The following is a 66953-nucleotide window of genomic DNA, read 5'->3' as shown; positions in this document are numbered from 1 at the left end:
TGGGATGTTTCAAAGCATCATTCGGAGATATGAAATGTTATATTAGTCATAATATGGAATACCCCGTGGAAAGTGACAGCCTGGGTGTGTTTTTTGGATGCTTCTGTAATTTATGTTGAGCAATCAACACTAAAGCTACTCGCTGTGTTTGTTGGTGAGTATCTGGGAGCTGAAGGCGATCAATACAAATAAACAGAAACATAATCCTTATTTAAATATCTTCACCAAAAAAAGTCATGTTGTGTCATATTGTCATTGTCAGTGTGGGAAGAAAGTCCTGACCATTGTGCCGAGTCACCATGAAGCCCCTGGGGATGATGATGCACTCTTTTCACTGTGAAAAAAAACAACAATCAGCTGTTTTTAAAGCATTGACAAAAGGGATCATCACGTCTTCATGTTGAATTTAGGCGTTTTTTTACAGTTACCGCTGAAAAGTAATGTTCAGACTGACAGACGCTACATGTGCCTTGTAATAACTGACAGAAAAATGCTTAAGCATGTGTCAGATGCTTTAAAAGTATGATGTAAATAACAGCTGAGGGTGTTACATCTTCTCGGCTGTTACGAAACGTATCTGGGGAACGCAGATTTTTAATTTTCCCCAGAATACGAAGCACAATATCCGAGTGTCTCCAAATGTTTGCGATGCACTGGAGACGAGCCACATCGCTAACCTGGTTTGTCATTTGGCCGCGTGCTTTTTGTTTTATATCATGTTGCTTCTCTGTAACGCATCCAAGAGGCTGAGGTCAGAGCTGTTTGTTGGTCCACAGAGAGTAAGCGAAAGAGAGAGAGAGAGAGAGAGAGAGAGAGAGAGAGAGAGAGAGAGAGAGAGAGAGAGAGGTAAGATGGCTGCGAACAGGGGAGCACGGAGGAGCAGATGCTCCCTCAGGAGGAGGTCGGAGCCGGCCACCTCCTCTCCCCATCTATTACCCGCTTTTAATTCTAAGAGCATATGGACCCTAAAGCAAGTCCACGGGAGAGGAGAGGACAGAGGCAGGGAGAAGGAGAGGACAGAAGGACAGGACGTTGGTCCAAAGGCTGAAAAAGGGGAGGAAGGATCGGAGAAAAAGCAACGTAATGGTTTGAAGAAATGTGATTGTTTGTGAAGGGAGACATGGCATTGCAGGCTGCGCTCATGCTGAGGCAGGGTGCGGTGAGGATATCCTTGACTTAGCTGCTTCCCCCTCTCTGGCTCCAATCGAATCGCCGTCACACTGTCAAGTCTCGGAGGTGTATCGGTATTTGGGCTCGCCTGATTGGCCCAAGGAGCTGAAAAACTGGAAGGGACGAGTGCAACCAGTCAAGCAGCTCGCGCACAAGCTTTTATTTGGATAAACACAATTCACTCCATGCAAATGCATCATAAAGTGTCATTTATCACCAGAATGGTTGCTGGTTGCTTTGCTTTTCACCAGGGTCGGCGCTCTCTCTGCCTGGATTTCGTCCGTTAGGCCGTGCAAACACAACCTGCAGGGATCGGTTTGCAGAACCCACAAGCGTGACATTGTTATTAATAGCAATAATATATGATATTATTGACGGGCTCTGAGAAAGAGAGAAAGCGCCACTTATGTTCATTTCACTACTCAATATTTCATGCTTAATTAAATTATAAGGCTGTGAAAGTGCGGCAGCACCAAACCACCCACTGTGTGACGTTGGATGTGAGGTCATTCGCCGTCGCAGTCACCTTCAGTTTGCTCTCCAAACTCTGCGGGACGTCTGGAGCCGTAAAATCCTGCTTCAGATTCACTTTGTTTTGTGATTACAAGCAATTTGGACGTTATTAACTGCTAATGCATAAATCTTATATTGCTGCTTAAAAACAGAGTGTGCTGCTTGTTGTTCATTCTTCAGTTTTACTTGTGGCACCTGTGGCACTTATTTCCACTTGTTCTTAATAATTTTCCACTTATTCTCACGTTTACCCCTCATTTTGTGGCACCGGATTTCCTTCTTACACAAACACTCACCGTAGTTTATTAGTGTAAGCAAGAGGCAGCCTTCATCTCATTCAGTTACTCAGTCACTCAGCTTAGGTAGAAACAGGTGATGTCACATATTTGTGTCCACCAATCAGAACTGTGCCACGTCTGAACGTAACTGTTGTGACTGATTTTACCTTTCGGTCTATTAACAGGTCGCCGATGAAGCCGCACCCTGATGAGCCTTTCACATTAACGCTCCAACAAAGCTGAAACGAAACAGTTTGGTTTCAGTTTGAACTTTGCATGCGGCACATTTTCTGCATATGTGCTTGCAGAGGTATTCAGGGCCTTTTAGTCGTACGCGCGTCTGTCAAGGTGGAGGAAATTCTCTGGCCGTTCTCAGTCGGAGCTCTTACACTTCATCACACCCCAGATGTTGCCTGGCGTCGTACTGATGAGCTCATTTCATTGGCCAAATGACAAATCAGGCTCCTTTTCACTCATAGCACAGTGTGATTATTATTTGTCAGATGAGACTCCTTAACCTTTGACCTTGGCGAGGAGCGTCACGCACGTCGGCTCCTCTGAGGTGACGCACGGAGCCGAGAATGCGCTGATTTTCAGATGTGGCGACTGTCAAACCGTTACAGTGCCGTTATTGAAAGCACGTTTCACTCGGCAGGAGAGACTCGGCCCGTGTTTGAGGCGACCAGCGACCGCAGCGAACGTTACAGCGAATAATTAGCAGATCTGAGCGCTGATCTGAGAGCTCGTGATGAGTCACATTAACACTTGGATGAGGCAGCACTGGCATATGATGACACAGTGATTGATTTATCTGACGAGTTCCTGCTCAATTTCAGCATTTCGTCCTTTTCTTGAAGGCGAACAACGCATTTGATGCTACAAAATAATCTGATGAACTGTTGACATTAATTTGACTTGAAATAAATCCTCTGACTTCGAAACAGAGAGCACATGAACAATGAACAAGTCTACGCTATGAGCACGAACGACACTGCGACACTAAGACAATCCAGCTGAGATTTTATATTGGCGTACAATTATATTGATGCTGTCTGGAGTTTGGTATTTAACCAGAATTAATAGCAGGAGTTTGCCGGATTCCAGCGGTTAAAGCCCTTAGAGGAAAAGCTAAAATGTTTGCAAGCGCTAATTCATTTAGCCAGCGAAAGACATGACGTCTGGTGTAGAATAACTGGTTGAGATGGTGCCGATTGTTCTGAAATTATTGTAGCTTATTAGGAATCATATGTTCCCCCCGAAAGGCAATAAATCATTTTCACAATCTTATTGGACAACTTATTTTATAAAAGTCATAATGGATCTTTGTTATATCAACATTGTTGCAGCGTTTCAAAGGATTCCCCCAGGGAGCCGTCGGACTGGCCGCCATCAATCTTTGTGTGTCGAGGGGGAGAAATTGGAGGTGGTTAGCACATTATATCATTATAGTAATCATAACTTCACTTAGACAGAGTGTTTGTGGGTAAACTCAGTGATCCTGTAAAAATGTTTTCAGCAGAAATCCTAAATAATATGAGGTAACGCTGACTGCAGTGTTACACCATATACAAAGTTCTACCACTATGAATTGTACTATAATTACTATTATAACTGGCAGTGCATCAGCCTGATGCTCAGTAGTGTATAGCACCTTAATACGTTTTGACTCCATACATAATACACATGTTGGAGGACTGCTATAGGCTGCGTTGTACAAACAGGACCATGGCCTGCACTGGATGTACTGTACTTCTTCTTCCAGCGAGTTGAAATGAGCACAGCTCTGAAATTTACAGTGCATATTGTTGACATAAATCAAGTGAAGATTACGTCCCTGCAGAAAGAAATGACAGCGCTGAGGTTAAAAATATGGCTATGGTTAAGCGAGTAATTTGATGCAGATCATGGTTAGGATTAGGAAACTCTAAAAGGGAGAATTGGATTTTGGTGATGGTTAAATATGCTTCCTAAAAGAAGGAAGGAAAAGGCTCCTGATGTCGGGTCACCAGAGTTCAAGGGTACTCACCAGCCCGACCGCAACACCCTCACGTTGGTTCAGCGGAGACAAACATCCCTTGACATAAACACGCGTCTTTAAACGGCTCGCGTCCACCTCCAGAACACTCAGAACACGAAGCGCTGACGGATGCGAGTGGTTAATATGAACGCGCAACCGTAAAGACAAGTCAAGCGCTGTACTGATGAGGAAATATTCTCCAAAGTCTATCTCGGATTGCAAAATGACCCCCCCCCAGTTCTGACAAAGTCCCTAATTAGAGCCAGATATGAGCTGCCAAATTCTTCTCGATGGTTTTACTGAGCACTGATGTCAGAGACGCAGTCGAGGTTAAAGTTGAAGCTAACAATTCTCTTTGCCTGTTTGAATAGGACCCCGTTAATGGGATAATATGTCTTTAGCTCATATTCCTTATATGTGTTTGACACGTCGCTGCACTCTGGATGGAATGTAAATGTCCGAAGATAAGACTTCAGATACTCAGATTCATTGTTTTAAGCTAAGTCTTCAGAAGAATCCAATTAACTGGCTGTGTTTTGGCTGGGTTAGCTTAAACACCTTTAGCGCAGCTGGATTCAATCCATGAAATAACTGCAATTGTCAACTTATCACAATAAAACGTTTCTCCTTGTGCAGTGTGTGACACTATAATGTTTCCCCCATTCAAGTCTTGTATCTGCATCTTTGCAATCTTTTGTTTTATGCTTTTGCAGAATTAGCAAAACTTGGCATAAAACCTCTGGTGATACAAACGCTGATGGGTTGCTACGTCGACTGGCCTTTGTTTAAATACAAACCTGTGGAAGGTTCATCAGAGTTTTATTAGTGTCAACTTCAGGCCACACGTGGTTTCAGTTAGGGTGGGGGTCAGAGGTCATCATACATCTTAATTGGCCAATAATAAGTGTCAGGATGAACCTTCACCTCTGTCACTTTTATCTCACTCTTCTTCTATGCGGGAATTGATTCTTGGAAGTCTTCCTCATTTAATTATGTTCCAATGAAGGTCTTTTTTTACATCAAGTGGCGGTGGCATCATCTTTTTGCTTTGAGGCAGTTTTTCTTTTTTTTAATTTCCACTCTAGCACCATTAAAGCCCCAGGAACAAACGCAAGCTAACCACCAAGCACAACACCGCGCTCTGGGACGAGGTAAGAAACACAGGTTCTCACAGAATACATGGAAAATGTGATGCACTTGCGAGACGGAGGTGGACTGAGATGGAAGGAGCAGAGCAAACCCGACACCCTCAGGAGACGGAGGTCCAGCGGACCCCCCACACGTCTGTGTGCTCAGCAAATGTGATTAGGGCTCAATTAGGGGGAGGAACATTTTGACACATGTCTCGTATTTGAGTGAGAAGACTTAACTATCGACTGCAAGACACGGAGGAGACTGTTTACTTGATAGTCAAACAAGCCAGAACAGTACAGTGTAGTTAAACCTTGCTGTGAATTCTTAATCAGAACTACCAGATGAGTTTCTTACTGTGTGGAACCACGTTGTGTCAGAACAATTGTGCTTTTGATCCACTGCAGGACCAGGCTTCAATTTTCCTTGGGACTCGGTCCATAACAGCACAATCTGGTGAGAAAGTACACTTACAAGACTGACATGACCTCACATGTGTGCGTATGTACATAAAGTCAGTAATGTGCAGAGGTTTCCTACGTCACTGGATAGCTCAGTGAAACCACGAAGGCAGCGCTGGAACTTTTGTTTTGGTAAACACTTCTCTAGAAACCACCTCCATCAGAACGTGGCTCTCCGGCTGCTGCCAGAATTAATAAGCGGTTAATGACATGGTCTGGCGAGCTGCCCGGTGCTATTGATCCAATGTGGATTCTTCCAGTCCACTTTATTACCCTAATGTAAAACATTCATCACTGACGATCCCTGCCGTCGAGCTCGGCTGAACACTGTTGAGTCCAGGCTGTGTTTTTTCCCTCCGACAGCCACAGGATTCTCCAAAATAAACAGCATATTTAAGATTATCAGATCTGAATCGAATTTGCATGCTTCAGTCCCCTACACCCTTAAGTGGGTTAAAGGCCGCGAAGGAGCGTGATGCTGAGAAGTCTGTTGAGGTTCTATAGCTATGGGCCGGGGAGGTTTAAGGAATTACAAACCAGTAGAACAAGGTAAAAGAAAAAAAAAAGAAGAAGAAAATGGCTTCACATCCAGACGTGATTAACAGAACAGCACGTTTGTGTTGGCGCTGATGTCTGACAGCCTGCGGGATGAAGCCGCGGTCCCTGCGAGCGACGTGCCGCGATGTGTCGGGGCAATTAATAGATTAAATGAGGTGGTGCCTGTGAGAGCGGTGTCGGTGTCACAGGGTTTCGGGTTATGGGCTCATCCACGACTCTGTTGCTTTATTACTGAACCTGTGTCTGGCTGCAGGTGTGTTCAACCTCTGCTGAGGGTTCATCGGGCGAATCCATTGTTTTTATTAGGCTAAATGATAAAGTTCTGGCAATAAGGGACTTACTATAGGAAAAAAAACAACTCCAATGCTTCCTATTTCTCCGTGCCACACCCTTCTACTATTGCTTAAACAGGATTTATTCTAATCACATTCACGTCGCTAACATTGACATTGTGGTCTGTGATTCCTGGAGCTGTTATGTCTCAGAGCTAAAGAGAACAAGCAGAAACTGGTTGGGTATACAATAATGTTACAGGACACTAAACGCAGCATTGGACGAGTTACCCTGCCTCACCTCGTGTTGATCTACCTGGTGCTCCTCCCCCCTCCCCCTCCCCCCTCACCACGCCCTCCCCGCCCACGCCCTCTCCATCCCCACCCATGCCGTCTCATTGCTTTCCTCTCCTCCCATGCCTCTAGCTGTCTATGCCGGGCGCCTGCCTCTTCCCTGCCTCTCGCATTCCTCGCTCGTCCTCCGCACTAACGAGGCCCGTCGCTGTAGCTGTTGAGAGGCACATAAACACGACGTCAATGCGCCTGGAGAGCGCTCGCTCGATAAACACAAGGAAGGAAAAAGCAAACTCTGGCAGGCTCAGATTGTTTAAATTAGGGCGATTGCGTCTTTTAGTCTCCCCACACGCGCACACACACACACACACACACACACACACACTGACATGTGCGTGGGGCGAAGGGACTGTTATAATCCACCTGCCTCCCATCGTCCACCGCTGCCAGAGGACGATGACGCCGATGATGAAGTTGCGCTGGACGCCGTGCCAGCATCGGTCCCCCGGTGACATCACGGGCTGATGTCATGCGCATGGGTGTGGTGATTGGACAGGCAGCCGAGACGAGCTGCGCGCATATTTGTTTGTGTGTGCGTGCGTGTGTGTGTGTGTGCAATCACGTCAGGGCAGGGTGAAAGTATGCGGCTTCCTCTGGGGTTTACTGCAGTCGGTCAGGGTTTTGGATGGACACCCGCCGTTGCTTTCGTACCGCGGGAGGAAAAGATTGAGGAAGACAAGTAGAAAAGGCAGAAAAAAACAAAGACAAACGATAGAAAAATATGAAGCCAGAAACGCCAAACTGATGCAATTCAGCCTTTGTACCAAATGTCCAAGCCTTGCAATAATAAACCCACTCACTCAAAACCAAACCCGTAAATCCGTTTTGTTCTCGCTGCCAGAACAAAAGTCGAGAGATCAACTGGCTTCATGGGAAGCATTAATGTCCAGCCAGCAGCTGAGATTTCAGCCTATTTCATGTGACAGACTGAAGGCATCGCTTTAAATGGGAACTAGAAAAGGTCATTTCCGAAGAAATTACACGGGAAAAGACGCGTTTTCCCGAAAAGAGACGTTGTTACAGTATCAGAGGAGCTGCTCTCCAGAAACGGAGCCGTCGAGGTGGAAGAGGAGGAGCATCTGGGTCCAAACACAAGTGATTCTGTGAGTGAAGACACGCGGGCCTCAGTCATTTGACTATTAGATTTGAACCTTATCTCCTGTAGACTTTGGTCACGAACACCAGGGGAATGGGATTTCCTCTACATTAGCTCTTCCCTTCTTCCCCGGTCGCTGAGGTCAACTCAGACTCATCTCTTAGACTTTGCTTGGCGTCCGCTCGCAGCAAATTGCAGAGCAATCCTCCCACGCAGTCCAACGCGATAGGAGCGTATCAGAAGAATCCGATGTCGAAAGAGGCGCACGTGAAGACCAGCGAATTAAATCCCAGTGTGCAGGCTACGTGGACATGCTAGCAGCAGACAGGCGGGCAGACAAACTCGTTTCCTTAAAATAGAGAGACGCACAATGGGTCTTTATCAGATTCCAGGTTGAGGCATGAGTCATGTGTGGGTGAAAGTAGGACACTCCAAGAGTGAGCCACACAGGTATTCAGGTGTGGGATGAAGCCATAGAGTCCAGAGAGAGAGAGAGAGAGAGCGGGAGAGAGAGAGACTTGACTTGCCATTCAGGCCTTGAGCGATTAGACAGTTGCAGATATGATTCCGCACCAGTCAGATCTGCGATAAGATCGGGCCGTGACACCTGTTTGTCCGGGAGCTATTTATTTACCGATGTTCTGCCTGTGTTGATGTGCTGACACGACCTCACCGCGCACGAGAAGAGGCGAGCTCCGGGCACCGGGTCAGCGCACAGACCGGACCCGAAGAGGCTGCAGCAGGATCCGGTTCAACGCGGACGCACGCGCCGCCCGTGACAAACGCACAAATACGTTTTATACCAGCAACATGACTGCGTGTTACATCATTTAAGCTTTTTTTTTTTTATTCCTGCTATGACGCAGCTTGAAATGGGCCCACAAGCCCAGAAGGTTACTTCATAAACATGTAATTTACTTTTATAAGCCCAGCTTTAGTAGACGAAGAGGCCAACGCTCCAGTGCTCGACTCCACAGCAGAACGCACAACATAACACGGGGAGCTTATTTACAAGGATGCAGGTTTTAAATGTGTCCCAGGTTCCTGGCTTTGGTGAAACACTTATGTTACTGAACACACCGATTAACCGATATAACGCGGTTCCTTCGTGTTTAGACGGCGATAAGATTCATTGTTTTGGCTCAGCTCCAGAACTTTTTTTTTTTTTAACAAAAAACTATTGTGAAGTGTGTAGAAGTATTGTATTCGGGTGTTCACGTCGAACACTGCGGAAATATTTATAGACTGTAAGCATTTTCATATTAGTTCAAACTCAAAGAGAACCAAACTAGCCACTGTAAAGATGGTGCCGTCTCCTTTGGACTGGTTGTGAAGTCGGGTTCATCCCGAGCCAGGAGGGTGTGGGTCCACTTCCTGCGCCGGTGCCAGGGCGGACAAACGGAGCAGCTCAGAACCACCTGCCTGTGAATGAGTGAATGAATGAGTGAATGAGGAGCGTTAACGTGTCACAGCGCGTGAACTAGAACTGTTTCTCCTGAACCCCACTTATCTGGATCGGACCCGCTGCACGGTAAGTGGAGCTCTGTATTGTTACCGCACAGAATGGTGAAAAGATTAGCCCCGGCTCGGCTTTGTGTGTGTAATAACCCCACCTCTGTGGCATTCATAACTCAGCGCTAAGAGGCAGCGCGGCTAAAATAAAGCAACTTCAGCGCTCTTATCCGACGCGCCCCTCCCTCCTCCTTTCCTTCCTGCTAAATCAGATCCGAGCCCCGGCTCGTCTCTCCGCCCGGGCCCCTGAGAGGCAAAGCGGGGGGATCTGTCTGTCCTCGGCGCTTCCTCCCCGGCCGCGCCGGCTGTTGCGCAACGACAGGTCGAAGGCACGGCGGCGCGATGAGGTCATCATCCTGTGACCGGCCCGAAGCCCGAGGGCTCGTCTCCTGCCCGGCTCAGGCCTGCTCCTCCTTTCCTGAGTAAGAGTGAGAGTAAAGTGCTGTTCGAAGCCTTGGTGGGTATAAACCTTTACATGTGTTCGGACAATATGTCGCTGTAAAAACCCCACTGCTCCTCACAGAAAGCACAATTCCCTCTTGTACTACTTTGAACGGGACTTTGGTCTCACTTAAATAGGCCTAGATGAGCAATTATAGCCTTATGACACCTTCCCTAAACCCGGCCTTATCACGGCACCACTGGAGCCCGGAGTGACTGGACATTTAAAACTCTGCCTTTGTGCTTATCAAGCGAAGCATCAGCGAAGTCAAACAGGAAATGGCTGCTTAACGACCACGCTGCCCCTGTACCGTAACGCCGTGCCAGCTAATTACCTGCCAATAATTACGCGCTGGTTGTGTGCTTTACAAATGGACCTCGGCTCCCAGCGCAGTCGTTAGTTTTATTTAGACACCGAGTGGGACGACGTGACAAAGGTTTTCTTTGAGAGGAGCCTCATCTTTAGGTGCACCGTGTGCCGGGCCTCAGCGTTTCCTAACAAACGACGGCGTTTTCGCGCCGGGGACCAAGTGACGCACAGGAACGACGATAAGCATCAAACGGCTCCTGTTTGTATTTGTGAAACTTTGTGGCTCGAGCCAGCGTCTCCAGAAAAATGGATCCCTTTAAGAAGGAGTGGAATAAGCCACAATGTTGCAGCATTTAGGTAAATGCTCAGAGGATTTAACATCAAGTACTTAGCGTGTGTCTGTGCAGACATGTTTCCATGTGTGGTCGCCTTTCATAAGTTTTGCTTTTCTTGTCAGAACATTATTTCTCTCAGAAAACAGAAGAAAAGCTGCACAGATGCTCCAATATGATACAAGCAGAACATCTGGCTGAATAATAATCAGCATTCAAATTATAATTTAACTATTTTAACTTATATTCTGTGTTCACCACGTCATGAGTCCTTTATATTTTCCATAGTCAGTGAAGTTGCTTGTTCAGCACTTTCTCACTGCGGCGTGGTTCTATTTTCTGTTCCGTCACTATTACTAGGCCTGTGAGTGTGTGTGTACGTGTGTGTGTACGTGTGTGTGTACGTGTGTGTGTAGTCTGAGATAAAAGGCTTCTCCTATCTGTGGGCACAGGGTGTGTACACCAGATCAGCACGCACATAATCGTCAAGTGAATATTTACTCTCTGGCCTAGTGCCCCAGCTTCTCTCTCTCTCTCGCTCGCTCGCTCACTCGCTCGCTTCCGTCTGACGTGGAGCCCGCGTCTGCGCGCTCGCCGTCGACGTCGCCGCCGCGGACACTGACACGCCAAAGCGTGCGTTTCACATTCCAGCCGAGGCTTCGGGACGTTTCCAGAGCTGCACGCACGCACGCACACGCGCACGGACGAAGCTGAAACGGTGACAGCTTGAATAGTTTATGAAGCCAAGTGTAATAGTTTGGCTGGCGGCGTCCACTGTGGCATTATAACACCCCTATTACAGCTTAATGGGGCTGTGAGACTGACGTAAGACTGCAGAGAGCCTCAGCCCTGTGGAAAACCCCTTCGACGCTGACATCCCCTTGACCCAAAGTTGTGTTACTACGTCCTCAACACTTGTTGCTCTCGCTGGTTTTTACCATTTCAGCTGCGCTTCGGACTCCCCGCCGCTCTCCTACAATAAAACATTATGGCACCTTAAGAAAGAAAACAGCTGAACATCTCCATGGAGATGCATGACCTGCGTTATGATCTCAGCCTGGCTGCTGTGCTCTGGTTTTAAACACGCTGTTGCAGCCTGGCACATGGACGTAACAGAGCAACAACAACAGCAATGAGGATGATGATGAAGACACTAATAGTAAGTAATGGAATACTGCTCTCGGGTCTGTTGTGGCTGCTTACGCACATATCAGAGTGAGTCATGGGGAGCGGTGGGTCCTCCCTCCTTCTGCAACTCTGTAGTGAGGCATTAAAACTGCGAAGGGAGAGAAAAAACTGGTTTGACAGACAGTTACACAACCTGGATTCTTTGATGTGCAGCGAGGAGGAAAGTGTCAGTAAAGGTGATGATGGAGACACAAACAGAGAATGTAGTGGCGTGCCAATGGGGTCCCATTGTTTGATAATATGGGAACGGAAACGCCAATCAATGAATGTTGTGATGCTGCATTACACCAACACATAACTACACGTAACTACGTAACTCAGCGTCACATCAGGCGAAGCAGGAAGTCGGCCTTAAACTTACATTGACCTTCCGAGCCCTAGTTTTAATATATACTTTTACTTTCATTTCCTCAAACAACTGAATGACTAAACAATTAATGCTAATTCGGCTAGTGAGAAATCTGCCCAGTACTTTGTGCACTTACTAAGTAGCAAATGTTAGCGTGCAGTTTGAGAAACACTTATTTCCTCAAACTCCCATTATATAGATTGGATAGATTGAGGGGTGGCTAGTTATAGAACTAAAGCAGCTAGAATGGATGATTGTGTTAGAGCTTAAACCCAGGATCATGTTCCTTTACTCATAGACTACAGCGTTATCCACCTCAGCCCTCTTCCCTTCTCATCTTATGGTTACACTTCTCACAGACAGTCCTAAAACCAGTGGGAAAACAGAGGTAAGTCGCTCCCAAAATAGCCGTTTTGTCCTCCCTGTGGCGTTTCCAGCTCCCTCACAGTGGAGTGAAACTGAAACAGTAAACCTGGCTCCGCTAACACGGACAATACAAGGCTCCTCTATTCGTAACTTATACACTCATAACTCCTGTACGTGTGCCCTTGCGCAAACACAACGACACCTCGGACACACAACGCGCGCACACACAGCTGATTGTTCTTCCTTTTCGCGTCATCCCGTGGGCCGCGGAGCCGACTCGCATGCTTGTTTGCTCCGAGCAGGAAGAAACCTCTGACTTATTTAACAAGAAAACACAAATACGAGGCCCGGCGAATAAGAGCATCATTGTTAGCGGCCGGCAGCTTTCTCTTGCCCTGTGTGAATGCGGTGACACCAGAGCTGCATCCACCAAAGCAAACAAGAAGTTGTATTTTTCCCTCAGCACATAACGAGTGGAGTGTGGACAAGTGTGTGTGCGCATATGCTCAGGCGCCCTCAAAGTGCCCAGTTTTTCTTTTTCGTCTCGTAACGTCGACATTTTCATCACATTTTCCCTCGGAAGATGCAGCGGGTTCACGTCTGCGCACACACACACACACACACACACACACACACACACACACACACACACACACACACACACACACACACACACACACACACACACACACACACACACACACACACACACGATGGAGTGAGTTCTCAGGACAAAACGCTTTTACGCTCAAGCTCCAACAACTCTGAGAGAAGCGTGAACGTATTAGGTGTCACACAAGCAGGACAATATTTGTGGTTCTGCTTTCGTGAACGCGCGGATGCTTTCAAGCTCTGTCTGTACATAGAACTGGGCCAGAGGGAGACGAGTGTTGGTCGTAGAACAGCAGCTGATCTGATTGATGCCTTTTTCCAAATGCATGCACGAAGAACGAGAATGATTATTTTTCTCCTCCAGGCCACAATTTTCCCAGTTTCCCACTAAAGATCAATAAAATCTTTGTGAATCCATTCTAATGGCCAAGCTCTAATGATTACCATGCTTTTGTTATGTTTATGGGCATTTATGGGGAGAGCTTTGCCAGAGAAATGCTATTTTCATTTTTAAGCACTTCTCAGTGTGTAAGTTGATTAATTTGATTACAGCAACAAAGCTTCAGTAACCGGCTTAATCACAAACCTAATTAACTGTTGGTGAGATTGTCTTCCTGCTAAATGCAGTATTGATCTCATTTGAAATCCAAAAGTTTCTGATGTCGCCCCAGAAACATCCGCAAATGAAGAGAGTTACGCTGATGTGGCAAATTTCCCGTTTTGGCTTTAAAGAAATCCATGTGAACCTACTAATTTAGTTGGCTTCTAACAGCCAGTTTTCTTTTCGGGCTCATTAATTCCATGTGTCTAATGAAGAGCCTGTGCAGCACAGTTCCCTCTCCGACGTACGACTCGGCACATGTCACTTATGGAAATTTAGTTTGGGCTCAGTCACTTTTTCGCCCTCTCTCTCCTGCCAGCAAGTGTCTCAGTCAAACATGTCTTGGTATCAAATGGTTGCAGCAAATACACATTTGACCTGTTTTATGGCATTTTATTTCATAGTTAAGTGTTTCCCGGAGCCAACGCAGCTTTGTGAGCGAGCGGCTCTGCTGCTTCATGAGCTGGTGGCCCATCTGGTTCGCGTTACCTAAGCCCCCCTCCTCAATTAGACTCAGCATGATGTCAATAAAACGTCAGACAGGAGAAACTATCACTTAAATTGGGCCTGTCAAGTATTGCTCTTTCCTTGGCGTTCCTGCCGGGACAATCAGTCTGGAATGATTTGTAGTTTGATTAAGGTTACCACAACGTGCCATTTCTGATTCCATTTGGGCACTTGCCTCAAGAATGCTGCCATAAAGGTTTTGCCTGTTACGGGGATAAGTATATATATATATATATATATATATATATATATATATATATATATATATATATATATATATATATATATATATATACAAAGTGTGGGAAATAAGCTTAACTTTTAGTTTTCTGACTAGGATTTTCCATGTCCCTGCTTTCAGTCCCAGAGTTATGACTATGAATGCTAAAAGGGTTTTGGAGAAACCCTAGTGACATTTATGCTTCTTCTCTCCCATTACACAGCAAATCTATCCCCTGGTTCCTGTGACGGGAGTTTCCTGATGAGACCGTGGATCATCCTACACACTGGTGTACGGGATTAATATCACATCTTTGAACGGTTGCGCCGATCGCAGGCATGTTTCGCGGAGGGCCTGGAAAATGGCAATCCGTGGAAAAGGTCACACATTCCCAACCGCTCCCTGTGGGAAAACAGGAGACTCCACACTTCTCAGGAACGCGGAGGCCTACTGCTCTCCAATGTGCCAATAATTACAGCATAAATTTCAGCATATTATAGTGCCAAACACTTTATCTGCAGGCCTCCGCTCATTGGTGTTCAGCCAGTCTGGAGATCATCAGCAGATGACGTTCTGGCCATTTCGTACTTTTTACCGAATCTTTCAATTTAAAGAAGTATTTAGGTTTCAGCTAAATCAGCCGTGGAGCTCGAAAATCCACATCACAGATGCTTAAAATTCCCCGTGCAGCGACACGGAGCTTTGCGCAGTGTAACTCGCCCCTCAGCCTTTATCGCGCCGCATCTCAAATTCCGGGGTGCCTCGCGCGCATTAGCGTTTAATCAAGTGTTGTGAGAATGTGACAGCCACGGTTTAGCGGCGGCGCGGCGAGAGCGGAGTCGACCCGCGAGCTGCCCCCTGAATCCGAGCCAGCGCGCGCTCGCTCGCTCGCCCGGTGATTGCTGTAATTGCTGTGGAGCAGCAATTGCGATACGAAGCTATGCAGTGAAATAAAAGACGCTAAAACCCGTATGTTTCTATAGGAACCTCTGTAACACCGTAAAGATGTGGTCTTGGTTTACTGACAGCCTATAGACTCGGCTTTACGAGAGCAACTAGAGGGATTTATTTAAAATCTGACTTTATTAGCCAGAGATATGTACAAAACTGGGCGAATATTGGATCACAGAAAAAAAAGATAACTGCTTTAGCATAGCTACAGATGTGGATGCTATTAAGTTGCTGATTATCTGAACTATATACTGGAACAACGTACAGTAAATGTCCCGCATGCACTACAGTGTCCTTGTGGGTGAGCTTTTTCATTGCGGTGTTTGTGGTCACCACATGTTATCATTATTTTGTATGGTTTTTCATCAGCACCTGCGTTTTGGCCTGTTCGGAGCTCAATCAACTCAATCGAAGGGCTGATCGCCAGATCTGCTTCACAGTCGACAGATGTTGCTGATGGAGGCACATGCGTAAATGTGCTTAAAGTGATTCAAGCACTTTTCCATGTTTCAATTGCGTTGTCAACGCGGAGTGGACAGATTTTACACACATTATCTGCTTTATTAAGGAGCCTGTGTTGTTTGTGCAGACAGTGAGTCACATTTAAATAAGAGTGAGTATAAAGCTTGAGGGGCTCAGACTCGCGATGCCACAGCGTTACACCAAGCAAGCGAACTTGCTGTTTCACAATCTTTCTCATTGTTTTCCCATTCCTAACCAGCAATACTAGCAAATAGGATTGAATTTATTTCACCATAATTTGTTTTTTATTAACAAGAGCGTTGCAAAAGCGTTATGTTTCATGGAATCGGACGTACGACTGCCTTCAAGGATTGCCTTGATTTGCACTTTATTTCATCATGAAGTTCAAAGATTTGAATCAGCCCTAAATGTGAATCCCCCTCTTTTCTCTCAGTCACAGACTACATGAACAATTAATCTGGCACTTTCTCAGCCATCCACTACAAGTGAAGTAAGTGCTTTACACATCACACAGAAAATCACCAGAGATAGAAACAACAGGGCAGGTTTTCCCACAAACCTGCCAGACACGTAGTGTATCTTGAAGGCATTATGCGGGGGTAACATGAGCTGGTGGGTTTCTGTCATTTCTAACTGGCTGTGATGGAGGACAAAGATGGGAAGTGGCAAGTGTTTGTTTTTGCATGTTTCTGAAACCTGCAGTAACTAATACTTTGCACATTGTCCCTCAGCTGCTGTAGTTGATCTCATGCAGCCTTCTGTCGATACTCGGTCATGGAGGAATATGCAGCTGGAGAAGTAAGACATGAGCAGAGGTATTCAGATCAGATCTATAACTTTATAACTATGTGTGTTCTTTAGTGTGTTTTGCTTCTTAAAACCAGTATGAACTTAGGAATTGTCCCTAAAAACACTTCTTAGTATAGTATGTTGCTAAAAACACGTCATAGTATATATAGGATTAGTGTGGGGACCGTCTACACTAGACCTTTGTGTCGCTGTGCAAACTTGCTCCATCTTACGGGTAAACACACTGATCTCAGTACACTTTGTGAGCCATGATCCATTCATTCACGGGGTGTAGGACGTTAGCAGCGTCTCACTTTTCGAATGAAGTAACACCGCGACAACTGTTGCAGCTCCTTTCTGGACGGGAGCTGAATGTTCTTTCATCAGGAGGTGTCCTGCAGCGTGTTAAGATGGCAGCTCATGCCCGTGTAGGTTTAAAATGCGTCTGATGAAATCATTTGCACATGCAGAATTTGACCCAATAGTATTTAGTGCCTGCCACCCATCCAGTGATACTGTATCGTAAGAATTAAGGCTATATTGTATCATGATAATGCAGTTAGAGTCACTGAAATGCGCTTACTAAAAATGTGAAAATGTCAAAATGAATCCATCGACGCAGTCCATGATGTGAGCATGTACTCATTATAGTGGTGGAGAGGGTAGAGTCGACTGGGACATAGACTGGTCCAAGTTCTCTGTATGTCAACAAGGTGAGCTCATGGGAAGTCCCTGATTCTCCCATGTCAGACCCAGAACCGCATTCGCTCAAGTTCTGGCAGTTCGGTCGCAGGCCTTTTCTTTTTAGAGGTTTCTAATCCTGGCGGGCCCCCGGCCCTGACGTCACAGGGCCCTCCCTCCGTCCCCCTGTCTGCCGATGTGCTGTACCCACACTCTCATTTCCTCCGCGGCTCACATACACAAACCTTTGGCTCCTGACGTCCGTGTATGTGATTGAAGCAGACTGGCGCATGCGACGCCTCGTCTGGCCAGCCGAGAGGGTTAAACCCCACGGAACGGGCTGCGCACTGATAATGTGGGCTGGTGCATGGGTTTGAGGCAGCCGACCAAGTTTCCTCTCCCTTCTTCATTCTCTCTTCCCCGCTGCCCCTGTTGTAAGCCTCGCATTCGGCTGCCTGAGCTGCACCATGTGACCAGGAAGCGTGGCTCCCCTCCATTTCCCCTCCTGACAGAAAGGAAATATTCTAATAGAGGGGGCCGGCGCTGGGCTCTGTTACGTAGCTGGTTAAAAATAACTGGCATATTTAAGGCTGCTGAGGAATTCCAGGGCAGGCAAAGGCTGGACAGCCTGCCGCCCGGCAGGAGCTCGCTCCCCTCCTCGGTCGGCTTCCCTGCCGGCTTCTCCCTCTGTCCGCTTCCGCTTTTAAATCCCTTTCACTTCACACGAGCTCTGCAACACGACCACGACCACCACCCAATACCTCCACCACACTTTTCTACGGCAGAGGGGAAGATGACCACTAAATTATGTGACGTGATGAGAGCTCAGTGTTGGTTGGCTGCGTCTCAGGTCTGTCCAGCTCCACGGGCTTGGCCAGAATTGGCCAAACAAACAGCCCCCACTGAGTCAGACCTCATCCATATGCATACGACACCATCGCACGACAGATCTGTTAATGTCTGTGAATATGAACTAGTTTGCAGTTTGACGATCTCTGTAAAGCTCCTGCATCAACACTGCCAGAGGAAGTAATAACTCCGATCAGACCTCGTCGGAGCCTTGTTACTAGCGCTGTATCCTACAGACACACTACCTATTATTCCTTATGTGAGGTGAATGGGAGCGCGGCACAGAGAATCAAAAAGCTTGACTCAGCTTTCAAGAATTAAGGAAAGAATGAAAGCTATTTTTTAATTACTGAACAGCATCTGGAAGAGAGCGCTGAAAACCTCAGTATCTGGAGTTATGATCCGCTGGTGCTCATATTCTCTTGGGTGCTTTCCAGGAGGGGAAGCTTGACGGAGGGACACCGATGGAAATCATGTCAGTAACGTACACCTTAGAGTGGGAAAACTACAAATGTGCCGTCAGTTGTTTCTGCTTTTCTCCTGTTATTTAAATACTGTAATATCAGTGTTAGCAGCTATAAAAACCACAGACTGCGTTGGCTGCACTGCAACAGCTTTAAACCTGTCTGATCAATGGGAACTATCAAGACAGTCGAGTATTTGGAATATCCTTCTTTAGATACAGTACGTGTCATCCACATGACAGCTACTCCATCCGTAATTATTCAAACACAGAGAAACAATATTTTCTATCAGAAGAAAATATTTTACCTTTGAGGTGTGAAGTTCGTACTTCATAAAATAACATTACCTCAATGTCTCCACATCACATTCTTATGGCTTTAACATATTGTCAATAACACAAATCGTGGGAAGATTAAATGACTCATTGAAGGCTTGGTCTTGTTTTATTCCTTATTCATTCAGCTAATGCTGTAAGTGCATTGCATCAACTCCATTAATGCTCCATTCAAGAGTCTAAATCATCATGACTTCAGCGTGTCAGGAAACGCACACAATGGTGTCATTTTCTCCTTTCTTTAGTCTCTGTCATTGCCGTGTTGCAAAGCACCTCAGCCGTCAAAGTGAATTCTTTGCTTTCAGGATCATTTTCGACACTATTATCCCGCGTCATAAAGAATACGGTTAAAATGACATAGCCCCTATTGTGTTCCAAGCTGCTGTATGAAGCAGGTCTTGAAGAACAAGAAATGTAGTGCAAACACGGCAGTTTTAAAGTCACTCTTAGACACGTAGTTACAGAAATACAACTAATAAATGTCTAACTATTAATATATCATAACAGAATCATTCCCTGTCCAACTGGATACTATCTGCAACGTTCCCATAACATTGTACTGAACACCATATTCTTCCCACCGATTTTTGTTTGCCCAACCAAACCAACACGCATTCATGCAGTTTCAAGCTCTGAATGAACACATCAACAGGCAATTACAATCAATGTGTCCTGCCGAAGTGGCGGTGTGTTTGCTGACATGCCTCACATACAAGATCCTGATGCAGCAGGATCAGTGGCAGGCGCTTTGTTTGCCTTTGCCCTGAACTCTTGAGTCGGTCGGTCTAATTGCTGTACGTTGGCTACAGGTTTGTATTGCTTGCCGGCTCTGAGCAAACAATGCCTGCACCCAGTTCAAACTGAACATTAAAATGTTCCCAGCGATGTGATGTCCCCAGGTAAGTGTGTTCCCATACACCGTTTTCTATAGCGCTTCTTCAACTGAGCTGCTTGCTATTAAATTGTCCTAAACACCTGCTTAATTAAAATACTGTAACGTATACACACACACCGAAAAACAACATGTACAATATTAGGCATATATCCATATTTTATTGCTGCTTTGCAGGTGCGTGTGTGTGATGTGGGTTAGCTGCTCCTGCTGCAATTCCTGGGACGTAATTCAAACCTAGCATGTGATTACCCATAATACTTTGCATAATACTTTCTTTTTGTTTGATTTTATGGTAATGTCCCTTTGTTCTGTGTCTATTTGATCTGGATCTACTTGCAGTCAAATCGCCTCATTCGTTTGATAACGGGTGGAATGCATGACTACTCCAAAACTTCTCTAAAACAAACAGTAGAAAAAGAAGGTAATATATATACACGGTGGTGCGGTGGGTAGCACTGTCGCCTCACAGCAAGAAGGTTCTGGGTTCGATTCCCGGAGGCGGCCCTGGTGCCTTTCTGTGTGGAGTTTGCACGTTCTCCCCGTGTCTGCGTGGGTTCTCTCCGGGTTCTCCGGCTTCCTCCCACAGTCCAAAGACGTGCATTAGGTTGATTGGCTTCTCTCCATTGCCCGTAGGTGTGAGTGTGTGAGTGAATGGTTGTTTGTCTATGTGTTGCCCTGTGATGGACTGGCGACCCATCCAGGGTGTACCCTGCCTCTCGCCCGTAGCCAGCTGGGATAGGCTCCAGCACCACCCGTGACCCCGCACTAGGGAGTAAGCGGTTAAGAAGATGGATGGATGGATGGATATATATTTTAAAGTTTTTATTATTATTATTTTGTTTCATATATACATGTAGTTAGTTGCTCAGTCTATACAATAAAAAGGGAATTCTGAAAGTCTAGAGCTCAAGGTAACACATTCCCATTGTTTTTGTTTGTAGAACATAAAGCTTGTACATTAAAAACATGTGTATGTGTCACTTATCAACATTCAAATGGGCAACTATTACTTTTTTATTACTTTTCAAGTTGATTTCTGTGTTTTTGGGAACAAAATGAAATCTAAAGTGGAGGTGAAGAGGGTCGCAGTGACACACTTCTGCCCCGGGACCCCCGAGAAACTTCGTCCGCCCGTGCTTTAAAACGCAGGATACTGCCGGTAATATGACAGGCTTCTGACCTCCAGGTCTTGTCCATGCCTGACGGAAAAGCCCCAGGCATTATTTAATAAAAGCCGCTGTTATTGGCATATCCGAAAAGATGCTTCTCACCCACATTGCACAGGAATAACAGCGTAGGGATAGGTACTGTTGCTATGAATACAAACAAACCTCGCTCACTCTCTCTCTCCTTCCCCGCTCAACCCAGCCTGCCCCCACGTGCTCCCTCCCTCGCGCTAATGTTTTTCCGCGCTTGTTGCCGGGGCAACAGGCGAGGCGTGTCCAGCTCCAGTGATTTAAGGATACCTCTCACGCGGTTTCCTCAGTTCAGCCTGCCGGTCGCTGCATGGCAACAGGCGCGAGGGATTCCCCCCGTCCGTCGCCACTCTGTCTTCCCGTTCAGCGCTCAGAATATTAATTAAAAAGAAATAAATAAATCAGTCCGTCTGGCTGCTTCTACCAGGCGCGCCCGTCCGCGGCAGCATGTCCTGGAACACGGCGTAGCGCGCGACGCGGAGGAAGAAACTTTAAACCGGGGGATATTTAACAAGTGCGCTCTCGCCGAAGAAGAGAAGGGAGGACCGCGCGCGGACGCACATTCTCACCGATGAGGTGTGGGAGCTGCGAAAAAAAAAAACTTTTCTGAACGTCCATTGTGACTGATGAACATCTGCTCGTGGACTACGGCAGGCTGCGCGCGGCGGTTCCCGGGTCGCTCCAGCGGGATCTAAGGTCTTTTCTGTTCAATTTCAGGCAGCCGCCAAATGACGTCGAGATGGCTTTAGGGGGGACGCTTCTGCCATCCATCTCCACGTTCGCCAGCGGCCCAAGTGTCAAGAGCAAAACCATAGGAAGCGCCAATTTAGTAAGTCACCTTGTATTAATACGTGCTAAAATACGTGCGTTTGTTTGGGCGGCTGTAGCCAGTGCAGTTCATATAGTCTTATAATGGACTCGTGCTTGACACCACGCTCTACTGGGGCGTGCACCACTTCACGCCAGAGCACGGGCTACTTCAGAGCAAGCGCATTATTCTCACCAGGCTTTTTTTTTTTCACCACACTTCGCACGGGTCGCCAGGATCTCCCGATGGCTTCTTCCGCACAGGAAATTCCAGCGCGGCTCGGTGTTTATTAGCGCAGGTGGTGCTGGCTACTATGTGGCACTCCTCCTGCTTTCCAATGAAGTTTAGCGACGACGAGGGCGAATCTGTATTCACGCACGCGCTTGGTGCCAAGGGCACTTGCTACAGCAGACTGTCCCTGTAGGCGCCAGGCTTCAGACACACAGCTTCCTGTTTTACTGAAGCACTCATTGTTGATCATCTTGTCCAGTGGCTCGTATTAGTCCCACTATTAATGCCTCTGTTACTTCACTCTAGCGATGGAAGGAGGAGCTGTCGCATCTTAAGAGACCCAGCGTACTAACCGGAAGCAGCTGCCCCAACCCAGACCACCCCACTGCCACCAGCACAGCAAGCCCCAGCATGTCCAAGAAAGATCCCGAACCGGACCTGGACTTGGACTACGACTTCATTCTCTCCAACTCCATTCTTCAGCAGCAGCAGCAGCAGCAGCAGCAGCAGGAGGAGGCCATGGCGTGCGCCTCTGCTCAGGCCCTGTCGCCTTCCCCCGGCTCCTTCTCCTCATCGTACCCTCTCCCCTCGCCTCAGGGCACCGCCAGTGAACTGCTCTACACCATCCCGGATATTAATGACGTTTCGCCCTCCGGAGGCTTCGTGGCGGAGCTCATGAGGCCAGAGTTGGACCCAGCATACCTCCACCCCACCAGCCTTCATGGCAAGTTTGTGGTGAAGACAACAATGGACATGGGGGATTACAGCCAAGGCGTGAACGTAAGCAAGGCCTGTGTAGATGCTGCGTCAGACCCGGTTCCATCACGTGCATCACCGTCCTTTACGTGCCACAGGATAAAGCAGGAGAACCCCAGTAACTGCACCATCTCACAGCCCATGGACCTACACATAGCTGGGGTAAACTCCCAGGGCCGGGGGAGCCAGCAGCAGCGCCCCGCTCACTTGGACCTACATGGGTTCCCTGGTGGTGGAGGGAGGTCCATAACAGGCGGCAGGTTATCCTCATCCTCCTCCCTCTCCCCGGACCATCCTCTGAGCCGGGAGCACCAGGTTCTGGGACATCCCCACCCCCAGATCCCTCTAGCTCCCCAGGGATACCACCATAGCTCCCCGCAGGGTTACGCCTCCTACCCCCAGTCATCATCCATGCAGTACCAAGGTAGGAGCACATTTATTATTATAATCATAAGGATTCTAGTTTGTCAAATACAAGTATTACATAAATGTACAACAGACCATCATAGAACAGTTCATAATATGTGCTGCTGAAACTATTAAACACCTGTTTTTGTTCGAAATTCAGACTTTTTTTATAAAAGCTACAGTAATTGTGTTGTTTAATAACAAAACACAATTGGCAGATATGCACTAAATAAGGTTTATTGTGGTAGTTATATCATAAAAGGTGGATAGTTTGAAGTATGAAACATGATCTGCATTCATGTAGCCATCTGTGACCTTGTTTAGCCTTTTACAGGACCTACTGTATTAATACCCTGCATATTTATACTTATGCTGAACATATGATGTATTTAAATTATGCGTGATCTGTGCACACCACAGAGTCCCTTATGATCTCCAGCGGGGACTGCTTGCCCGAAGAGCCCAAGCCCAAGCGTGGAAGACGTTCCTGGCCGAGGAAGAGGGTGGCCACACACACGTGTGATTACGTTGGCTGCGGCAAAACTTACACAAAGAGCTCTCACCTCAAAGCACATCACCGCACACACACCGGTATGTAGCTGTCAGCGCTCGTTCATTCCTTCTGTTGTGTCTTTTCTTTGCAATTTACGTTTAATTTAATTTATTTTGGTTGATTGTGGGAAATCTGAATGGATTTGGCGCTTATTCAGGAGAGGCAGTCAACCCCTTTAGAATAATCCAGCTACTCAGACATAATTAACAAGACAAAAACATTGAGTTTCAGTTAAATGAATGAGGATTAGATGGGTGGGGGATGGTGCAGAGGGGCTGTTTAGCAGGTGTGGTGGAACAGGTTGATACTGATCTCTCTTCAAACACAAAGTGTGGGCTGAGTAGTTGGCCTTTATGCGATAGCTGTAAGACAGGATGGACTTCTTTTCTCCTGGAGGTGGGGAAGGTTGGGCCAGTTTATCCTCAGGGCCAGCACTAACTGCTCCATGTGTTGTATTGCATTGTGTTCTCATCAAAGGGGAGAAGCCATACCACTGCGACTGGGAGGGCTGCGGTTGGAAGTTTGCTCGCTCAGACGAGCTCACACGCCACTACAGGAAACACACGGGCCACCGGCCATTCCAGTGTCAGAAATGTGACCGGGCCTTCTCAAGGTCGGACCACCTTGCTCTCCATATGAAGAGACACTTATGAGACTTGGCTGGAGGACCAAACTGGATGACGATGGATGAAGGCTCCAGAGATAAAAATATCCCCTAGTGGAACCCTTTGTGACCTACACTTTTTAAAACCATAATTGACCTTCAAGCCGTTGTCAAGCAACAAGACAAGCTGTGGTGTTCGCAGCACAAAAAAAGAGCATTACCCTCGAGAGCCTAGAAAGCCTCTCAAGACTGTTCCTTTCCACACTGTGCAGGTGACTCGACGAGACCTCTCAGTCAAAGTTGTAAAATTTTATGAAAGGGACCAAACTGGAATTTGTCTTATTTAACCGACAAAACTTGGTCGACCAGGTGCCAACAACTTTTAACTGGAAATGTATTTTTTGTCAGGGAAACCAGGAGCAACAGACAAACATCTTCAGGGGCCTTCTGCCAGCAACACGCCAATAAAGGCTCTGTTAACACATACACTGTCCAAATACTGTATTAATAAATACATCTATATTTATATACACATTTCGCCTGCAAAGCCATTTATTTCAGGTACAATGTTAATTTATGCTGAATGGTGCTCAGTGAACCTGTAGAAAGTTTCTTTTAAAGAAAAGGTACCAAAGATTAAAGAAAATATACCAAATGGGTGAAAACTATGAAAAATGCCATATGGTTGTTTGTGTGTTCCTTGGAATCCTCTCTTCCACAATCAGAATTAAATCAGGTGAACACGCTGTTTTTTAAATGGTGATGGCAATCTTCAGCGCATTGCAGTTGTGCAATAATTTATATGAGACATTCATATTTTTGTATGGAATGAGTAACTCTGAACAAAGATGTTTTGTTTATAGCTTAAATATGTAATATAATCTTGAATTTTGTACATTTGTAAATAAAATTGCTTTGTTATTGTTTTGTATTTTACAGTATAATAAAATGTATTTGAAATTTTAAAGTAGCTGGTGTTTTATTAATCTGCCATATGAAATTATGACTTCACAAGGTAAACATGAAGTGCAAAAATAATAGTTGCATGTAGCTTTAACGCAAAAGGGTTAAAGTGTAATATATCACGAAAACAGTGTCAACGTGTGGTAAAAAATGTCATATAGCAGATTTTTTTTTCAGATATTTCTAAGATTTTGCTGTATAGTATGTAGTGGAAATAGTGTGTCGTGTTGAGAAATGCATAGTATGGTTTATGAAAGTGTGATAGTGACATCATGTGACCAGAGTGGGGTAACGATACTAAACAGAAAGAGAATCAAAGACTCAGGGAGCTGAAATGAAGTACAAGCAGTTAGAGCCGGGACAATGAACTGAAGTGACCTGATATAAAGCAGAGAGAGTCACAGGTGAGCAGCAGAGAGCTCAGGGGTGATTAGAGGCCAGGTAGAAGGGGATGGAGTCCTACAGACCAGGTGGAGCTGAAGGTGTGGAGAAGAAGGTGAGTGATGAAGCCCAGAGGTGGAAGAAATCTACAGATGACAGAGGTGAGTCTGGTGATTAGCGTGAGACAGGCGCCGATGGATCTGGACACAAACAGGTCAGTGGTACAAGGTACGGGCCGGGAAGCCTGATGATCTGGAGACCGGCATGGGGCCGCGCTGGTGTTAGGGAGCTGCACAGCTGATGAGGAGCGATCCGCCACCGGTGAGTACACTCGTGCTTTATTTGCTGGTCTTTTCTGTTCTCTGTTCTCCTCTAGCTGTGTGCGCAGATCAGACTCAGGCGTTTAAGAAAATTAAAGATCGGGAATCTGTCACATAGTTATATTGATATATACAATTTTTAAGTAACACAAGGCTGTCTGATCGACCTGTCTCTTTCTGCTGCAATAATTTATGCACCATAGTGCTGAATGTATATGTATTAGTGGAGTCATGTCAGCTGATGTTCTTTCTTTCTGATCACTGCTCCACCTGGTGGATCTTTACGTCATTGCAGCATACTTATCAGGGCAGCTTCCATTAAGTGGGGATCACGCTTCACGCACGCTGCCCAGTGAGACCCTGTTTAAACCATACTGACACCAGGCATCAGTCAGCGGCAGCTTTTGGCTGCTCCAGTCGCAATATCCCCCCTGATAACACTGAGCACACTGCAGGCAAACTAACGCAATGTTGGTGTAAAAAGGATTTTTAGAAACACCCTCCAACAGGGTTCTGTTTGCGTGGGTTTCCCTTTCCACCTGTCAGCGGTGAGAACGAGGAGGACAACCAAGTTACACGCTGCCATTCAAGGGTGACACCAAATCTGACCTGAGCATTCAGGTGTGTAACAGGAAGAGGATTACTATTACGTTGCCCTTCATAGTGTTTGTACACACTATAACTGTCAGCAAATAAACAGGCATTGTTTGATATTTAATCATTTCACTTTTTAGAACTCAAACTCCTCTTCAACACATTGCTAAAATGAAATGCAGGAGAAAAAAGTCACAAAGATTTAAGTTTAATTTAAAGCAACTGTCATATTTGAGCTATTCTCAGCGAATATAACTAAAATGTTTGCTTTTATCACATTTATTCACACATAAGTCACACTAATGTTGATTTTGTCAGAATGAATTAGTGGAAACATGCTGCAGTCTCTGCTGCCCCCTGTAGGTCAGCGCTGTTCATGCACATACAACTTTTCAAACATTGTGACAAGCATTAATAAAAAGGATGTAAACATGTATACATGTTGCTGCATGTACTGCAGTTTGTACCTCCTCACATACTGCACCTCCTGACAGCAATCAAATGTTGATTTAGAATTTAGATAATAGAAGAACCAGGGCCACACATCATGTTTATCATTTCACTTTAATTTTTTAAATCTTCATAACTTGTCAACTTATAAAAGGTGAAATTTAATATGAACCAATGTACAGTGGAAAATATACTGCGATGGCAAATCATATAGATAAAAAAATTATATTGAAGAATTTGAAAATAAGAAAATGAAAAAGAATGAACAATGAACATTTGATTTTTGATGCATTTACTCTACTGAAATTGTTCGTCCATGTCAAACTGATAAACAACAGCCTGTCTTTGTGATAATGATCCAGTGTTAAGAGATGACGAAAGTAGTGAGTAAGGCTTTCTGTGGAAATGTAAAAGCCTTTTTGTACATGTATATTCAAAATCAGCATTCAACAGTAGGGGAAGAAATAAGAAAACATGTCAAACAAACACATCCCGTTCAATCATCATCAAAGTTTTGCTGTAAAAGAAAGTTGGCTGCCAAGTTCTCATTCTTCTCACAAGCGAAGTAGGCTTGTATAACAAGTCCCTCTGGAAACCCTAAGGCTTTTAGCTGTAATTACAAAAAAGACCAAGACTGCAAATTAGCCACATCCAGTAAGCAAAGAGCAATTCGTGTTCACCTATCTGCAATGTGAAGATGTGAAATGAATCCTGATAGAAGGATTTGTAAGTCATTTATTAACACTGTTGATAAAAAAATAGCTCAGTAACAGTGACAAGGCAAATACCAATGCTGTGTTCCGCCTCACCCTCTCAATGGCCTCTTTCTCCTGTGGGGTGACCTGAATGTAGCTCATGTGACCTCCGCCTGGTGCGTCACCTCCTACACCTTCAGAACCGCCTGCGCCTCCAGTCCCAGCTGCCGAAACTGCTTCTGGGTTGGGTTCATTCAGCATCTGGATGAACTGCTCCTGGTGGCTGCTAATCTCCTGTAGGGGAACATATGAACAGTTAATGTGTAACTGGAGGGCGAGACAGAAACGAGTAACAGTCTCCTGTCATTAAAAGTTATTATGACAAAATCCAGGTGTTTTGACTTCCACTATCAGTTCCAAAACATTTCTACAATACAATTTAACTTTTTTCTTTTTATTAGCCCACGGGTTTGTGAAGAGGACTTTTGAGTGATATGTGACTCAGTCAACAGTGTGTCAAAACATCTCAGCATAACCAAGACTGTTACGAAGCAACACATCAAGCCTGCTGTTACTTTACCTGTAGCAGCTCTGGGTTTTCCCTGCCAATTTCCTGCAGAAGAGCAGGAAGCAGTGCAGCATTCTGCTGAATGAGCTGTCGCATCACGTGGAACTGGGGCTGATTTCTCAAGAAACTCAAAGGATTGACTGAAAAGACAGGGGTACTATTCAGATGACTCACGAGATAAGGCACTGAATGATCGCAGAACTAGTATTGGCTGATTGATTTACCTCCCCCGGCACTTGGTGATGAACTTGGATTAGCTGGGACACTACTGCCGCCTGTGGATGCAGCTGGAGCTGCACTCACCGGAGGCACAGCAGTATCAGGTCGTGTTGAACGACTCAGGTCCCTGCCTGGAAGCCCCTAAAGACAACAATTTAAAAGAATGTGCAATAAGCTGAAAAAGCTAGGCTGTAACACTGATTCTGATAAAGAGGCTCACAGTCTAAAACACATTCGCTATCGCCACAGACACAACCCTGTTCTTACCGAGAGAAGGTACTCCATAGCTCTGTCTGGGTTGTTAAAGCTTGCTCTCAAAGCAGCTACCACCTGCTCTCTCTCGTAGCCCATGAGCATCATTTCATTTACCATGGCATCATATGATGGTCCTGTCACTACAGAAAACACAGAAACAGCAAGAGTGCATTTAAGTGTACAGAGTCAATATTTATATTGAAGACATTAAAAAATAGATTGAAAGGATCCAGTGTTGCAGTAACGCAATACTGCAGCATAAGAAAACAAGATATAACGAAGAAGAGCAACATTTGTAGTAGTGAGTGACTTCTCTACTGTGGCTCATAAAAATAAATCACCTGAATGAAAAATGTACATCAATGGCTACATGTATGATAGTAATTAAAACTTGCAGCATTTACTGTGAAATTAAGTCTTATTTCCTACCTAGACTTGAAACTGCCTCATCAATAAGGTTTGTGTTTGATGACGATGCCTCAGTGTTTCTGAAAGAGAAAACAGACCTTGGATCAGACATGAACTGGATATAGACCAAAATTTATAACCACACAAAGACTGATTATTACCCAGTCGTAGTAGGAGCTGGTTCAGCAGCTGATGACGGGCTTTCCTCTGGTTTGTCGTCTGTGGTGGCAGGTTCTGTTGAGCTGTCTGAGCCAGATGCTGAGGTGGGAGGTGCTGTGGAGACTGTAGTGCTGGGAGTTGAAGTGGCAGGTGAAGCCTGAGGGGCAGCTGAGGCTGTTTTTGGCTGCAAGACACAAAATATAAATGAAAAAAATAGCTTCATATTGTTCAATCTTTGGCGAACACTGACCCTACTCTGAATGAGCATTAAAGTGAGCTACTTGAAAGATATAGTCAAGAGGTGGCAGTGTAAAGGTTATAAACTAAACGTAGTCCAACATAGCTTAAACATACAACATTCAAGTGAATATTGTTACCAAAATAAATCTTGTAATTTCCCAACCTTTGTCACCATGACGACCACAAAGTTTTTCTCATCAATTTTGTATTCTTTGAGAGCTGTGTCATCGTTGAGGATTTTACCTGGACATCAAAAAAGAAAACAAGTAAGCAAAGCTCTAGGTCTTAAAAAATGTCAACCTTCAAAAATAATAACACTCATTCTATGTTTATCAGCTGTAACTCACCAGCATATATCAATTTTTGTCCAGCAACTGAAAAATTATCCTTCCCCTTCTCCTGTTCAATCTTCTCTTTTAAGACCTTCACCTGTGGAGGAAACAAACTAGCATCACTTTGCAAAATTCCATAAACTGGGCACGAGTTAGGATGAAGTCCACATGTGCACGTGACACACCATTACGTCATCATAAAACTGGAGCTGGACAGATAACTAGTAAATAGGTTCAACTGTAGGTTTTGTTTGCGCTTCGTTCAACAGAAGTGTAAAATGTTCGCGTAAATTACATAAATAAATACCCAAGGTTTTATTGAAATGTACATAAACGGGGCCATCAGATCAAATGAATAGACGGCCGAGTTTATTTTAATGTCACTTGTTTCCCAAACATAACATTCAGTGCTGGTTGATATTTGATTAATTATCTCAGTTTACTACAAGGAAGGTTTTATCGTTAGCTCTGCTAAGCTACATCAATTAGCTTCTAGTGTCACGCTAATTATATTTGGGCGTATTTCATATAAAACGGACAGTGATAATATCATTAATGACCAGTCACAGTTCAACTGCTGAGGCTAGTTGGTTAAACTTTGAAGGCTAGAAAGACAGTTAAGCTAGTGATAATGTTTGAATTCTCCCCTATTTATCTAGACTCAGCGGGATGCGTCTAAATGCTGGCAATACAAACTAACTTTGATAATCTATATGTAACACATGAGGCGAAATTGTCTAAAGCTCCGCGTCAAAACAATAATAATAATCTACAAGGCCGGCTAAGCCAAAAAACAGTAATGTGACATTGGCGCACAACTTCGTGTTTACTGTCTAATGTGAAACGAGCCAAAACGGATGTACTTGGTTCCAGGACATAACCGACTCCAATCCCACCCCCCTTCATAAACATAAGGTTTTAACTCTTACCGTCTCCTCTTCGTCGATGTCGATTTTGAACGTCTGTTGTTGTAAGGTTTTCAAAGTTATCTGCATTTTGAGGACTATGATTTATCACGGGAACTGCTTTAACTGATATTAATCCAACTTGGGAGGTTGTCTGTTGTCGTTGGCTCATTACAAACTGTCAGGCGCCATGACTTGTCGCCTCTCTTCTTCTACGCAAGTAATTCAGGCCACAGCGCCCCTGCTGGTTAACGTTAAAACTGCTGTGAGCGATTATTGGTTGCACTCAAATTAACTTGTAAAAGAAGATTAGTTTAATTTGTTTAGCCCGGATTCACACACGTTTTCAACAAATCCAGGACATTTAAGCACAGAGACATTTTTTTTCAGCATTGCAGGGCTTTTTGACCTTTGTATTGCTTGCAGCCAAGCTTTGACTTTGAGAGAATTATTGAGGGCTGGAGTTCACTGGAGTCTGTCCTCCCTCATTCGCACCATTAATCTCTCTTACTTTCTATGCATCACTCTATCTTTATCCCCCTGCTCTCCTCAAGCATCTCTTTCTGTCCTTGTTTCTTCACCCTCCTTAATCTTCTTGTGTCCCGACGTTCCCTTTTGTCTGTCCACTCAGTCCTCTCCTCCTCCTCTCTGTCATCCATTTATTCCGACAGGAGCGCTGCCCTCGCCTTCCTTGGCCGGGCTATGCACTCGTCAGGCATTCCTTATGTCTCTGCACTTAGCAGCAGCAGCAGTGAGAGCAGCAACAGTGTCCCCTTTTCCCCCTCTCCCCACTGTGTCGGTGGCTCTTGCTCTTGTCTCCAGGGGTCGTGAGTCTGCCATCGGCCTCCTCTGAAGTGATGAGCCACGAAGATTAATGTCAGATGTCTGAGGACTTAGAGGTGACAGAGACAATGCCTGGCATGTAAAATAAAAATGTCACCTATGGATTATGCAAAGAAGCAATACAGACTGATGATACAAGTTGCTGGAAGCACGCTTACACATGCTGGTGTTTGCAGGGTCTGTGGTTTCTGGTCAGCGGAGCACTTGCAGGGTGTGGAGTTGATAGTTGAGGGATGGAAAGAGTGGAAGGGTGTAGCACAGAGGGAAGGCTGTGAGATGCCTTCTCCGCCTGCAGCCGTTTCCTGTGGACAAGCCACAGGGCCTATAATTGGTTGTTACAAGACCTGTGGACGTGCTACAGAGGTCCAGGGTGCACAGAATCAGATAACTGCAAGGACAATTTACAAAGGATATGAATAGATCTGGCAGAAGGTATTACATTTGTAAAATATAGCTTTGAGCAAAATGCAACATCAGTACGTGAATGTGATGCATGGTCTTTAATTAACATTTAGCACAAGGTGGATCTGAAGATAATGGGAATAGCTTTAGTGAGTGGTAATGAGTAGTATAAGAAAGTGATATTGTGCTTGACTTCAAGAGTATCAAGCCTGCACAAAATAATCAGACATTTTAGTTCAGGCTTAGTGGCTCAAGGATTTTAAATTTTTATCATGATGTATCTGTAAAAAGAGGACAGATACACAATCCAGTGTTATCTGATAACTTTATTATCAAGTTAAAAAAAGACAATGAATTACAATATTTACAGAATATCCAGAGATAAATGGAATAAAATTGTAAACAATCATTCTAGGCAACATCACAACCCACCATCAGGTAATCAGATTTATATGCGAAGAAAGGCAAGAAGGAGAGATTCTAGTGTCAAACTATAGAGACAACAGTTTGAAAAGAGAAATGCATCAGAAACAAACTAAACATATATACAAGTATCCAGTGTGTTGTCAGCAGGGACTTAACTTTGGGTAAACTGGGAATATCTCAGTCTAGAGACTGCACACAGTGAGGGATTCATAGTCATTTCTATTCAAATGATCACAGAACAACAAACAATTTGGGTTTGACAGCATCGTTACCCAGACCGGAGCTTCCGCTGGGCTTTCACGCTGGGCAACGCGCTGCCTCACAAAGCTTATTACTACAACAACAGTTTTTAACAGTTCACTTTCAAAAAAAGCTACAAGCTGGTCCTGTAAAACGGAGAAGGGAAGAGTTTTGCTTCAGCACTGAACTCGAGGACTGAGGAGTCAACTGGACAGACTGGGACAGGCCTGCGTGGGGCGGACGCCGACACTGGCCGTGGACACAGGCTGCTGGAGAGTCCGGTTCTGGATTAGGTATAAACGAGGAAGCTCTCTTTGGGATCTGAGGACTGACTGAGAACAAGCCCCGAAAAAGACCAAGCAGTTGAGGAGAAACTAATCTTTTCTTTGTCTTTGCCATGTTTTCTGGCCTTTAGTTATTAGACAACATCATTGCTTTCCTTCATGTGTTTAAATATTGTACAATGACACTGTGCTTCCTATCTGTCCATCCCCATTACAGTACAAAAAGGAGATATTTTCATCGGAACCAGACATTGTACGACAGTGTAGTAACGCTGGATCAGGGACTCACAAAGCCCCAGGTTTTATCTACTGTATCATCTTTAGATTCATTTTTTTGTTGTTTTTTATTTTAAAGCAAAAAAAAAAACACCTAAAAAGGAAAAAAAAACTACGCAGACGCATCCTTTCTGAAACACCACAGTTCAAACGCTTAGGAGTAGCTCGGTTTTCTATACATGTAGTCGATCCATAGAACTCCAGTTCGAAAACGCAACGGACTGAACCCACGTCTCCCATTTCCATCAGACAAGCACAGCAGCAAACAAAGCAGGCGAATTCTTCATCGAGATCTGGATGATACTTAATGTGAGTGGTTTCATTTTGGACTGTTTAACGTTGCTAACTGGTCTCGTTGGAGTGGGACATCGATTTGACTTAATTGCCGTTTATTTCTTATAAGGCTTTAAGGCATTCAAGCAGCAAATCCCAACACGCATACTGAACCGTGATAACAGGACAACTTTGCCTCAAAAGAAACACAAACACAGAAAGTGACAGGATGAGGAACAGGGTTTAAGCCGAGGGAATTCAACACTTCATGAATCGTTATCATACAGTACAATCCCAGGGGCACATATGTGGGAGCCATACCTGGTTACACTTGTCTTGTCAGTTTATTCCGTCAAAACTGCAATATCGACTGAATGAAGACATGGTCACGCGTCTAAACTCCATAAACATATATTACTCTATATTCCAGCCACCCATTTAGATCCTAAACATACAAAGACAGACAACAAAAAGCAACATGGAGGGAGTCAAGTCATCTCCAGGGGTCACAGTGAGAGACGAGTCACCCGGACATTAATCAAACCGGCCTCTAATGGTGTGAAAATCCATTTGTGGCGTTTGAGGTAACAGCCACAGTAATTTTCCTAAAGCCTTAATAAAGTGGGACAATTTATCTGGTAAGAAAAGCAAACAACTCCACTAACGACAAATTAACAAAGCAACTACAGGAGATCCTTGAGGAGGACTTCATTTATGCTCAGATCTGACATTATATTGTACCGGTACCTTTCACAGCCAATGATGCAAATATTACAAACAGTTGGCTACTGAACCATGAACTCTTGGAAGTTAAAAGTTAGCTTTATGTTTTGAGAGGGTCGTTCGGTGTGAAAGACGTTTGATGAGGAGTTTAAGGCAATACAGTGGTCATCGGAGGAACTGCACTTTAAGGCACAAAGCTGTGGTTGTCGACACTTCACTGTTCATAATGCAGCTGGATCCTGAGGCAGGCTGTGCTGCACAGGATGCCAACTGCTCAGAAGATCTCTGGAAGGGATCTATGTATATATATAGATATATTTGTATGTATAACGTGCACCTTTGGGTGCATTAAAAGCACAGCTCCTCGTAAATACGTGGGCCGGGCTGCGTTTTGACACGTCCAATCACTTTGTTTGGTACTGAAAAGACAAGTGTAATCTCTGTATCTTCATCGGTCAGAACTTTTACTCATATTTCCCATGAACAGAGACTTCTACTATATGGAAGCGGTCATGACTTGTATCACTTGTTATTCGAGCTGCTGACCACGCAGGTTAATTGTCACAACCGTAACCTGGACAGGAAACGACAAAAATATCTATGAGGGGGAACGTCCTTTAAATTACTTCCTCATTTCCATAATTTCTCAGTGTGATTACTAGACAGATAGTACAAATGCAAAACTCAACGGATTCCACAGACTGAAGGCTTATACATAGTATAACATCAAGAGGCCGAAAATATAGCAATTTGCTACAAACAGTGGGGGAAGTTGTGGGTATATCTTTGAACCAAGAGAACATAATTTATTAATTTTTCCACTAAAATAGATAAGGTGCGGCTCTTCCTCAGGGAATATTTAACAAGACTAAGATGAGAAAGTCCAACTTTAACAGAATACAAGGGAGAGATAGTTCCACAGTAAATGCTTTCATTCCATGTTTGTGACCTTTGGTTACGGTGCAGTAGCCAGGTTGTGTGTGTGTTGGGGGGGAGGGGGTTAAAAGGTGCTTGAAATAATAAAATGCTCAATTTTGTAATTAATTTTTGGACAACATTCTTTTTAAATACCTTAGTTTCATCTAGGTGGGATCTTCCTCTGTACTTTTGACCAGAATGTCAGCAATAAAGAGTTCTGTTCACTATTGGTTACCAATATATTAAGATCTGTCCTAGGGGACCGCCCATTAAAAGGGCTCAGCCATTTTATGCAGCACAACCTAATACTTATATATGCAACACCTAAAAACTAGTAATGCGCCAACTCATAAAAAGTCATTGTTTGTCTGTTTCAATCCTTTTGTTTCCTTTGTTTCTTGTTTTTCAAGATGAAACCCAGCGCTGAGAGCGCTGAGCCAACGTCATGGTCATTTTCTACAGTAGCTGGACATCTAAACAGGCCACAGTCCGCTCAAACAGGCCGTGGATCCTATTTGGACTCCATCATTTCTTCGTCTTCCATAGACTGACTCTGGTTTCTCGTGGACAGATCAGCGGGGACGTCCTCCTCGACTCTGGGGCTGGATAGGTCCAGACCTGTGTCCTGTAACATGGAGGAGCCGGTGGAAGATGAAGCTGAGGCCTCTATTGCTGAAGAGGTGCTGGTGTCCATCCGACTGCTGTTAACCATCCTAAAAGTGGCAGATGGTGACAGACACGGGTGAACTGTGAACATACGAGAGCCTGGGAGGATAAAATGAAGCAGCAAGCAGACAACTTATATATTCTGGTCTTTTTAATTGAGTTCTACAACTTTCATTCAAGATCCACTGCACAGTATTAACACTCAGAAGCCTTGGCTCAAATCCCCCCTGACCTCTGACCTGTAAAAGCTCTTCAGTAAGGCTTTCCACCTGTATGGACAACAAGCAGATGCAGTGAGACGAGAAGGAACAGTGGAAGGTACTAACATGCCATGTCGAAGAACGTGCCGTTCCCACTCAGTGCTGTTGGTGAAACAGCGGCCACAGAACTCACAGGGAAGACGCTTCTCTGCGCTGCTCAGTCCAGAGCTGCTACTGCTGCTGCTGCTGCTGCTGCTGCTGGTTGGAGACGCAAGGACTTCTGGGAAATAGAGTTGAAGTAATTAGTCGGCAGTGATTCAGTTGTGAAATGCATGCAATACAACGGGTGAGTTAAAAAATGTTATTTACCTTGAGCAGGCTTCTCTTCCTCCACCCCCTTAACTTCCTCCTCATCCTCCTCCTCCTCTTCCTCGTCCTGCTCCTCTTCCTCCTTGATGTTGTCCTCCAGCTCTTCATCGTCCACCTCCCTCTGTTCCTCCATGTCCTCCATACCTTCCATCCCCTCGTTGTCGTCGTCGTCCTCCTCCTCCTCTGCCGACGCTTTGTCATCCACAACCATCTCCAAAAGGTCCCTCTCCTCCTCCTCCTCCTCCGCGCTGCTCCCTTGCTCCTTTATCATCTCCAGCTGGTCCAGGTTGACCCGGCCCATCAGCTCAAAGTTACGAATAACCTGATTAGAAACAGAATAGAGATATTTACATGTTACAAAAAAGTTCTTTTGAATTCTATTTAAATGACATGTAAATAAACTTCTTCAAGGCAAACGTTTGTTTTGATTTGTAATTTTTCTGGAGTGACTCTTAATACCCATCTAATGTACAACTACAGCTCTGTGTGCAATCATTATAACACAAATTTACTGTTATGATCTGTGGCAAAGAAAAATCCATAAAATACGCTGGTGAAAATTTATCGTAGCCCAAACTAGTAAATCAAGTATTAAGAGACCTCTGAAGGAGAATACAGCAGGAGATGGTGGGTAATAAAATCATTTGAAGGAATGAACGCATGCACCTTGTTGTACAGTAAATTATGACACTTTGTGAGTAATTCCCTCTTCTCCCACTCCCTAAAGACCGGCTGTAGCTTTGTCCCCCCCGTCCTCCTGCAGCGAATGCACTGTAGCTCTCTGTCTCTCTCAGCCATCTTCCTAACAGATACCCAGACTCCCCCGTCTACAATGGAAATTTACATTTTTCCACAAGGGTGGTGGAAATTTATGTTCTTCCAAAGACTGCAAACATTTGAATTGACTGTGTGATGTTGCAGTGAGACCCACAGCCAGTGAAATGTTAAATAACCTCTCCATGAACGGTGAAAGGCTTTAAATTATGTGCTGGTTTACAGTTCACCTTCTCTGCTCCATTGACCCCCTTTCGCCTTTATCTACCAAACACCTCACAGCTTTTTAACAAACGCTGACTTGAATGTGGAGGGTGCTCGGCCTCTTGGTAATAGGTGGAGAAACGTGATTAGAAATGGGTTATAAAAGGTTTTTAAAAATGCATTTTCTCTTCACATATAACTCACAAAAGCTATGTGTCCTTTTTTTTCCAAGGTGAAACTTTTCCAACTACATCTCATGTTCATTGATCAATAGAACCTGAGTGATAACTTAAAACATCTTGATGCCATGGAAACAGATGGACTGGACCACAAAACCCCGGCGTGAACTCAATAAAATGTGGGATCTATTTAAGATATGGTAAATGACAAATTCAGTCTAATCTACTGAAATGTTACCTTTTCACAGAAAACATAAATTATTGCCATTAAAAACACACTGAGAAAAGAAACCTTTTCTGACTTGGACGTGGTTAGAACATCCTGATACAGTTCATGTGCACGTCTACCATATCTTTCACTGATATATTTTATCGTATCATCACATTGTCTCAGTGCGGAAGGGAGTTTAATTTAGCTTCTTCAGAAATGTTGTTTTAAGGCACAAATGGGCCACATTCTATATTCACATTCTAGGAAGTCCAGCCACAAATCAAGGCCAAAGAGGTAACAGAAAAAAGGAATACTCCACTATGATGTTTACAGAATATGAGACAGTCCAGGTGCAGGAATACATTTGGAAATTATCCGGTGGGTAATTTGTTCCCACTGTGGAAACCTTTGCGCTGTGCACACCCGCGTTTCTGTTCGTGAACAAAGTAAAAACAACACGAGTTAAATAAGACCGCGTCTTATGTCGCCGTCGAGCTGACCTTGTGCTCGAGGCGGAGGTGCTCCTCCAGCTGGCTGCGCCGGCCGCTGTCGTAGTAGCAGAGCTGGCACTGGTAGGGCTTGATCTCGGCGTGCTTCTGCAGGTGCAGCTGCAGGGCCTGGTCGCTGGAGCACGTGAAGGTGCATTTGTGGCAGCGGAACACCAGGCCCTGGAGGTGGTGGGACAGTTTGGAGCGGCTGACCTCCAGAGGCGCCACGCGCTCCTCTGGGGGGGGGACGTGGGCGAGCAGACGTTAGTCACGCGCACAGGGAAAAAGCAAATCATGGCTTAAGGTGGTTTTGTCATTTTCTCAGTTTCAACACAAACACTTCCTCTTGATAAGTGAAGAAGGTCTGGTATAAAAAAAAAAACAACTCACATGGAAAGATCAGCGATTGTGCATAACCCTTTCTTTCAGTTTCAGCCCGAATGAATGTTCCCGAGAACTGAGATACACACACTCATCACATTTAACAGGAACAAACTGTGCGCTACCTCTGTGCAGCACGATGTGGTCGATCATGTTGCTCCTGTGCTTGGTGTGGTAGAGGCAGAGGGGGCAGCGCAGGTCTTTGGGCAGGTCCTCGGGCGCGTTGCTGTTGTGGCCGGCCTCCACGTGCATGTTGAAGGTGATCCTGCGGGACACACGCACAGAATCAAAGGCTTGTCCCGCCACCGAGCCACCTCCCGGTCTCCTCCTCTTACTTGTAGCAGGTGAAGAAGGAGCAGTCCTTGCACTTGAAGAGCTTCTTGCCGCCGTGGCGGTCGCGGTAGTGCCGCCGCAGGCTCTGCATGTAGCCGGAGCTGAACTCGCAGAACTCGCACGTGAGGACGCCGTCGGGCCGGTGGTCCGGCGCCGACGGGCCGGCGGCGGTGGAGATTTGACTGAGGGAGGCCAGCTGGTAGTGACTGAGCTGCTGACGGACGTCCGCCGGCTCCAGGTACGACGGGTCTGAGAGACGGGCAGTGTTTGAGTCAGTCAGTGACGGGGAGTGCTTTTCAGAAACATTTATTCAAGAGCTGTGCAGAAAGTAAGAAAGCTTAGGCTTGAAGATGGAATGGAAATCATTTTTTAGGATACAGTAGCTGGAAGAGAAACCATATTGCTCATCTAAAATCTGAAAGGCATCTAAAAAGTCATATTTGACCTCTATTGGAGACAATTCTACAAACACTTCCTATTAAATACTATTAGTCGCTGCTCTTTTCATGCTTGGACCCACTCCCCTCTCCACAGAAGTGTGACTGTCATCCGTCGTCTCCCACATCTTTCCCTCCTCGATCTCAAGAGGAAGGATCAGTACACAAGCTCATCGCCGCGTCCTACTTTGAGCATTCAACGCATCAATAAATAAAGCACAGCGACACTAATAGAACAGCGTTCCATGTGAAAAGTGCCTCAATTGCACTACGAGGAAACAAACCTCCTCTTTTTAACATCCACCTCACAAAACGCCCGGGATCCAATTTCTCACTCTCTCAGAGGAAGAGGAATTTATACACATCCAACAACGCCACACTTGATTCATGCTTTGAATGTGCTCTCTTAATTGTGGAGATGATCGGAGAGGAGGCGGCTTCTCGAACAGATTAAGGACCCAAACTGTCTATTACGTGGCTTAAATGACGGGCTGCGTTCTACTGCGAGGAGCTCTACCGCTTTAATATTTCTTTAAAAAAAAAAAAATTTGGATAGTTTCGTGCGGTAACTTTAAAAATACCTGCAGCCATATTCAAACCCATCGCTCCGTACGTAGCTACCGCTGCTAATGAGAAGCGGTTCAGTTGTAAAAGAGCATCAACTTCATCCTCCACCGCAAACATCAAAATTTTAGACGTTCGGCTGAAAGTAGCTGCTTTGGCACAGTCGAGAGACATCCAATATGTCAGCTCCGCTCTTTCTCAATGCCTCACTTGTCTTGCCGGGGCACAGCTGACAGTAATAGTTGGTGCATTGAGGAATGGTGCCCCGCTTCAGCTCCGGGGAAGATTCCACAGCTCCGGCAGCAAGGTGACAGCTGCTGCCAGGAAGCGCGGGGCGCGGCAGAGCGGCGGCTGCACGCCGACTAAAGCACCTGAAACACGGGGAACGCGCGGCGGCGGTCGCCTGCTCAGGCGGACAGAGCGGAGGATTTGAAAAAGGGAAGCTGAGAAAAGGCTGAGAGCAGTTGCTGTGTGCGAGGTACACGTGATCTCATACCATCCGGGGCCAAAAGAGTCTCTGTGAGCTCTGCGGTGCTGGTCAGACGGGACGGCCTGAGGGCGCCGTGAGCAGCCTGTGTGGCAGCTCGGAGTTTGTGGAGGGTCAGAGCCTCACCGTGGTCTCTCAGGGAGTGCTCCTTCAGCTGGCTGATGGTCATGGAGGAGAACGGGCACGACAAACACTTGTACGCGTGCTGCTCACCTGAAGGACACGAAAGAACCGCCGTCAGGGCATGAAAAAGCTATTTTGCTGAGCCAAATACTGTAAATAGTTCTAGATAGGAAAAAAAAGAGAGACTATCTGAAGATTTTCAACCATAAACAAATCTGTGCCCCTTTGAGTCAAGCTGAGCCAAGCTATTACAAATATGTCATCTTGTATTCACTTAAACCTCCCCTTAGACTAATTAGGGAATTTTTAATGGGAAAAACTGTTGAGCTGCAGCATTCATCAAAGTTTCATAAAAATTCACAGAAAGGGTTATTAACCAACTTATTGTCCTTTGTGTTTCTGTTGTGTTTGTGTTTTTGGACTGGCACACGAGGCGTTATGGCATCTTACTCCTGTTGATCCTGAACATATTTCACTGAGAATTCTTAATGAACTGTTTTTGGGTGAGAACACGTTGTTTGGAATACAACAGCACCTGGACGTGGCGTCAGCGGCTCAAAGTATTCTTAGCTCACCGGAGGTTAACTAAGGATCAGAAGGTGAGGGATTGAGGCGCCGCGGCGGGTTTTCTCGCCAACGTTCCTCACGCCAGCGAGAGCGAGCGAAAATCGCCAAAACTCAGCTTTTAAAATGTAATTGCAAGTCAAAATTGGATGCCAATTACCCACCGCAGCCGCCGACGCTCATTCCTGCCGCTTGTTCATTCCAATCAGACGGCTGAGAGCACTCGAATGTCATATGAAAATTGGCCTTTTCTAGTTTGGCAGTTTTAAGGCGGTTACGTTCAGCCCGTGTATTGATATATATTACTAATCACATTCTCAAACAAACAGAAGTAACAGGATACATAGTGATCTGGGTTATTTGTGGTAGAATCTGAATTTTCATGGATGAGCTTATTTAATGAAGGTGTGAATAAAGCTACTGGTGGAACTCTGCCACATGAGCTAAACATGGAAAACTGAAACCCTTTTATTATCTGTACGTGTCTGTAAAGTTTGATTTGATTCATTTAAACATTTTGCAATAGGCATAATGTCATTTGATGCTCTGTGCCTCTTTTACCTGTGTGCGCCTTGTGCAGGTGGCTCTTCAAGCGACTCGCGTAGGAGGATTTGAAGGGGCAGAGCTTGCACTTGAAGGGCTTGTGGTGCCCGTGGTGAGACTGCACATGTCTGTCCAGGCTGAAAGACGAAATATACAAAACAGACGGGAGCATGTGAGATAAGAGGATAAAGGCAAAACAGATGCAGTGAGGACAAAGGGATGCCAGTTACAGGGAGAAAGCGATGAGAATGGAGTAGGGGAAAGAAAGAGAGAGAGGGGAGATCTCTTCTGCTGAACCCACTTTGATGGTTTCAACAACAGGGCTTTTCAGCTGCTCCTCTAAAGTGCTCGACGCTGTTTACTTCACAAACAAACAGCCGCACATTTCCAATGACTACAGAACAAGGAGCCATGGGGTGAACTCATCTACCCACAATCCCCCGGTGGGAATGAGTGCGCGAGGGCCTGTGGGGATGATGGCTGTGTTTTTAATGCCAGCCGCCTAGGTGGCATGGGAATGCGGCTTCTTTCTGGGTCAGGACACATACAGTACAGAGGGATTACACCTGGGAGCTCAGAGGAGATGAGGCCTCTCTCTCTCTCGCTCGCTCGCTCCTCTCGCACGGTCGTCTCAGAGACGGATAAAACAAATCACACTACCAAAATGTCTGTCTGGCTGCAATGTTTGTCTTGCTCTCCTAGGAGGCAGGAAATCTTAGAGAAGATTGAAGACTCAAAGGCTCGCGAAGGGGTAAACAGAACGCCGTGTAAAAGTTGCGCTCCGCACAAAATGAGTTTAACATCCAGTTGATTTGTAGAGCAGCTGGCGAGAGGTCGGCGGAGAAGGCGCTGCTGCCGCCGGAGCCAAGCGCTGCACATATAGTGATGGTGAACTATGCTGAAGTCACACGTTTCAAAAATCTAATCTAAACTGAGAGGCAATCAGCGAATCCACATGCAGTGTCCAGAACTAGCTCTTTTCCAGCACATGCTCAGATGCATCATTAAAAACAAGTCTGCTGAGTGAGTGTTTACTTTAGTAATTAATCCACAGTCGCTGAGACCTTCGGTAAATACAGGATCGTCAAATAGACCAGGATGTCAATTACGCAATGTCAATTATCCAGCTTCAACCGAACTTAATGAAATGGAAACGTGAAAGTGTGTAATCTATACAGGTTTATGTGGTGTTGACCCTAATTGTCCCTACTTACTTGTGTCTGAAGGGTGAGACAAACTGGCAGTACTGGCAGCTATATTTGTCCTCCCTGCTGAACAGTGCCATGGCTGAGTGGCTCCTCTCATGGGAGCGGAGTCCCTGCATGGACATGAAGACGCGGTTGCACTGGGCACACGGGTGACCCCCCGCTGCTAGACGCTGCTTCAGCTGGGTCTCTGACACCACGGCCCTCGCCGCGGCCACCAGGGCGGCCGCCCGGCCCTCGGCGGCGTCCATTTCTGGATCCAGCGTCTCCGTGGCAACGCAAACATCGCCGGAGGCTGTGGAAGCCAAGGGTGGGCTCATTGTGGAGGATGCGGGTCTCTCGAGGCCGTCGTCTTCAGCTGTCTCATTCTCCTCCAGGTTGCCATTAGTTAGGCTCTCTGAAGACAGAGTGAGGGGGACCTCGCTGACTTCCTGCTGCAAAACAAAGGGGAGGAGATGATCAATAAGCCTTCACTGCATGCTTACTTTGTCTTCCTTCACCTAACGCAACATGTGGGTAAATGAGCCCTGTACAAAATACATTAAGCTGCTGTGCAGGCTTCTATCAGGATACAAGAAGACTAAAAATAAAAGGAGCATGACTGATTCAGGTTCAGTTTGAGCAAGTCCTAACAGCCACCTTGACCTAAAACTGTCTCAGTTCATATTTGTTTTGATTTTCATGACTTGATTTGAACTATACGAATGCACAACGGCAGACATTTTGATTTCCAGATAACGTTTTAAATCTCTCGCTTGAATGATTCTCAAGAAAAAAAATGACCCGTGCATTTCAGGCCTTCATAAAGAAGTCACTCACTTCATGCAAACACCTTTCTCTGTACTAGAACACAAGTTGGAGTGAGTTTAATCACTGTTTGGCTGCCAGACTAGTTTCCATATTATCCCGTGGTGCCAAACAACAGAAACATAGGGAGGTGGAGGTGCAAACCTCCAGATAACGAGCTGCACCGAACACTCGACACTAACAAAGAACGGCTTGTAAAACAACACGCCATCGTCCGTCGCAGCCTCCTTCATCTGCCGGACGCAGGTTCAGTTCTGCAGTCATCGCGCGCAGACAGACAACGCCGTGACTTTTTTATCGCCTCGAGGAAGCTCTCCGCGGAAGGACCTGACCCTGCACTTCATGTAGCCATAAATAAGATGTGGCATCCACAGGCCCAACCTTGCCATCCAGTCCACCCTGGATGCACTGTCAGCCCGCGCTTCATCCGACTCCAGCTCCACAATCGAACCCTTGGCGTGCTATTAATAGGAATGTGCATCGTTGCTTGGATCTTATATGCAGCGGAGACATTGTATTGACACCATGACCCTAAATCCTGTAGGTATTATCTACACAGAACAACATTTTATTACCCACAATTCTAAAAAGGAAATGTTTTGTTTTTTTTTAGACCATCTCATCTTAAATACCTAGACCTAGAGAGTGTCTGACGAAGGGACAGGCCTCCGTTTTGGTCGAGGCGTCGGATCCTTAGGCCTGTTCCCCTCACTAGCAACATTAGTGGAATACTAATGTTTTGAACGGTTACCCGCCACTGGCCTAAAAGTTATAGCTCCCCTCCTCCCCTAACGCTGCAACGAGCCAGAGTTGCTTGTTTCCTCTGGGCGAAGCTGACAGACCCAGAAGCCTTCATCAGTGATAAACAACATGGGAACAGAACTCAAGTCCAGTGTACAGAAGATTGTAGAGATTACAAAGCTAGCACCACGACAACAGACAAAGCGTCCATTAGGTCCAGTTATTATTTTAAATATAATAAATAACTGATTCAGTCCTGGACAGTTTGGAACAAAAACCTGTTGAATATCAAAAACCTCATTTGTTTACGCCCACTGTAAGGAAGCCCTACCTTGACGTGTCCCTCTTTGACTTCCCCATATTGGACATGCTTCCTAAGGTGGTTGCAGATGGCTCGGAGGGTGGGGTGCACTTCTACGCAGAAGTTGCACCGGAATCCAATGGGTGTTTTATTTACAGGGCTTTCCTGTTCATAGAAGGATCGCAAGTAAAAAGTACTTTAGTTACAGCATGAAATGATTTGTGGGTAATGTATTTTTTTTTTACTGGCAGTTTAACCTATTACACCTCCACTTACTCCTCATTACTAAAAAAAGCCAAGTCAAAAAACAAATATATTTTAAATTGTCTCTTTACTCTCCTCTCCTCTGGCAGAAACAGGCTACTTTGAGTGGAATTGAATATGGGCTTATGTGAGCCATGTTATTTCTCTCTCTCCATTACTGTAAAGTCAAGGCAACCTTGGATTCCAGGGGACAAAAATTGCAATTATAACTACAGCAGCAGCTGATTTCCAGACTCTCTGGAAAGCATGTATTCAGGCCTTCACTCACCTTCTCAGACTTGGTGTCAGGTAGTTCCGTAGCTTTCTGTTTGCTGAGAAGCTGCCTCCTCCTCTCCTGCCTCATGGCCCTTTTCTGAAACTCCTCGCTGTGGTTCAGCAGATGTTTCGCCAGACCTGGGAGAGCCAGGAACTTCAGCTCACAGTGAGAACACTGATACAACTCAGAGTCCTCCTCTTCGGGACCGGGCGATACCACAAAGTCCCTCTTCAAGTCACCGCCATGGTGGTCGTTGTAGTGCATAGAGAGCAGCTCGCCGGTGCTGAAGGACAACTGGAAGCATTTTAGACACTTGTATGGCAGCCATTCAGCCTCTCCGTCCTGCTCAGTGTCAAGTGGAACCTCCAGCACTTCCTTGTCTTCCTCTGCCATTTCACTGACAGCAATCTTCTCGGGTTCTTTGGCATAGATAACGGTGAAGTAGCGGCCGAGTTTACTAGAATGCTGCTTCTTGGGGAAGACACCGGGGTGGCGTTTAATGTAGTGCGAGACGATGCTCTTCCTGCTGAAGGCCTGGAAGCTGCAGAGAGAGCACTTGCGTCTCTCCACAGCCAAACGCAGGTCTTCACTCATCTCTGAATTGTCTCCTTCCGACGGCGAGGGCGCCAGCACTTTGTTAGGCTTATCGCTCAAAGTCTTGGAAGCAGCCAGACAATGGGTATAATAGGCATCGATATCATGGCGCTTCTGGTAGTGGGCTGCCAGGCCTTTGCGTATAGGGTTTGTGTATGAGCACAAAGCACATTTGAAGACATTGTTTTTACCCTCTGGCTGAGCACGGACATTGTTGTGCTTGATACGGTAGTGGCGAGCGATGCCTTTCCTGGTGGAACAGAAGTACTTGCAGAGCTGACACCTGAATATAGCATGCTTCTCTACCTTATTGATGGGTAACTGGGAGAGGGCAAGGTCCAACTCACTGACCTCCTGGACCGTTGCTGCGCTTGATATATTACTGGCGCTGCATTCAGCTACTGGCTCTGTATCTTTACCAGAACAGAAATTTGTCAGCGAAGGAGCAAACATATCGGAAGCACACTGATTGTGATACTTCTCATAATGAATTTTGAGCTTCTCCAGTGTTCCATGCGTGTACGGGCACATTTTGCATCTGTACGCGCCATATCCCTGCCTTTGGGTCTTGCACTTGTCGTCCCCCTCGTTTAAGTCAGGGATTTGCTCTATGTCATCTGCAAAGTCTTCTGCTGTGACTTTCACTAGCGGGTGTCTCTTCTGATAGTGAGTTAAAACACCGTGGATGCGAGAATTCACATATGGACAGTGGCGACATTTATACACAGAGCTGGGGTTGATGTCTGCTTCCTGTGCAAAGTCTGCAGCTTTTACTTTCATGCCTGGGTGCTTCTTTCCATAGTGAGTGAGGAGGCCATGGAGACTGTTGTACTCTGACAGACATACAGTACACCTGTAGGGGTTATTAGAGATAGAAAGACGTGGGTGGGAAGAATGGGGATTGCTTTCTTGAGGTGGGGTGGCAATGACCAGGGCTCCGTCATCGTCAACAGACTGGCAGTTGAAAGACAAGTGTTCTTTGGCAACCTTCTGGTGGATATTTTCAGCTGAACCATTCCCTTTGATGATATCCAAGAGCACAGATTCATCCCCTTTGATGGCCCAGGGGTGGACCGCCTGGTAGTGACTGGTGATGTCCCATATTGTACAAGCCTCAAAGGCACAGTCTCTGCATTTGTAATGCTTGGCTTCCATATTGCCCCCTTGTTGTTGGGTGGTTTCCGGCCCGGCCCAGAGTTTACTGGCCATGTATGTGTAATCGACATTATGCTCGGGATGGCGTCTTTGGTAATGGAGCAGCAGGCCCTGGGGTTCAGAGTGGGAGTAAATGCACCACTCACAGTGGTAGCCAGCCTCCAGAATGCCGTCTTGGTAAGCCCAGTGCAAAATGGTCATGGCTGTGGCTTTCACAGTGGGGTGCTCTTTCTTCAGATGCTTCTTAAGGGCGTAGACGTACGGCGATGCATAGGAACAGTGTCTGCATTTAAGGGAACGGAGGGGCGTGGTGTTCTCAGCGTCTGGCGGGGCTGGGGCCGTGGCAGAGGAGACGCTACCCGACTGAACCATCTGTGCTCGCTCGCGCTGGCTCCGGACGACTGCAGTGTGGCGACGCACAAGGTCAGCGTTAGCCTTGGTTTCCCTGTGCTTCTTCTGGTAGTGAATGAGCACTCCTTTTACAGTGCGGTTGCCATAGTCGCAGTGCTGACAAAAGAACAGCTCGTCCTCACCTCGCTCACCACTTCCTGGTTTGGGGCTTGAGTTGTTAGAGCCATCGTGACCGTTGTTTTGAAACTGCTTCAAAAACTGCTTGGGGGTTGCAATTTGCAATTCATCCATTAACTTCATCAGACCAGGTGTTGGGGCGCCATGTTTGATGTATTTGGCTGTCACTTTTACTTCAGGGTGTCTTTTTTGGTAATGGACTAATACCCCAACAACTGACCTGTTACTGTACACACAGTGTTTACAGTAGTACATTTCTTCATCCGATCCGTACAGCACTGCACTTGATTGTTTTGGTGGCGTAGACATGCTAAGGTTAAATGAAGAGTTGCCTAGAGGCTGGGACTGATCCACTGACATGACCTTCATGGTTTTCTGAATGCGGAAATAAGAGGCCTTTTGCTCTGGATGTTTCTTCTGGTAGTGGACCAGAACAGAGTGCATGTTGGGGCTACTGAAGGAACACACATCACAATCATAGACAACAACATTACCAGCCACAGCGTCTTTGACAGGGTCTAACTCACCACTGGATTCGGGAGTCTTCGAACCACTTTTCAGCACTGGGCTTGAGGAGGACCTGGGAGTGGATGTGGCCGAGTTCAAAGTTTTGGGGCCAGAGTTTAGTATTTCCCTCAGGGTTTGCGATTCTCCTGTTTTGTGAGGCTGCTCCACGATGTAGCTGGAGAAGATCATGGCGTTGTTGATTTTCACTGTTGGGTGCATTCTTTGGTAATGTGGCATCAGGCTCCTGACATTTGGGCTTGTGTACGAACAAAAGCGGCACAGGTATAACAGGTGGGGCTGGTTGAAGTTGAGCACATTGCTGGCTTCAGGGTGGTGCTCCATGTAGTGTTGGTGCAGATCATTGTAATTCGTGTACTCAATGTAGCACTCTAAGCAGCGGAAGACGGCGCTCTGGTCTTCTGGGTCCAAGATATACTTAAAGCTGAACTTGATGTAAGGGTGCATCCTCTGGTAATGGGTACTGACGCTACGAGCCGATTTGTTGTGGTAGTCACAGTGTTTACAATAGAAGCGTGTGGTTCCAGGTTCTTCAGAATATTCAATGTTCTCCTGGGCAGCACCATCGCTAGTATCCGCAGAGATATTCTCACTGTCATCAGAGAGGGTCAGCGATATGGGAATGCTTCTAGGCTTTGACCTTGGGTTGCTCTTTCTTTTGCCTATTCTGCCTTCATGCGGTCCTCTTGCATGAAGCAGTTGTGTGTTGTAGGCAAAAACAGGGATTTTACTAACACCGTTTCTTACATCATCAGAGTTGTCATGACTTTCTCCTACATCGTCATCATCCATGTCGTCCAGATTTATGATCATGTCCTGCTGGCTTTGGCTTATCTTACTTTGAAGGTTACTGGCAATTTCATCAATTCTGGTTCTCTTTTTCACTGAAGACAAATCCAAAGGCAAGTCATTTATAGACTTCCTTGCTCTTTTTCCTGCTACTAAGGGCTTTTTGGTGGCAAGTCCTAAAATGGAGGTCTGGGTTTTTTGTAGAAAGATTGGAGAAGCATCCACTTCAGCATCTGGCTGGTCAGTCAGCTGGTTTTCATAGACAGTGGGATCTAGGTCATCACAGTAGGAATGCTTATGCTGTTGGTGAACCCTCAGACCTTTTAGAGTGGTGGTGGAAAAGCTGCAGAGCGTGCATCTATGTGGGTTCTGCTGGTCGTTCAAAGTGCTGGTTATCTTTTTTCCATTGACCTTGGCGCTTGGATTCCCCTCACCGAGAGGCTCTGCAGCACTGTCACCGTGAGGTTCTGGACTATCACTCGTTAGGTCCAAAGTATCTGGATCAGGGGTACTGTGGCTCTGTTTGTGCGTGCCTAACTTTAGAGGGCTGGTGCAAATAAATGTGCATTCATCGCACTTATACACTGTGGTTTTCCCAGACAGGTGAATGTTTTCGATGTGGCGGGAGATGCTGCGTCTGTGCATGGTGAGAAAAGAGCAGAAAGGGCACTGAAATCGATTCATGAACTTTCTGAAAGGTATTCCTTTAGTCTCCAGTAGTTTATTGTCCTCATCTGTTAGAAGCTGCTTTGCGTCTGCTGACAGGGTTCCAGTATAGCTGGGATCATCTATATCACCCAGTTCTTCATCATCATCATCACCATCCTCTAAGCTGCTCCTGGAGTCTTCCTCATTGAGCAAGTTGGCATCCATGACACTGTTGGACACGTCAGATGAAGCAAACCTCTTGGACAGAATAGAGGAGCCTGTGCTGTTCGGTGTCGCTGCACTAATTTGTGCATACTGAAAAGACGAGAGGTCTGGAACCGATTTCTCCAGGTCGCTCTCTGGCGTTTTCACTGCACGGTCATCTTTTTCACCAACATCGGCAAAACTGGCTTTTGATCTATCTGGGCTACGGGACGAGGAGGAGGAGGAGGGAGAATCTGGTTTGGGCGAGCTTGCGCTTGCCTCGCCTTCCAGAGCTGCATTGCAGGAAACGATCTTGACCTTGTCACTGTGTTCCTTCACCACGTGATTAGTCCAGCTGTCCTTCTGATCAGTCTGATAGTCACACCATTCACACGCGAACGTTCCCTTCATAAGTCTGCTGGCCGAGGCACATTTCTCTGTGTTCTCTGCATATTCTGAGGCCTCTTCAGCGCTCTCTGAGGGAACTTTGCTATGATACATTAGTTGGTGCTTCACTATCCGTGCTTTGCGTGGAGACTTGTATGTGCAGTACTGACAGGAATACACTTTTGAATGATCTTTGTGCGTTATAACGGTGTAACTGGGCAACTTCCCTGTCTCAGAGGACACAGTTGCGTCTGAATCTTCCAGCGCCACATTGTGCACTTTTTTGGTGTGGTTTCTCAAGAATGACTTTGATCTGAAGTAACGGACACAGAACTTGCACTGGTAAAATGGCAGATGGGTTTCAGCTGTCTGCTTTTGTGATGTTTGGTTAGAACTGTCAGTAGCGTTGGGGCCTGAAAAAAAGAGAATGTGTGAAATATGTTCTGAAACAGAGACAGTTAAAAGTCTCTATTTAGACCATGTGTTGTATCTGTTAATTCAACCACTTCTCCTTTATGCCCTTCAGTAAAACATCATTATCCCACAATGAAGGGTTATTCAAAACTAAATTGTTCCTAATCCTTATTGACTGCAACATCTAAATGAATGTGATAGACATACTTATTCCAGCTTTAGGAGGTGTATAATCCTCGTCATCCTTGTCCTCATAGTCCTCCTCCTCTTCCTCCTCTTCCTCATCCTCATCTTTCAGAGAATCAGACTCATCTGCATCTGCAGGCTGCAGGAAAACCGTGTGCACTTCCTGAATGTGGGTCTTCAAATCGTCATATGACTCAGCTCGGAAGTCACAGCCATCACACTGTAATACCTCCATCACTGCGAAGAGGGAGCACTCCCTGGAAAATCAGGGAAACCTGCAGAGGGGAGAGGAGGAAAACCGTGAGGACCTGGCATTTTCTAGAAAAGACTAGATGGTACAATAAAAAAATGTGAAGTTCATTTAACTAAAGTGTAATTCATCAGAATTGTGCAAAAACACGAAACACAAGCTTGGGTGGTGGCCACGTTTAGGGAGAAGCACAAGAGCTGTGACAAAGTAGAATGACACACCTGTCCCACAGAGCAAGAAAGACGACGTCTTACAAAAATATAACACATTCACGATTATGTCATCCTGTCAAAGCAAAGTCTTATAGTCTGACTTCATTGAGTGTGTGATAAACGGTATATGGCCCCTAGTTTAAATCAGGTGGGCCTGTATTGTGGATGTTTTAAATCACAAATGATGCACATTAGTATGTGTATACATATACATTTATGTAATATACAAGAAAACTTGAAAATGGAGCTGTACATAAACTCCGAAAGACAGACAGATACCAAAGAGGAGAATTCAGCAGATGCTGATGTTACTCAGAATACTAAGAAGGTCTCGGTTTTTTAGTCCCATCATTCCAAGAACAATGGAGGGACTGAGGAGGGATTATGGGCTGATTTGTCCCATTTTTATTACCTTGGGATAAGCAACAGCTGGAGAGCAGCTCCACAGCTCAGTATTTAGAGCAGACTATTCTATCAGATTGTATGTTCTGAAATAAGATTGAATGAATGAACTGAGAGCTGAAGGTTTTATGTCTCTGGGCGTCTCTGCAGTTCAGACTTGGACCGAGACAGAAAAAGGTGATGTTACAATTCATTAATCATGAAGTTGAAATCACACGCCATTAAAAACTGTAAATATAAAGATTATGAAACAGCCCAAAAATCATTCAGATATTCTGTATTGAGATGTTTAAGGGAATCGTGATGATGCTCAGTGGGGCTCGGGTCCAGCATCCCTCAGAGCCCTAACAGCATAAGTGGTTTAAGATCACAGTTGCAGCTATGACACTAACTAATTTTAATGTGTGACTACTATAAACAAAAAACGGTTTCAGGTGTCACAACAAACCGACCAAACCGCAGGCGCTGTGTAGCGTGAGCCAACTGCACCAGCAAAAGCCAAATCATCCAAACGAAAGTCAACAAATGGACACTTAACAGGATCGTTCAGTTACCACAGAACTGAACGTGCACGGCCAAGTCCCAACAAGACCTTTCGACAAATGCATCATCCCATTCGCTCCACTTTCATTTAAATGCGTGAACCGTTGTTTACAATTACAAACAGGAACCACGCTTCTTAAGCTGAGGAACGCGCTCTTCCTTTCTGCTGCTATTATTTCAAACTTCACTAGTATTTATTTGTGTATTCTCTCAGACAGACCCAAATATTTTGCATCTATTCAAAGAGGATTAATAGTTCACAGTGGAAGCCTGACGCCATCTTGACCTATTGTTCTAAAATCAAGCAAGTGTGTCACATCTAGAACCTGACTGAATATCTCCAATATTACTGCAACAACGCTTCTCTTATTACTATTATATTATATGCTGCCAATGGACGAGGGTGTTTAATCAGAGCAACACTTGAGAAAATAATTTCATGAAAGGATTTAGGCACTGAATGGAAACATAATTAATAATTAGCAGCATTTACATTCACTGCTCTTAAAAAGCAAAAGCTTCATCTGGTGCAAAGGCAGAATCAGTAGAGTAGGAAAATGCAAATCAGCTGGTGTTTGTCTCCCTGTGAAGTGATGTCACTCAAGTCGCTGTGGGCGGGACCAAGGAGCACAAGGTGAACATGGTGTTAGGAGGAAAGAGGGGGTCTTTCTATGTGAGGCCACTACTGTCCCTCTGACCCAAATGGTGGTTGCAGATATTGAGTTCAGCCCAACACAGCTGCCGGGTTCAAACCACAAAACTGGATGCTGCAACCAAAACATTTCAAGTGACAAGCAGGCAGAGACGGTTGGGAATCCTTCCCAGCTTCCCACACCCAACGGACCAGCTCGCGGAGAGCTCCATCTGAGCCGGCCAAGCAGCCTGCATGTCCCCGAGCGACCAGGGGATCCATTGTTGTTCAGGGTCAGGTTACAGCTTCACCACAGGGCCCCACCCTGCTCCCTTGGCAGCTCGCTGCTGTTTTGAACAACGTTGCCTCCTAATGCCAGGTTCCTTGACATGGATATCAAGAGAATCCTTTAAGAGAAGGAGGGGAGAGGAATGCCCGGGGAGCAAATAAAAAAAAAAAGCCTCCTACACAACCACCATCTGCCTTGGAGTTGGCTTTATCTTTTCAGCCAGTCAGTTCCTGCGCCACACCAAGTTAATGGGTAAGATTGTGTAACTGCTTTCATCTAGTCAGCTGGGGCTCGAACGGGGAGCGACTGAGCTGCTCAGATCCTCCTCTGAGCCGTGCTTCAAGGGCAGCCATTTTAAGAGCCGACTATGTGCGCTTAGGTGTTCAGCCAGCGCACAACATGGACCCACAGATCTGATCCTCTTCCTCAAAGGCAGGCAGCCTGTCACTGGAGAGCCGCTGACAGAAATCTATCCGCCAGATGTACAGCGCTGTACCCAAGTCCTCTGCCCACACAGCTCAGCAGAAAACATCTCACTCTCTCGCCAGCCGAGTCCTCTCATTTCTCAGGGACATTATCACTCGCATCAAGAGGTTTTCAGAGGAACGCGAGGATCTCTGTTTCCGAAGGAGGACAGAATAGGTCAGTCTTTGAGGAAAGAAATTCAACAAATGCGACTTCTAGGAGCTGCCAAGCGCGTTCCACAAGGGGGTCTAAAAATGTGAGGCATGTCTGAACTCTATCTCAGAGCTCTGCAGCCCTGAGCCCCGAGGACGAAGGCGAGGAAAGGGGGCCAAGATGGAGCCGAAGGGGAAGGGAGCGGGATGGAGCCACCTGGAGGACCTCTATTGGTAAGTGAGCCATCCGACTGGGCTCCCCAGATTCCAAAGTCTACTGTGGTTTGTTAATCACCAACCGGTCTCTCTGCATCGGTGAACCCTGCCAGCGGACACACCCTCTACTCAAACGGGCTGACAGCAGCTGCTGTCTGAAAGAGGGCCTCTGAATAAGCCAGCATTAAGCTGATTAGAAGTACAGAGGTTTTGTCCTTAACTGTTGGTTAGTGCTACCATATAATGCCGTCAGGGAGACGAGGATCCACTGACGTGTTACATTATTATATGGCAAGAGTCCTGGCTTCAGATCATTTATCTGGCAAACAAGACAGGACGTGCATCTTGTCTGCGCAGCCTCAATAATTAATGACCCATTGATTGAAAATGACAGTGGGCTTTTTTTTTTTTAAGAGAAAAATACAGTGGCAATAACAGCAGGTAGCCAGAACCGTGGAAATTGATTTTTCTGCTGAGATGAGATGACAAAAATCTGACCGAAATCAATACATTTTTTAGATTCGAGAAAGTTATAATAGAGAGGAAGACAGAGAGGAGCGCAAAAGCAATCACATTATACTTGTTTTCTGGGATCTGTCTTCACCAGGTTTGCTCAGAAGAGGCCGAAGCGACAGCGGAGGGAGAGAGAGAGAGAGAGAGAGAGAGAGAGAGAGAGAGACAGAGAGAGAGACATCGATGTGTCTGGAGAAGTGCGGAACGTGTTGCGTCACTCGACCATGCAGAATATGTCCTCTTGCACAAACAGGAGACAAAGAGCTGGAGATCAAGATGGTTCCTCCCATCCTCTGATGTCAGCAGCTCTGGAGGACTCAGCACACCGGATCTCGCAGTGTGCACAGCGGTTGCTCAAACACAAACAACGCGCAGAGCGTTGGCAACGAAATGCGACGCGACGCCGGTCCCGCTAAACAACAGCCCCTCATTAATGCACACATGAAACCCAGCTGGAAGGACCATGTCCACCTGCTCCTCACTCATGTTTGTTCAACTTCTGCCTCAGTTAAAAGGACTTTTATTGTGAAGGACTAACCAATACCTCCTGTATTGCATTTTATATTGTTTAATAGGCAACTATTGTGAACTTTTACTGGCTCTCCTATAATCATGGTGCTTTTTCCACTGCTACAAGTCTGTCATCACGCCAACATGAGCCTGATTTTCCTAAATGCTCCAAATGTTCATCATCCATTCAACAAAACGAGGTTCTAGACATGTGTTTAAGAGACAGAAACCTACAGAGAGAAAGCGCATAGAGAGATGCATTTAACCTTGAGCTTTTTTACCGTACATTGCATTATTGGTAATTATGGGTTGGTAAAGGTCACTTTTGTTTTTCCGAGCTAAATGACTGACTCGCTGTGTGGATAAGCTGGAAGTAAATAATTGTTCCATTTGTTTATTTACCAATGGATGACATTTAGTCAAACTCTAGGGGAATTATGCACTTTATCTTATTCGCTTGTATAAAATAATCATACTATTCCTGATTTATCCTCAGTTTGATTCCTGTAACACCTTTGGCCCTTTTCATCAGTTTCTAACAATACCTGTCTTTATCGGAGCCTTTTTGTGCAGCCTCTCACAAGACGTGCAGCTGGAAATCCAACATGTGCTGATGCAAGTATGGCCTAAGTCAAGCAGCAGCGAGACATTTATTTTGGCACCAAACCTTTAATCATTCCCTTTCCGAGATGCAACTAAGAGATTTTGAAAGTACTCCGGTTCCAAAGTTTTTGAGGGGGGTGTCAAGATGTCAGTATCAGAGCCCAGTGATACTAGTGGAGATAGGGAGGAGGTAAAACTTTGACACGGTGATCAGGAAAAACGAGCATAGCCCCTATTTGAGTGTGGAGGACCTGCAGCCATGTGTCGTTAACCTCTCAGCGATGCAGTGTTGATGCACAAACATGGTCTACATGAAACCCTCATACGACCTCACAAGAGTCACCGTCGCCACGTTTGCACAACAACATCTGTAGGCCAGATCCGGTCATTTAGAAAACAAAAGATGTGGACAAACGACTTGAGGCTGGACCTCTATGGCCACAATCACCAAAAGGTGTGTTTGAAGAATAAAAAAGGAGCAGCGTTCGATTAAAAGCGCACTGTAAAGCCAGTGGAGGGAAATGTTTTGAGGCTTGTGCTGCAGCCACTTCCCAGTAAATGGTGTTACAGCAAATTCGCAATGCAAATGTCATGCAGTCAGTCAGGAGGCTGCAACCGAAACTGCTGCAACTGGACACAGATCCACAAGTCAAACAGCAGGAACCTTTTCTTACCAGCTCTTTGCAGGAAATCCTAAAAATGAAGAATGGACATACTGTAGAAACACGAGCACGCGGCTGCAAATCAGGCAGAGGAGCAAACACTCAGCTCCTGCACCAGCATCCAAAGCTACAAACGCAGCCACCGCAGACACTGACTGACCACGGAGTCACACCTTCCACGTCTCTGAGGAATCTCACAATATTCCTGCAGAAGCTGCAGAGAACCGGCTTGACCTTGGCGTCCTTCTAAACCAAAAGTAGGCTAAAACTGCATCGGCCACGTTAACGCTGATGTTCTGCAGAGCCCAACTTCTAGATCAGTCACCATTTGTGTCAGTGAGAGACGTACAAAGCATTTAAGCGTTCAGGTCAATGTTATTTACCAAAGTCAGAGGAAAGTTTATGTCCAATTTAAAGAGAAATCTTCTGTGTTAATACAATAGAATAGAATAGAATGCCTTTATTAGTCCCACAGCGGGGAAATTCCCATCAGCAGCCAGCTTGACCGGCGCTAGTTTCTGTCACTAAAATTGAACTTTGTTTCGTTTAAAGAGACAAAACCTCTTTTTTAAATGAGAACAAAAATTAAAAACACAGTCCACCCTTATTATAATGATAGTATATAAGCCCAACACTGCTGTGTTGACTATGGGGCAACCAGGAAGCATAATTAACATTTGTACTGTCAGCTTACGTTCAGCCACATGTGCATGTGCTTCAGTTCACTGTGCACACGCCGCGTTCAGTCAGTCGCACTGCACATGCACCCACTCACTCAGCACCATCACCACCTCAAGCACACAAACAGCGGCCTGAAATCCAACGCTGACCTGTGGATTCTCCACGGCTTCACCTGAAGGTTACATTAAAGCGAGTGGGATCTGAATATGTCACAGATTATTCCCCAAAGTGGATCCCAGAGGAATTTCCTGACACGTAGTTTGGAAGTTATTTGGGTTCACTTCACGAAGAGTGCCCTCAAACGCGCAGCAGCCAAAACCAGGGCATGTGGTGGGGAAGCTTTGGCCTGGGTGGGGCTTACACCCTTTTTGGCTTACAGTCTGGCTTTTATCCATCGACACTGCAGCAGATAAAACTGGTACAATGGAGAAAAGCTGGGTCGACCCGACTGACCTTCATATTCCAATATTGTGGCCCTGCCCCATCTCTTTGCTGCAGAAGAACACACTGACAGAACCGCAACACGGCATTGGAGTCTCACGCGTAAGAGACACTGTGTGTCAATGATCTCAGTCCAAATACTCAAGTTTATGACCAAATGCCTGCAAAGGATGTTCTTAGCGTTAGCATGTTAGCACTGGTATTGCATGTCTGCCTGCTGACATTAGCCTTTAGCTTGAAGCTCCATGGGGCCTTATTACAGCCTCATATAACATATATTACCAAATCTGCGTGTTGGGAAACCCATGTTATATTTACCACAGCTGCCTGATGGCCACCAAGGCCTATAATACAAGGATGATTATTATATACACATTGTATTAGAGAGTCAATAACCTCGTCTTGTTAAATAGATTTTGGAGCTCGAGTTAATTTACAAAACCACAATTAAACCGCCTGGATGTGACAAATATATCGGCGTGGAGGAGCGTATCTGTTTCACTTGCAACGGCCTCTGATAAGATCAGCGCCTCAGCTGGGAGTGACCTCGCGCTTCCCCTTCGTCATCGGCGACAGGCAGCTTCCTTAAACGACGTGATCACGTGGCGCTGCTCATTTGAGGAAGAGCGACCGCAGACGGATGAGACATCGATCCCACCTGCCCGAATCGATGGCGCGGGCTTTTCGGGAGGAGGTGTGAGGAATCGATAATGTTCAGTATGAATGTTTTGTCATAACATTCATCAGATATCTGCTGGAATGTAATAAAAAGGGTGCAAAGGACATGAGACAGAACAGAAAAGACAGAAACATCCACTGGCTAAGTCATCACACACATTTCTCTGGAAAATGACAAAATATGATTTACCTTGATATATTTAGATTCTAAATATTTTAAGATACATGAAGCTTTATTGACAGGGAAGTGTGGAGCCCCAAGTGTCGCCAACATTGTCACATAATATTATCACCCTCCTGACTAAAAACACTGGCGATAATCTGACAACAAATCTGTTTCAGGGAAGCATATGGCATTCAAAAAAGTAGGTCAACCATTAACCAGCTAACGCGGCCACAGACGTTCTCCTAGACCTCCTCCATCCTAAGCCCCACGTCCAGCTGAAACATCTGACGCGGAGCTGAGAACTGCACGTACAGCTGAGTTTCTGCCGCTGCGAGCGGTAGCGTGGTGGACGAAATGTGGTAGAAATCGACTACAGGAAGATGTAGGGGAAGCGGACCGTGGTCCAAAGGAGATGCTGAGCAATGAGCTTGAGGCTGCTGTTCGCTCCCCTGACATCTGACAACATGGCTGCGCTGAAGCTGCTCTGGTTTTGTGGAGTTGCGTGACGCTAGTGCTGAGGTTGGAGACGAAAAAAAAAACAAAAAACAAACAACAACAGCAACTATATTAATGAAAGTTGTGCACCAACGACAAGCTTTAGTCGCTTTGTCATGTGAAGCCGTCTTGATGTCCTCCCTCCAACCCTCAGCTTTGAAGCAGAGGTAACACAGAGCTCCTGCAAAGCGCACACCGTCTACATGCTTCTTTTTATTTTTAGCACGCTGTTGACCTCTTGCTACTTTTTTTTCTTTAGAGCTTCCTCTTTACATGGGCATCCATCACAGAAAGACGAGCTGCTCTAGATTTATTGCGGTTCTAAATACTGTAGGTAAAATGAAGGTTCCTTAATCTGATTTCCTTTCCTTTGCCTAACTTTTAACACTAACATCTCGCTTTGGCTTCAAGCTGCTCGTCACCATCATATTCTCAGAATATGACTTTCTCAGAAAGTACAGTTTCATTCTGTGTATATAAATGATAATAATTATTGCTCCTCTAAATACATAAAGCTCATCGTTTTAAAAGCAACAACTAACATCATTACAGCTTATATTAAAACTACAGTAACCGAATAAATATAAAACTGAGTTTTGTCTGTTATTTTTTGTGACACCGGCTCAGTGCTGGATTGTCTCAGAGGGACGGTAAATACAGGTGCAGAGTGTTTGAGTCACTGCAATCCAGCGAGCTTTGCTGATCTGTGTACAGCCTGACCCACACTCGCAGTGTCACATTCAGACACCATGCAAGAGAAGCAGCTTGCTGCAGCAAAGCAGGCAGCCGTGCTTTAAAAGGTAAGTAATTCATTAATTTAGATGATGTTACCGCCACTGAAATCAGCTTCCAGATCGATATCATGCTTAAGGAACAACATCAAAGATAATTCGCTGTACAATATGAACCTGTGCCACATCAGTAATAGAGGACAATGAGCAGAGCCTGGAGAACTAAAAGGGTTTTGATCTTTGGACCTCAAAGTCCTCTGCTGCCTGAGGCCTTTGAGCAAATCCTCACATCAAACAGAAAGACGGCGAAGCTACGAGAAAGCAAGGAATACCATTAGCGCGGCTTCCAGTGCGAGGCTGGATCCAGAAAGACGATGCCTCCATTTTACGTTGAGGTCATCCATAAGGTCAGGAAGTGCATGTGATCAGCCACAAAGTCCAGCAACCCTATATACCCTGTACCCACTCTTCTTCCAGAGGCTCTTCACTAAATAAGTTATTTCCCCTGCCACTCAGCTTGGCACAGGTAACCTTGCTCCAAGGGTAGGCTTTGTGCTCGGCAAAGGGCGCAGATTGTTCCTCCTGAAAAGGGGGCAACCAGGAGCACCCTGAAGATAAAGACCACACAGATAAGAGGCAGACAAGCATTAACGGACGTCGTCCACGTGGCTCCTGTCTGCAGGTTGTCATGGTGAAAACTTCCCGTCAAGTACGAGTCCGCTCAAAAGCGGCGCTGGTAGGGTTTTACATCTCGCGCGTTTACGTTTTAATCACGAGCCGGCACAGATATTTACGTGACCTTCAAGCCGGCAGCGTTCACAAGGCAACAAAACAGGGGACTGGTAAATCCCCGAGCTAAAGCCTGCTGTGTGTGAAGGTTAGATAATGAACACCCATTCAGTCATAGCCGCTCTCCTTGTCTCATACACAAGCAGCGAATGAAGCATTCTGAAAAAATAAAAGCTGGAGGGGACAGTAGGTGGAGGCGAGCAGACATGCATGGCCTGAGTTTTCTGGAAGACTCCTGCTCAGCCTTCTTTTAGTATAGTCATCTCACTTGGCTGCTCTCTCTCTCTCGCTCTCCCTCTCTCTCTCGGGGCTGACAGAATTATCTTCTGCATCAGAGCTGAGGCTGGGCCAACGCTCCACACAGAGGACTCCATTTCACATAGCCGGCCCCACTGTGGCCAAGGAGACGCAGCCAATCGCGCCAGAGTATCAGTGGCATGACCATCCACCATTTTGTGCTCCTCAAGGTCTTTTGACTGTCCAGCCCAGCGGAGTGGAGCTGCCTCTGCTCGCGCCGCTATCTTGTTACACAGATGGAAGTGTTTAACTGTGAAAAGGCGCAGACCTGAGCGAGCAGCTTCCCCTCCCGTCGGTTCCTCTGCAGGACCGTCGTGGCAGGCGGCAAAAGCAGAAGTGAGATGTGTGGTGTGCGTTCACAGCAAAGATGGCAGCCCCGAGTGCAGCTCAGTTGCTCTTCGCAAGTCAAAAGCAACCGTATCTGACTATGCTTTGAAATATAGAGCCTTCAAACCACCCTATCATGTAAAACCTGCTCTATGTAAAGATCTACAGATATCATCAAATACAGGTGACCTTACACCCTCATGTTAAAGGTAAATCCTTTTCTGTCCACTGCATAGAAGATCAAACTCGGGGCAACCCTCAGCAACGTGATTAAATATTCTATGACAAATAATTAAGTGCACAATTTAATTAATAGCCTGAGGCGTGATTATTCTTTCCATTTTATACAGGATTGAGTAGGTAGATATATTTGGTTTTCTCAAGAGATTTCTTCCCTCCAACAAAGAAGTTCTCAGAAAAGGAATGACCTCACACTTTGGTGCAAATAGGCTGCAACAAAACAGACACACAATATAGACTGCAAGTCTAAGCTGCACATGTTCCCGAGCAGATTTACAGCGAGAGGCTGGAAATATGCTCCTCGAAATTGAAAAATGCGGGGTTGCGGGCTGAATAAAGACATTAAGGGTGTCCAAGGACAGCAAGTGGACAGGAACCAGGAAGTGTTTTTCCACAAGGACAATCGCTCCAGGAAGCCTTACATTCCACGCAGCCTTGTAGTCCATCTCTCCTAGGAAACCACTTCCTGGTGTAAATCAATTCAGTGCCTTCTCAAATCAATTCTGGATTATCTCAGACGGTATTTATGAAGAACTGAGAACAAATACTGTAACACAGACAAGCGTGTTGGCGGTTTTTCCAGCAAAATAGCTTCAGCAGCAACTAATCCCAGGACTAAAGGACGAGAAACCCTGCGAGATGCACTGAAGTGGTGCTCTGTGGACAACTGCCAGAAAACACTGCAACGCTGACTTCCTTGTACGTCTGGCAAGACAGTTACTACAGTTACAGGGAGTGGGTGAGGTTACAACCTAGTCCAGGATGGTGCGTTTCAGAGGAGACACGGGAGGCAAACAAACCAGCAGCCAAAAGTCAACGTTGGTCCTGTTTACTCACAGGAAGCTTTGGGGGAAAATGCTTTGCTTTGGAGGTCTGTGGAAATCTACTGCTTATCCAAAAAGAGAAGCTCCTCTCCAGGCTCACCGAACTGACCTCTGGAGGCAACTCAACAAGTTTGAGAAAGGGAAAGATGAGAGACCCATCAATATTAACTTACCACTGAGACCTCCTTTCCAAGCTCTTAAATATTTAATCGTCCTTGGACAGCTCTGTTGCTTCGTAGGCTGAGCCAGTGTGGATCCCTTCTACAAGACCACTCCTGTTCCTGCTCAATGAAGGCCTTGTCTGGTGGCACCACACTGCCCAAGGAACGGGCGTCTCCAAAGAATTCAGATTTTTTTTTCCTCCACCACAGGCAGCTCAAGGCCGACAGAGTTTGCTCTGCGCGTCTCATTCGAGGAGGACATTAATCCTGAGTGCACGGCGAAAACCTGACGCGTAGATGTTGAGGTTTATCTCACTGGACAAACAGGGTCATCGCCACGGCCACCTTCTGTCTGTAAAACCGGCTCCCGGTGAAGCTCCGCTCAGCTAGGCTGAGATCAACACGCTTCTTTTTTTCCAGGAGGGAAGCGTCATTGTTGAAATGTTGATGTTCTGATGGAAAGCAGAGAGGAGGAACCAGTTCTGCAGCAGTGTAACGTGGCAACTGACAACAGAAACTGGAAAGACACCTCAAGCGAGCCACTTCCTTGTTCCATTTAAACCCTATCTAGATGTTGCTTTTAGTTTTTCACACAGCCTTACACAGGATCACATTATGCTGTAAATGGAACTGTGGTGGTGGGCTCGAATCAAGAAGGAAATGAATGTAGAAGGTCAGCAGAAAGCCGGGGAGAGTAATGTGGTTTGTGCTGTACTGTATGACTGTAGTGTTTTGGATGTTGGGCCAGTGTGTTTCAGCACGCTGACAAAGTGTAGCAGCAGGGCCAGGCCGCATCTCATGAGCAATGCATCATGTCAAGAAAGCACTCACTGGAGCATTTCAATTTGCTTTTGTGCGTCTCCCCGGCCTTCTCCACTGCCCCAGGTAGAGAAGAATGGAGAGTGCATCACCCAGTGTGAGTGAGTGAATGAGAGAGAGGAAGGGAAGGGGAGCGAGTGTGTGTGCGTGAGGCAACCCCCCCCACACACACACACACACACACATCAGAGTGAGTGATGAGCTTCACAGCCACTTCCTTCCAGCGTTCAGACCATCACAGACGTCGCTCTTGTTAAATCCTCTGTCCTCTCTCTCAAGCTTTTTTAGAGTAATCCTGAAATACCTTGCAAAAATCCTGTTATGTAATTCTGCCCCCCCCCCAAAAAAAGTATCTACCACTGTTGAGTTGTGCCCCATCACCCTGACGCTGAACTGCAGCCACGATGTCTATTAAATATTTCACAGGTAAGAATGCGATCACCTTGGGTTTGGCTCCCAACACAAATGTCCAGTCAAACACAGTGGTAATACAACAATGAAGTTTGAATGGTGAAGACATAGAAATACAGAAAATAGAATAGGATAAAGTGCAGGATAAGGTCAACACAGGGCCAGAAAAATCCCCTATGAGACCACAAATGAGGAGTGGCCTCTAAGAGATGCTGGAGATCAAAGAAGCATCAGCAGGTGATGGTAGTAATAATAATTCATGCTTTAGCTCACAGTGACACGTCCTCACACTGGAGAATATAGAAGCCAGAGAATTTGGATCTTCAACCAGATCTATAACCAGTTGGTCCAAATGTATCTTCAATTAAATGAAATTAAGCAAATGTGTAGGAGACCCTTGAAGAGCACAGGCTTCTTAGTTAACGGTGCAGATATATTTGTAATTAATCAATTTTTAAACGAAGTAATTGCCTCATAGAGATCCCAGGGAAATCTTGGGGACCCACGTGCTTCCTGTTAATATCGCAGCCTCATTAAATATTCCATTTGCTACTGCAAATGCCATCATTGCCATAGACAGAGCAAACAGCTCTGACCCACATGACCTTAGCTGTTTAGTTAAACTGACAAACACACCAATTAGCCACTAGTGTAGCAGGATCGTGCCGTCAGGCCTGGAACGGCTCAAAAACGAAGAGAAGATGGTTCCACGACGTCCGGAGTCAAATCTCTGGACTCATCTCCACCACGCTCTATCTTTGCACCCGCCCGCGACACAAATGTGTCGACTGCAGCAGATTCCTGTCCTCTAGCAGCTCCTCCTTGAGAACCTGTTTGCCCTGCCACGCCGGGGAGAAGGAGCATCGCCACCATTTTGATTGCTCTTCTCAGCCCCAGCATTGTCGCAGCACAGTGTGTCAAGCTCGCAGTCTCCTTGTCAGCAAGATTTCACACAGTGGCCGGGGGAACTGCAGAGCGTAGCACAGCCACACACACACACACACACACACACACACACACACACACACACACACACACACACACACACACACACACACACACACACACACACACACACACACACACACACACACACACACACACACACACACACACACACACACACACACACACACACACACACCTTTAGGATATAATGTGTGAAATCTAACATCAGGCTCTCCTCTGGATGGAAAATTAAACATTAAGCTCATTAATTCAACGACCAACAACCTAATGCATTCATACAACAAACGTTTTAAGCAACTGACACGCTTGAAACAGTCACTTAAAACGCAGAATCTTGCAAAAACAAGCATGTGACACCCAATACAGAACATGGGAGTCCACCAGCTCCTCTGTCAATAATTAGTCAACAAATTACAAGGCAGACTATTAACTAGACTACATTCAACACCAAGGACGGCTACGAGAGCAGATACGAGCAGAGCAGATAATAAAATGTCCGTCCAAAACATGAAACGAGAAACATCTTGAGAACTTCCTTTAAGAAACTGTTACAGTCATTACTTCACCCTCGCACACACAGAACAGAGCGAGTGTGTGTGTGTGTTTGTGATCAGACCTCGTTGTTGAACATTAACTACCTGCATGGCCAAAACACTGCATTATTCAGCATTAAAATTCCTATCTCATCCATGTGTCCCTCAACCGTCACAGTCACAAACACACACACACACACACACACACACACACTAGCGTCCAAAAAAAGTCAGCTGCAAATCTTCAAAATAAAAGCCCCACATATTTACAAGCCAAACCGTGTTTAATCATGTAAAGCAGCAGCTCGTGCATGGAGTAAAAAAAAACCAAAACACTGAAGTTAACCTTGAGAGCCCCCACAGTAAAGGATCTAACCACACTTTTTCAGAGTTCTCCTGCTTCCTCTAGCTGACTAAACTTCCGAGCTGTAAAGGCACAAAAACAAGCAGAAGAAGAGGAAGGAGAAGAAGGAGAGGCTCTGACCAATCATTTGTGAACACAACCTTTGTTCTGGCGTGAGGGATCCTGCCTGTCTGACTCCAGGGCTCTCCTTGGAGACTCATCTGCTTTCCTCCATTTTATGGTGAAGCCCTGACTAGTGTGACATACCTGACTTGAGACCAGTGACAGCAAATAGGCATCCGAAACAGACATGCGGGAAACAATGTAACCATGAGCACCATGAGCAAAGACAAAACGATACAATATATATACATATATATAAGCTACACTCAGCTTACATTTAATTCAACATGATCTAGAGATCTCTGGGTCCAAGCCTCGGTGGAGAACCGAGTCAAAATCGCCACCAGACATGGTTTTTTTTAAAAAAAAAAAAAAAAAAGAATTGAGAAGAGCACGAGAGGAAGCACGTTTCGCCTCCTGTCGCTGGACATGGCTTCTGCGGGGCGAGAGCGTGTGTGCGAGTGGACCGGCGGCTATGCCCGCTCCCGTGCGTCGCTAATGGAGGCTGGTTGGGAGAAGGAGAGCAATCCGTGCAATGGCTCCTCCGTGAAGCGAGCGCGCAGCAACACGCGCGGCCGGAGAGGGGACGCACGGCCGCGGCCAGTAATTCCCCAGACCAGACGTGTCAGAATAACAAAAAGCCCCACTCCGCTTGTGGTGCTGCTCAACGGCACGCAGGCGAGCCTCTCGCTACGCCGCCGCGTCCATTTCCTTGTGTCACTGACAACAAACCGAAAGGCGACATGGCGAGGAAGCGATAGGTAGGTCGCTTAGGATATTAACTAGGAAACGAGAAGACCCACTTGACTTTGGCTGCGTGGGTGCCAGCCGGAGCGCCCACCCGACGGAAAAATCTCGCCCCGGCTTCCTCCAGCAAGTCGGCTGGACGTGGACTAAAGCGAGGAGCGGTGGGGGATCAGCTCTCTCCAGGTCATTCACGAGGCGCTCTCCAAATTATATCCCATGATCGACCATACCGACGTTCTCGCAGACCTCGAAAGCCCAGCCGAAATCTTGGCGAAAGTGGGAAAAATAGTGCGAGAGGTAACACTCACTGGTACAATCTTCTCCTCAAGCGATCCTCCCGAAAGTTGTCCTCGTATTTCATGCGTGCGCCCGGTCGGTCTAATGGATGATCGCCATCTTTCCTGCTTCTCCTTTGCTGCAGCTGCAGATGACCTGAGATCCGTCTGTCTCTGAATAATGAGCAACCACACAGACAAGGAAGACAATCTGCAAAGCGGGCTACACAAAGAAGTTTGGGAGACTAGCAAGCACCAGAGGGTGCACAAGAGTTTACGACGAGACGAGGGAGCATCGGCAGGATGGACAACGTCTATGTGTGAGAAGCTCATCCTTCAGCGAGACTGAAGTCAGATCGCCTGCAAAGCCTTATCAGCGGCTCAGACCACCACCAGATACATGCGGGCACCCACAATTTTATATAGGCTTTCCATAGTGTGTGCGCCACGTCATGGGGTTATCTGCAGTTCACTTTGGTGGTGATGCTGCTTCACAGAGATAGATAGATAGATAGATAGATAGATAGATAGATAGATAGATAGATAGATAGATAGATAGATAGATAGATAGATAGATAGATAGATAGATAGATAGATAGATTTTTACTATATATTTAAATTAAATAATTATAAGAAAATAAGTATAATTAAAAGGACGAGAAACCCATTACTCTGCCCTAATTGCTTTATTATTATATTAATTTAAATAAAAGCAAAGCCAAACAATACATGTGCATGATCATATTAATTAGTTGTGCCAGTC

The 66953-nt window shown here is 45.8% G+C and overlaps 4 protein-coding genes across 13 annotated transcripts; 2 read left to right on the top strand and 2 right to left on the bottom strand.

The window, feature by feature from the left end:
• Window positions 1–21202: 21202 nt before the first annotated feature.
• klf4 (Kruppel-like factor 4) lies at window positions 21203–25258 on the top strand. The gene is made up of 5 exons (XM_029169807.3): window positions 21203–21507; window positions 21649–21760; window positions 22277–23150; window positions 23555–23725; window positions 24165–25258. Exons 1-5 carry the CDS (start codon window positions 21503–21505, stop codon window positions 24338–24340), a joined length of 1338 nt encoding a protein of 445 aa, XP_029025640.1. The 5' UTR covers window positions 21203–21502; the 3' UTR covers window positions 24341–25258.
• Window positions 25259–27094: 1836 nt separating this feature from the next.
• rad23b (RAD23 homolog B, nucleotide excision repair protein) lies at window positions 27095–31005 on the bottom strand. Its single transcript, XM_029169828.3, has 10 exons — window positions 30805–31005; window positions 29891–29972; window positions 29707–29786; window positions 29306–29487; window positions 29166–29224; window positions 28749–28876; window positions 28487–28622; window positions 28275–28402; window positions 27809–27988; window positions 27095–27609 (listed from the first exon to the last, which is right to left on the bottom strand). Exons 1-10 carry the CDS (start codon window positions 30868–30870, stop codon window positions 27496–27498), a joined length of 1155 nt encoding a protein of 384 aa, XP_029025661.1. The 5' UTR covers window positions 30871–31005; the 3' UTR covers window positions 27095–27495.
• A 1328-nt stretch (window positions 31006–32333) lies between these two features.
• znf462 (zinc finger protein 462) lies at window positions 32334–66361 on the bottom strand. 9 transcript variants are annotated; one of them, XM_029168334.2, is made up of 14 exons: window positions 66224–66361; window positions 50714–50967; window positions 45275–50505; window positions 44773–44907; window positions 42903–43327; window positions 41707–41825; window positions 40468–40671; window positions 38973–39219; window positions 38763–38902; window positions 38269–38492; window positions 36401–36722; window positions 36225–36311; window positions 36071–36100; window positions 35740–35878 (listed from the first exon to the last, which is right to left on the bottom strand). In XM_029168334.2, the coding sequence occupies exons 2-13, from the start codon at window positions 50925–50927 to the stop codon at window positions 36084–36086; spliced, it is 7365 nt and encodes a 2454-aa protein (XP_029024167.1). In that variant the 5' UTR covers window positions 50928–50967; window positions 66224–66361; the 3' UTR covers window positions 35740–35878; window positions 36071–36083. The 9 variants fall into 9 exon arrangements, with proteins under 9 accessions (XP_029024161.1, XP_029024165.1, XP_029024164.1 ...); XM_029168328.3 differs by lacking the exon at window positions 36071–36100 and having other exon boundaries at window positions 32334–35878; window positions 36158–36311; XM_029168332.3 differs by lacking the exon at window positions 36071–36100 and having other exon boundaries at window positions 32334–35878; window positions 36158–36311; window positions 40585–40671.
• Window positions 53124–55355, top strand: LOC129604905 (uncharacterized). 2 transcript variants are annotated; one of them, XM_055513167.1, is made up of 5 exons: window positions 53124–53271; window positions 53452–53661; window positions 53768–53870; window positions 54460–54513; window positions 54544–55355. In XM_055513167.1, the coding sequence occupies exons 1-5, from the start codon at window positions 53268–53270 to the stop codon at window positions 54779–54781; spliced, it is 609 nt and encodes a 202-aa protein (XP_055369142.1). In that variant the 5' UTR covers window positions 53124–53267; the 3' UTR covers window positions 54782–55355. The 2 variants fall into 2 exon arrangements, with proteins under 2 accessions (XP_055369142.1, XP_055369141.1); XM_055513166.1 differs by having other exon boundaries at window positions 53125–53271; window positions 54460–55355.
• Window positions 66362–66953: the final 592 nt, after the last annotated feature.

This window comes from Betta splendens, chromosome 12 (assembly GCF_900634795.4).
Source record: "Betta splendens chromosome 12, fBetSpl5.4, whole genome shotgun sequence".
Classification (NCBI taxonomy): Eukaryota; Metazoa; Chordata; class Actinopteri; order Anabantiformes; family Osphronemidae; genus Betta; species Betta splendens.
The sequence above is the reverse complement of the archived record's forward strand: the minus strand, read 5'-3'. Positions and strand labels throughout refer to the sequence as shown.

Coding starts and splice junctions, on each gene's coding strand:
- znf462 (XM_029168328.3), bottom strand. CDS start 50,927: ATGGAGGTATTACAGTGTGATGGCTGTGACTTCCGAGCTGAGTCATAT. Junction 38,903..38,972: donor TCCTTCTTCACCTGCTACAA/GTAAGAGGAGGA, acceptor TGTGTCCCGCAG/GATCACCTTCAACATGCACG. Junction 38,493..38,762: donor CCACATCGTGCTGCACAGAG/GTAGCGCACAGT, acceptor TCCCCCCCCCAG/AGGAGCGCGTGGCGCCTCTG.
- LOC129604905 (XM_055513166.1), top strand. Junction 53,662..53,767: donor TCCGAAGGAGGACAGAATAG/GTCAGTCTTTGA, acceptor ACTCTATCTCAG/AGCTCTGCAGCCCTGAGCCC. Junction 53,871..54,459: donor CACCTGGAGGACCTCTATTG/GTAAGTGAGCCA, acceptor TGTCTTCACCAG/GTTTGCTCAGAAGAGGCCGA.
- klf4 (XM_029169807.3), top strand. Junction 21,761..22,276: donor CCATAGGAAGCGCCAATTTA/GTAAGTCACCTT, acceptor ACTTCACTCTAG/CGATGGAAGGAGGAGCTGTC. Junction 23,151..23,554: donor ATCATCCATGCAGTACCAAG/GTAGGAGCACAT, acceptor TGCACACCACAG/AGTCCCTTATGATCTCCAGC.
- rad23b (XM_029169828.3), bottom strand. CDS start 30,870: ATGCAGATAACTTTGAAAACCTTACAACAACAGACGTTCAAAATCGAC. Junction 29,787..29,890: donor ACAAAAATTGATATATGCTG/GTGAGTTACAGC, acceptor TTTGATGTCCAG/GTAAAATCCTCAACGATGAC. Junction 27,989..28,274: donor AAAACCCAGAGCTGCTACAG/GTAAAGTAACAG, acceptor GTTCCCCTACAG/GAGATTAGCAGCCACCAGGA.